The 72089-nt window shown below is 32.9% G+C and overlaps 2 protein-coding genes across 9 annotated transcripts; one reads left to right on the top strand and one right to left on the bottom strand.

Annotated features, from left to right (window-relative positions):
• Positions 1-6306: 6306 nt before the first annotated feature.
• LOC105120490 (Protein kinase superfamily protein) lies at positions 6307-17614 on the bottom strand. Of its 3 annotated transcripts, none has more exons than XM_011018710.1 (16): positions 17266-17614; positions 16130-17146; positions 15745-16043; positions 15470-15614; positions 11329-11444; positions 10570-10775; positions 9770-10222; positions 9607-9647; positions 9368-9436; positions 8646-8746; positions 8472-8556; positions 8295-8393; positions 8137-8205; positions 7590-7721; positions 7402-7496; positions 6307-6866 (listed from the first exon to the last, which is right to left on the bottom strand). In XM_011018710.1, exons 2-16 carry the CDS (start codon positions 16985-16987, stop codon positions 6746-6748), a joined length of 2889 nt encoding a protein of 962 aa, XP_011017012.1. In that variant the 5' UTR covers positions 16988-17146; positions 17266-17614; the 3' UTR covers positions 6307-6745. The 3 variants fall into 3 exon arrangements, with proteins under 3 accessions (XP_011017012.1, XP_011017013.1, XP_011017010.1); XM_011018711.1 differs by having other exon boundaries at positions 17332-17614; XM_011018708.1 differs by having other exon boundaries at positions 16130-17614.
• Positions 17615-37448: 19834 nt separating this feature from the next.
• LOC105120488 (binding protein) lies at positions 37449-69290 on the top strand. 6 transcript variants are annotated; one of them, XM_011018703.1, is made up of 41 exons: positions 37455-37562; positions 38307-38527; positions 39663-39726; positions 41460-41694; positions 42845-43021; positions 43296-43619; positions 44741-44963; positions 46023-46091; positions 46522-46974; positions 47112-47439; positions 48178-48630; positions 48718-48876; positions 49027-49176; positions 50149-50304; positions 50479-50520; positions 50680-51024; positions 51766-51939; positions 52072-52232; positions 52324-52639; positions 52726-53158; positions 53300-53636; positions 53747-53935; positions 54958-55219; positions 55380-55571; positions 55673-55891; positions 56013-56189; positions 56751-56866; positions 58455-58919; positions 59065-59278; positions 60281-60502; positions 60618-61091; positions 61165-61491; positions 61575-62027; positions 62123-62169; positions 62273-62366; positions 63634-63840; positions 64759-64884; positions 64997-65368; positions 65486-65717; positions 66780-67541; positions 68666-69290. In XM_011018703.1, exons 2-40 carry the CDS (start codon positions 38406-38408, stop codon positions 67475-67477), a joined length of 9807 nt encoding a protein of 3268 aa, XP_011017005.1. In that variant the 5' UTR covers positions 37455-37562; positions 38307-38405; the 3' UTR covers positions 67478-67541; positions 68666-69290. The 6 variants fall into 6 exon arrangements, with proteins under 6 accessions (XP_011017009.1, XP_011017005.1, XP_011017006.1 ...); XM_011018704.1 differs by having other exon boundaries at positions 37455-37626; positions 68746-69290; XM_011018702.1 differs by having other exon boundaries at positions 37455-37626.
• The last annotated feature ends 2799 nt before the right edge of the window (positions 69291-72089 follow it).

The raw sequence follows: 72089 nt of genomic DNA, 5'->3' as shown, positions 1-72089 counted from the left end.
TAGCTATTTTTCAAAGAAAAATAAAAAATGAAATGGCCTAATTATTCTCTAAACTCATCATCCAAGCTTTAAACCAAAGTCAGCTTTAAACCAAGTCAATTTTCATCGAGTCTCATAATTATATTTCTTAGAATAATCATAATAGATTTTAATGTGTAATTCCTTTTTTGTTAAGAGTTTCAAAGCCTTTTTTTAATTTAGTATAGTGACATAAAAAAATTAAAAAAATAACACAACCTATAAATATTTTGAATAATGACATAATTTGCTAGGTCATTTGTGTTATTTGTAACTCGAGAGTCCATGCTTCATTCATGACTTGCTAAAAAAATGTAACTAAGGCAATGTTTCCAACCTTTTAACTCATTACCACAAAAAAACAACTAGCAACTAACAATTTAAAGACATAATTTACAATTTATCTCCCCAACATATTTAAAAAATCAATACATTTCACAATTCATCCATGTAGGTGTCAACACTAAAATCATCACAACTCGTAAATGAGTCTGAATCTTTTGTGGATGAATGTGCCTCCCTAACTAAATGTTCTCATTCATGATAAGCAATCTCATTTTCTACTGAACCTGCTTTGAGATGCTTAGTTACCTTAGTCTTCTCAAATCCACCATGAACTTTAAAGGTATATATTAAAAAACAAGTCGAAACTAAAAATAAGCTTTTAAAAAAAGGAAAAAAGCAAGTTGGGTAAACCTTGTAAATCCAGGTTAGTCTCTCAAATTTATAATTTGTTAAGTCCTAGATTTAGGCTCAACCAATAAGCTAAAATATTAGACCAATTAAATATTGAATGATGAAATAATAAAATAAAATCAATAAAAAAATTTAAAGATAAACAAATAATTAACCTGATAGGAAAAAACCTTAAGAATAATGAAATTGTAAAACAATATAAAAGAGCATCTTTTAAAAAGTAAATAGCAATCAAAGGAATATGAACTAAATCTTACATATGAAAAAATCTAATGGGGATGAAACTAAAAGAAACTCTAATTTTATAAATTATTTCAAATAAAAAAATTAAGATAATAAGAATTAAATCTTAATGAAAATACATTTCAAGGGCTATTTTGAATTTTTAGAAAGTCAACATGAAAATCAATGAGGGGTGAAAGGGGAAAAGGCCACACATGTCAAACAAGAAAAAATCATGCCAAACATGCCACCTATAAGTGAAGGGGATGTCAACATGCTTCGATCGCTGCCACAAAAATAGGGTTTTTGTCACCTGATATCGAACCACACACTATTAGATAAAGAAATGTCTTCAACAAATCACACAAAGAGTATAACAAATGCGTTTTTTTAATTAATAGTAGTAATCAAATCTCAAGAAAGATAAAATTTAGGGGCTAATTTAAATTTTGAAAGTCTAATATGAAAATTGAGAAGAGTAAAGGGAAAAAAAGGCTACACACGCCAAAAATAAATTATTATGCCAAACATGCCACTTGTAGATGGAGAGGATGCCGAGATGTTTCGATCGCTACCCTGAAAACAGGGTTTCTGTCACCGGACGACACACCACGTGCTGTTAGATGAAGACATGCCTATAACAAATCATGCAAATAATCTAGCAAAAGCAATTTTTTAACAAATAGGGCGGAGCTAAGCTCAAGAAGAAGCTTGATCATGCCAAACCAACAAAGTAGCATTAAAAGGTCATAATTTTTTATTTAATTATTAGATCGAGCTTAATTTTTTCTAAGATATTTCTAAGATCTAGTTCTAATAGAGGCCCAAGTTGTTGAAATTAACCAAGCTTTAAAGGATACCTAAAGGAGGTCTCGAAGATGTCAGTTGAACTAGTTTTGTTATTTGTCCTTGATTTTTCTAAATTTTATGTTTTTATTTTATTTTTTGTTTGTTTTCCTTTTTGTTTATATATTATGATTTTTCTTTTTTGTTAAGAACAATTTCAAGCCTATTTAAATACTTGTAAACCTTTTAGGTAGGTAGAGCTTATCAAACTTTATTTCATAAATAAAATCATTACTAGTGGTTCTATTTATGACAATTTTATTTCAACCAAATCTTTGTCCTTTTATGTTAGTTGTTATCTTTATTATGCTTCCATCTATGTTTATTTTTTTTTTCAACAATTACTTAACTAGTGTGGTTAACAGATGTGTTTTTCTAAATTCATTTACCTGGTAGAGGATGGCTTCTTAAGTTTCAGAGGGAAAACTAGTCTTATTGACAAATAAACTAGCATTAGATGTGGCCTTGTGCTATGCCGCAGGGCCTATTATTTTTTTCATATAAAAAATAATATTGAGTTGTTACAAGCATATTTAAAGGAAAAAAACAATCTATAATTCTAATTGTAGCCTTAATTGAATCAAATATGTTGAATTTATTTTAATTGGATCATTTGAATATATATATAATGATAGTAAATGAATCAAAAAATTTTAAAAAAATTATCATAATAACTTGAGAAACAAACTCCTGAAAAGATGAAATTCGATAAAAAAAAAAGGATGAGGAACAATCCAAGCCAACTTGAACACGCCAAACTAGCGATTTAAGTTATAAAATTAGGATAACCTAGTAGAAAAGAAATATAAAAAAATACAAAGCTATTTTTTTTTTAAAAAAATCAATATCAAATAATGAAACTAAAAAAGAAAATAAGTACAAAAAAATATGTAAATTCATATTAATTTTTTAAACCCGCGACTCGGTTCATTAAACTAGAAGTGCCATAAATAAATAAAAAATACAAAACTCGATTTCTAGTACATTAAAAGTTGAAGAATAAGATTGAAGAAAAAAATAATTATAAAAAAAGATTCAAAACATAAAAAACAATTAAATAATAAAAATAAAATTACAGGAGAACTATAAATTTTGTATTGAATTAGTAAAATTGAAAAGAGAAATAAATTTAATAAAATAATAAAAAAATAAAAAACAAATGAGGACTTAATTGAAAAAATAATATACTATAAATTAGAATTGAAAAATAAAACTAAAAAAAAAAGTTATACAAAAGAGGTAAGAAACAAACTAAAAATAAAAAAAATTAATGATGAAACTGAAAAAACAACATATTACTTTAAAATTTTAAAGGATCATATAAAAATAAATATTTAAGAAATAAAAAAAGGAAAAGACCGCTAGTGCCAAATCAAGCATCCATTTACGGCTTGTATTATCTAGTTATAAAAGACTTGATAAGACAATTCAAATATTATCTTGAAAAATAATATTTGACCGTCAAACAAAGATGATATATATGTTGCTCAAATAATACAACCATAATCCACATATTAATCCGCCACTTATCCCCCTTAACTATAACAAAAAAAAAAAAAAGGGTGAGATAACTAAAATGACCATGGGTGATATAGTTAAAGTATTTTAACTACACTAGCATCCCAATAATTTTACTGTGTATTTATAATTGAAAATCCATAACAACCCCAAGCCTCTATTTAAGTTTTTTTTTTTCATTAAGAGTAATTAAATACTTTTATTGTTTTAAAAAAAAGCAAAAGACCTCATTACTCTCCACACTTAGGTCAACTTTTCGTGTTGAGAGAGGCAAAGTTATTTTTTTACTGCGTTAATCCACAAAAACACTAAAATAGTATTTAATATTATAATAATTATTATTTTTAAAGTATTTTTGCAAAATAATATATTATTATTATTATTATTATTATTTAAAATTTATATTTTATATCAAAAAATTTAAAAATACTAAAAATATAATTCAGTTTTTTGACAAACATGTTATAAGTCTAGATTTACCGCATCTATCACTGTGGATTTTATCCTTTTATTTTAGTTTATTTTGTTATAATAATACCAAGGACCGAGAATAAATGAGACCTGCCAAAAAAAATCAGAAACTATACAAAACATGTTTTATAAGAAAATAAAAATAAATAAAGGCCTGTCTTTTATTAAAGGTCATGGAATGCACTGATTCTTCTGAGATTTAATTTCCGTCAAATTCTTCCACAAAATTGGACAAAGTCAGGGCAACAAACAAGTCTAGATTGCATTTTATATAAGAAGCCGAACTAATAGGAAAGCCACGAGCCCAAAAATAGTTTAATTAATGACATTAGAGATTCCTTTTATGTTATTTCTTTTATAAAAATAAAATTTATAGTCTGACATTGACAGATCAGTCTTTGTACTTTCCTTCATCGGTCACTCCATTCATAATCTAAAAAAAATAAAATTAATTATGATTTTAAAGTTATGGAAGGAAAAAATTAATTAGAAAAATTTCAAACAAAATTTGATATTTTTAATTTATTTACATCAGAACATTTTACTTTACTTTAGAAATCACAAAAATGATTGCTTTTATTTTTTATTTTTTAAAATTTACTTAAGCTGTATTTTTTTTATGCTGTATTTTTTTTTACATTTTTTTACTTATTTATTATTTTACTTTAAAAATAAAAATAAATAATATAAAATAAATAATTTTTATGTAAAATATAGAAAATCCTGAACATAAAATCAAAGTACTCATTAAAAATAAATTATTCATAAAACAAATACACATTTACTAACATCAAGTATGTTTCATTAAAATATCTATAATTTTTTCTTTAATATTATAAAACCATCTTTTGATTTAAAATATAAAAAATATCATTGCAACTTTTGCTAATAAAAGTGTGACTAAAAAAATTAAATAAAATGGAAAACTTTGATTTGAAATAAAATGTGTAAAACCTTTTTGAAAAAAAAAGCTAGTAAATAGAAGAAAAAAAAACAAATGGGCAAATTTTTTTCGTTTGAATTTTTAATACATTTTTTATATTATAATATATTCTTCTTTTTCTAAAACTAGAGCCAATATAAATTTAACAAATATCTATTCATGTCTTTAAATATTAAAATTAATAGAAAATTGAATTATTAAGAAAGAAAATATCTATTATTTAACGACTAAACCATAAAAAATTTTAGGATGAGTGTTTTAAAAAAGTATTCCATCTATAATATTTATATTATCTAACTTAAATTAACTTAGATTAATCCATGAAGCCATATAATATAAATATTATAAATAAAATAAAATAAAATCTAAGAAATAAATATTATGAATCGAGTAGCAATTTAAAATTTTTAAAACTCAATCAACTCGACTCAATTTATATATCCTATAAATTCACTATTTATCACATCTTAATTGACTTTTCTATTATAGTTAATTGATTAATATATTAAGTTTTGTTACATCTTATAAAAAGTTTTGGGTTAATTTATTGATATCAAATCTTTATTCTATTAAACTCAACCCATCAAAATTAGCAATATAAAATTAGCTTATATATATTTGTAATATCCATAAAAATTTAGCCTAACCATTAAATCCAACCTACCCGTGTAATTTTTTTTAAAATAAATCAAGTTTATAATTTATAAAATATAAAAAATTAAATTAAATACAATTATAATTTCAAACCTAACCCAACTGCATACATCAATACCCTTAATTTTTAGTATGACTTAACTTCCCAAAAAAAAAAAAAAAACCATCTTGCGTCATGAAATATCACGTCACATGGACGAACACATGCTTTGTGAAAAATGCTCGCAAGAGAAAATAATTAAGGGGAATATTGAGAAATGAGCACCAACCTCCTAACTAATCCAGACAACCACTAAAGAATCCTACCATGAAAAACTAGGGCAATAATTTAGTCATGAAAAATGATAGAATGATATTGTCGAGTATTTACTGTTAGCAGCTTCAACTTGGCAAAACGGAAAACTCGAGCCAGAGCTTAACCCTTGATTTTTATTTTTTGCAACAGAGAGAGCACGTTCATACCCTTCGATGTGCGATTAAAAAGAATAGGATCACAGAGGTCGCTATGTGTGATAAAATAGCACCAACTCCCTCCAGTCCCCAGCAAAAAAAAAAATATTCACAACCACGTTAGAGCAAGGGAGATTTTTGTTCCAGGATGTTCCAGGTTCTGCATAAAACGATGACAAATGCAGTGGTAGCCAAGTCGCAGGGAAAAAGTTCTTGCAGCTGGTAATGAGTATAATGGCGTGTATTGATGCCAAGGGAACGCAACCAATTCGGAAGACTACATACTGGTATTGAATCCACCTTTTCTACTGATGGCCGTGAAATAGAAGAGTCCATGAAGAAATTACAACGAGGAAGATCAAAGCAATTCCTCTGGGGACTAATCTTCAGAAGATGAGTAAAAATCAAGCTACTCCCAGATAAGGGAGCTTCGATTGGCCATGATTTCAGCAAAAATACAAGGAACTATGTGCCATGCACAAGCAGTTAAATGAAAATGATTGCATCTGTAGATCACTTGCATTGATGCTTAAATATACTGGAAGGAGTTCAATCGAATTATTACATCACGCTGCTGTATGAACATGGAGAGATTCCCTTATTACAGCTTACAGAAGAAAATACATGCCAAAATATCTTCCGAAATCTTAAACATCTCCGATTTGAGATGCAAATTAACTTAAATGAAAGGGGCTGCCCATAGAAACCTATACAAATGCAGAGGGAACTTCTCGGCCTGCATTTTGAACAGCAGATTTCGAAGTTTAACGCCTTCCAAATGGGTTAGATAAGCAACACATCTACAGTTGCCTGGAACCAAAAAGGTACTGTTAGTTCACCATAACTATAGGGGTTCGGGACTCTATTTCTATCAGCTAAATCTCCGAAGCCAGCTGGATGCTCAATGTATTTTACAGTGAGAATATATTAAGTATCTTTGAAGGGAGAAATCTTTTGTCCACTGATCTGCCTTGGCTGCAGCGGAGACTTTAACAACTTCTTCAATGACTCCACTATCTTACCAAAAGATGGGCGCTGAGCTGGATCACTGCCAACAGAAAATCAAAAGGCATCATAAACAGAACAGATATAACCAGCAGTTCAGCAGTTGTAATTTTTTTAGCTCATCTTGAAACAAAACAGCAACTTGTATAGTTTGGGATGGATAGGACTCTTAGAGACAGCAGCTAGATCATGGTATAGACACAAGACAGCTATGATTGTCCAGATAAGTATATCAGAACAGTAGAAGTCTTGCACATCTCAGGCAAGTGCACTTGAATCTGGTGTTCTGACAAAATGGAATAAGCGATCAATTCTTGACTAGTTATGAACAGACATAATGATCAAGAAGCATCCATATCTTGTAGGCACTTTAATTGTAACGCAAATTGCATGCAGAAGCCTAAATACTTTCAATATGATGGCATGAGCAGTCTTCAATAATGAAGATGTGCTGGAGTGTTGTTCTTAATTAAAAAAAATCTTAGCAGGGAAAGCATATTCCATCTTGAAAATACCCCGGCTCTTAACTGTTGAGCATACAAGTACTATAAACAACCATGGAACCCGAGAGTACTTACTCCGCCCAGCAAGATTCCATGAGAGAAGCCAATACTGGCGGTGTGTTCTGGGGAATAGAGAGCCTTCTATTCTGAAAGGCTACAGCTCCAACCACCTGAAAGGTTCCACCATTTCGGCTTGATCATAAAAAAAAGAATGAGGGGGTCTAACAATTTGACAAGCTGCAGGTGTCAGTTTTATGTTTCACCTGGGCAGGGCAAAGTCCACTCCAAGGTTGTTGCATAGTCACAAGCTCCCATAGGATGACTCCAAAACTGTAAACATCAGACTTCTCGTTGGAAGGCTCTCCACGAAGGAATTCTGGAGCCATCCACTCGGGCTGAAAAAAAAAAAGTAAGAGAGTTACATGCCTGATTGAAGCACTGCGAAGTAAATTTTCAACCTGCAAGGTATTAACTGGAAATTATCTGATTTTCTGGAGTAGAGAAGAGTGCACAGCTAATTATGGAACATATTCAAAAGCCTACTCAGAAAAGAAAAAAGCAACACGAAAAAGGTCTCATGATAATGAACAAGAATGCTGTAGCTCTCAACACCATAGGAGTCTGGAAGTCGACAAAATTCTGGCATAACAGCTTCAACATGTTCTCATGCCTACGAGTATATTAGTCTAATCTCTTGGAGAAACAACTGTCTGAAGAATTCAATTAAATAATAATCACAATCAAGGGAATTTTCACGATGCAAATGAACACGGATAATTTAAAGCAGATGATATTAAGAGAGAGAATTACTGTTCCAGCCACTGATTTTGATGATATGAAAGAGTTAGCTTTGAATCTGGACAGCCCAAAATCACACACCTGAGCATGAAATTAACAATTGAGGTTAAAAATATGCAGCAAGCTGCCTGAAAGTTGAATACCATTCATGTGAATATTTGATCATTTACCTTTACTGTCCAGTTTTTATCAACCAACAAATTTGGAGATTTAAGGTCCCAGTGAACAATTGGTGGATCAAGACAGTGAAGATAATTGATCCCCTTGGCCTGCTCCCAAAAAAGAACATCGAACTTTTGCTAAAAAAATCAGAAATCAAACGCACTATGAACAACACCATCACATACCACATCAAGTGCCATACGTAAACGCCTCCTTTGATCCAGTACTTCGCCTGCAGCAGGCCGGTGTATGAGGCGGTATAGACTGCCCCTGTTCAGAAACTCTGGTTAGCGTGATATTTCTAGTTAGTAGTGAAAGATGAACATCAACTGGTTACTATGCTAAAAATTGGATGATACCTTGGCAGATATTCTGTCACAATCGATAGATGAGGGCGCTTTGTAACGGCACCCATGAAGAGAACAACATTTGGATGACGAACACGTTTCATTATTGCAACCTGAAAACACATTAATTATAACTTGATCTGTAGCATTGTTATTCGCCGCAGAAATAACACACCCAAAGCTGGTAATCTTTGAAGAAGAAAGCCTTAAACCTAACAATATATAGAGGAATGCCCTGTTACATGCTTATATTTTTCACTCAACCAGTAAAAATCAAAGAGATGATAAGGTGCAACGTATAATACACTGACAGCAAATTGTATTCAAGACAATCAGCTATTCAAAAGATCAATAACATTAACCAATACTCGTGCAAGGTACAGCCCATGGTTTTTGGATTCCATACATTTGCATGGACAGGTGTAACACTAAAAGACAGCATATACGGAAGAGAGTGACCAAAACCATGGAAGTAAATGGGTGAGAAATCAAGAGTTCTTATTTGCTTGTTTAGCTAACTGTTAAAATTCCAAAACAATGGTGACTAGAGCATATAGATAAATCACGGGCAGAACAAAAGAAACAAAAAATTGAAGAGGAGAATAAAGTAGCATTTTGAAAATAGTGGGACTAGAGGGGAGGGGAACTTAGACAGAAGCATGCATGGACAGATGACACAAAATCTGCACATCAGCAAATAATAAAGATGAAATAGATAGGGTGCATTTATATACCTCTCTTAAGAATTCCCTCAACTGATCATCATGAAAATCTTGAACAATTAGAACCTTGACAGCAACATCCTGTATTGACACAAATGGATTTACTTTCTGAAGTCAATAAAGAATAGCACAACCAAACATTCATATGAAGTCAAAGACCAGAGCAGCTGTGCAGGCGTGCAGCAGAATCAACTTCAAATGACTAATCACGGAAAAATCAATGAATACGTATCTAAGAGGAATATACTCACAGATCCGTGCCATTCAGCACGATGCACCGTACCAAATGAGCCTGCAAGGATAAAATGAGAGCACAGCACTTCATTTAATTGCTTCTAGGAGAAGAACAATGATCGAATACTTCAAGAACATCAATCCTAGGCTTCTAGAAATAATGAGAAGCAAAAGATTTACCAGCTCCAACACGCTCTTTGATATGTAACTCTTCCCATGAGATCTCAAGCCAATCTATGGCAAGTGAAGGTTCAAGATTCAAATATCTTGGGATGGTCACGGAAGGAAGTCTGGCATGATTGCCGATTATGCTCTCAATTTCCTTCTTATCCGACTGACTGGATAGGTTTACTTTGGTTTGCTTGACAACACTGTTTATGACTGGACCTCCAGATACAACTTTCTCTATCTCGCAAGTTTGTTGTGTAATAACTTGTTCTTCTTCAAATCCAGAACATTCAGGTACAGATCGCCCAGCTGCGTCAGGAGCTTCAGCATTCCTTATCAAATCCAAAGGCATCATCAGGGACGATTCTTTTCCAAGGCAAACTTGATCCACTGGTACATAAGTGGAGGGTTTCAGATGTTCAAGCCAACCATCAACCACTGTGAGTTCCTCTACTTCCTTGTTGCCTGCAAGAGATTGCTCCCCATTAAATAAAATTGTAAAACAAAAAAAAGGTTTGCATAAAATAGGAATAGATACCAATGTAGGAAACCTTGTTGCTTAATAAGTTGGGAAAGAAAATAAAAGAAATTTAGAGCTGTCAGCTATCCATGGAAATCAAGAATGCATGCTATTGCAAACAATTGCAGTGCAAATGCCAAACAAAACAGAAGTGCAAAGAACCAATACGTATATGTTACACAACCAAAAAAAACTTGTGGTAGCCATGTCATCGTTGGTTATCCTAATTCCTAAAGTTACTCTCACCCCTTTGATGCATGATGCATGTAAAAGTTAACTCTGTGAGGCATACCTGAACATAGAGGATTTTCAGGAAATGCACACAACTGCTTAGAGTCTTGAATCTCATAAGGTGCATCATCCATGTAAGGTTGTTGGGATTCTTTTATATGTGGGATTTGGAAAGGTGAAGGCACTGAAGAAAGGAATCCTCCATTTATTGTGGAATCTGGACCATGGAGATTTCCTGGCTGCCCAACTAGATCAACTACATATTCCCTGTTAATAAAATGCACTCCTCTGTATTAGCAAAATATGAAAATGGTAGACTACCATATGTAAAGGAGACAAGTTCAAAGACATTCATAATTCCATCTAATTGGATTATGGAACAGTTTTCAGGTGATCTAAACAGTTACCCGTATTTAGGGAGAATCATGAACTGGGAACACACATCGATTGGCAATGGTCAAATAGATGCAATAGTGGCCAAAAGTTCATATGGATATTAGTCAATGTATAAACCATAATAAATAACAAATAAATGAACAAAAGAGGATACTTAACATCTCGAAAACCATTATTGCTGAATAGACAAAATTGCTTGGACACCATGAAGAAAAGAACGCATGGCTAAGTATATACTCGGGGTTCAAAATTGAAGTGACATAGCTAAATTTTAGATCATCTAGCAAAAACTACAAACATTCTTCAGCAAATAGAGAAATCTAGAAGACTGGTTAGAGCTTTCCTCAACTTGTTTTACTTTTAACTTTTTCTTGTTTCATTTTATCTCCCATGATAATGTAAGGTAGAATTAAAAGTATCATACCTTGACAACTGCCTGTCATCCTGGATTTTGACAAGACAAGAAGATCGGTGATCAGCTACACAGTACTTGCAACCCCGAGCGATGCGACACGGCAAACCTATATAGTCTGCCAATTTCTGCACATGCCAAAATATATCACCACAGGTTACTAATGCATGCAGAAACTCACATTTTCATAGTATAATGATCTTGCGCCCACAGATTTAAAATCGGTTTTGTGTACTTCTACAAAATAGTAAGTTGCTGAAAATATTATTTTCCTATCTGCTTCACCGTGATCTTGGTATATTTATTTTCAACTTAAATTGGATTTAACAAGACATCAGCATGAGGAACCTGTCTACAACGGTACAATGGAAAGATAGCTGCCTATGGTGTGCTTTACTCAATGTGCTCAGAAACAGACATGATCCACTGGCAATCAAATTAGTTTTCAAAGATTAAGCTTATATCCTTCAGTAAGTGCTACAAATATGAACTGCTAGAACAAAATGTTACGTGGAACAATCAGATAGGCTTGACATCTTATTAGAGATAGAATTTAAGAATTCCTTCTCTTCTACTGATAGTACTTCTTCTCAATAATTCTATATATTCACCCAGTCACAACTAACAATCTGTAATGGCAGTTAATATAACTGCAGCTAAGGCAGTTAGAGTTAGTTAAAATATAGTTAGAGTTAGTTATAATGAGAAGAAGAGATAATTAACAAAAATCCTGACGTAACAAGTTCTTCTTTAGCTCTTCTTCACAGCTAACTTTCACGTAACCAATTCTTCTTCTACCGTTGTTTTATCATCCCCCCACAAGTGAAAGGGTATAGGAACAAGGCAAAATTGTATTTCGAGAAACAAGAACCTTAAGCTTGTGAGATGTTTAGTTAAAAGATCTGCTAGCTGTATGTTCTCTAGTGGGAACGAAGTGTAACTATTTTTTTTCTTTGAGAACTTAGTCATGGATAAAGTGTATATCAATTTCTATATGTTTTGATTTGTTAGGGCATGAAATACAAAATTCCTGGCTATATGATAGGCATTAATATTGTCATACCAGAGTATAGGGATAGCAAGGATAGAAACACATAATTCTTGCTACAAAGCTTGGATCCAGATAATTTCTATAGTAGCTAAGACAAGACCCCTATACTCCGATTCTACATTGCTGCGAGATACTAGTTTTTGCTTGGTAAAAAACTAAAAAATTAGATTACTCCTTAGATAAATGAGATTACTAATTGCACTTCATCAATCCTCAGGTTAAGCACCCCAATCAACATCTATAAAACCTTTTATTGTTAATTGATTTGATGAATTTAAAAGTAAGTCTTCATGCATAGTCCCATGTAGGTATTGAAGGATTCTTTTGACAGAGAGTCAATGTGCTAAAATTAATTATTGCACAAACTGACATGTTTTATTAATAGCAAAAGCTATATCAAGCCTTGTAATTGTAAGATACTGAAGTGCTCCTACTATATTGCGATAATGAGAAGCATCTTCTATAGGCTCATTATCAAATTTAGATAAATTATGTCCAACAACCCCTAGTGTTTTGACGGGTTTTGTATCAAACATTGCTATTCTATGTAGTAAATCGGAGACAACCCTCATGGTAAGAGATTTCAATACCTAGGAAATAGGTCAGCCGCTCCAAATCTCACAATGTAAACACAGAATTCAGTTTAACAACAATTGAAATAACCTGCATAAGTAAGCTGCTTATAATGAGAATATTATCTACATAGATGAGAATAATCAAAGTTGTAGATTCGCTAAAGCATAGAAACATAAAGTTGTCGGTCCTGGAGTTACTGAACCCCCACTGTAAAAGAGCAAAATTGAGCTTTTGAAACCAAGCTCATAAAGCTTGTTTCAAGCCATATAAAACTTTTCTCGACTGACAAACTTTGGTAGGAAACTTGGTGTACACATAGCCAGGAGGTTGAGACATGTAGACTTGTTCCTCGAACTCACCATTTAGGAAAGCATGGTGTACATCAAGTTATCGTAATTTCCAATTAAAACTAAAAGTAATGGTTAGTATAATATGAATAGTTGCAGCTTTGATTATTGGGCTAAATGTCTCAAAATAATCAAGGCCAAGTGTTTGATGATATCCTTTTGCCACAAATCTAGCTTTATACCTGTCAATACTCCTATTTAGCTTGTACTTAAATTTGTATAGCTACTTACAGCTTATGATATTGACATCAGAAGGCTTGGTAACAAGATTCCAAGTGTGGTTTCGATGAAAAGCTACAATCTTTTAATCCATTACTTGAGTCTAATATGGATTTTTAAGAGTATGATTGAGTGTATATGGTTCTGTTATCTTCATAGCTGTTAGATTAAGAATGACCTTTTTTTTTAGTAATACCACCCATCAACCTTGTTATCATATGTGGAGCTGGACTTGACTCAGGAATCTAATTATTATGAATAGACTTAGAAGAAGAATGAGAGATTAGGGAGGTTGTAGACTTATTCAAAGAAAAAGAATTTGAATTTTTAAGAATGGCTTCGACTTGAAGCAGAAGTCATGGCTAGATCAAAAAAAGAAAAGAAGTTTCTCTTTGAGGCTCTGACATTAAGATAGAATTTGAGAATTCCTTTTTTTCTATTGATTGTATTTCTTCTTAATAATTCTCTACATTCACGTACCATGTATATATATATATATAGAGTATGTTATACTGTCATAACTAACTGTTTATCATGATAATTAATATAACTACAGCTAAGACAGTTAGAATTAGTTATAATTCAGTTTTTTTTGGGAAAAGAAAAAAGTTTTTCTTTAAAGCTTTCGTACCAAAATAGAATTTGAGAATTTTTTATTTTAACTGATTGTATTTCTTCTTAATAATTTTATATATGCAAGCACCGTTTAATATACAGTCTGTTATAGCTATATACCGTCACGACAGCTGTCATAACTAACAGCCTGTCATGGTATAATTAGAGTTAGTAACAACGAGAGGAAGAGATAGTTAACAGAGTAACCAATTCTTCTTCTACCCTTGGTTTATCAATTAGCGGACCCACATGAATTAAAGATTTCAAACAAATAGTCATTTACTGCAACAAGCTACAAATACCTTACTTAGTGATCAGGGGAAGGAGCACTCTTAATGGATTGGTTTATATAATTGTGGGTGACACTTGATTCTTCTAAATCAGTTGCATTCTCATGTGATACCACGCCCCTGTTCAGACAGTCAAGTCAGGTGTGCTTTAAAAACTTCCTTCTATTAAGAAAAGTGAATCCTGGCACCATGTCTATGAACTAAATGTGATCTTACAAAAAAATAGTTTCTTCAAATTGGTCGGAAGACGGTACAAATTGAGAAGGAAAATTAAAGAACAAAACACAAAAAAGCGAACTGCCAGATTTTTCTATCCTAATTCCCAACGAAAAACATGCGTACCCACTCAACTGGCAGTCACATCAATCCATACAAAATATTAATGAAACAACAAAGACACTAAAGCCTTCATCCCTAATCCTAACAAAATGTGATGGATCGCAAGCCTACATATCAAGAGGACCTTCTTGCAAAAACCAAATAATTCCTCCATGTAACACATCTATCCAATAGAATTTCGTGAAAGTTCACATATGATCACAATTATAGTAGGATCACCAGCCATTGGCATTTAATATTACTGAATTCCAGAGCTAGCATCCTTTGAGGAGGATTAGCTAGGGGCTCCGATAAAAAATCCCTAGGAACCTGTGCTCTTGTACTAGAAAAAAATAAAAATCAGAGGAGTATTTCCTAAATCATGCAGTAGTTGATCTCAAATTTCCCATGTAAAAAATTCCCTGACAGGACCTTATGAATTATATATGTATACAGTCCACTGCAACCCTCCCTCCCCCAATTTGAAATTTCCAAAGTAGGGTGCAGGCATCACACATGTACACATAGATATCCTATCCAATTAGATTACCATGAAGGCTAAGTATCCACTAACAAATATCCTTCAGTTCAATCAAGTCTCTTCTCTGTAGCACCAAATCGTTGAAGGTTTATAAGTCAGTGGACTATTAGTGTTCTTTTGATGGACGAAGGAACTAGTAACAGATACCAATACCTTCTTTTTTTTTTAATTAAGAAAAGTACCATGTATTTTTTACCTTGAAAAGAATGGCGCGATGTCTGCAGAGTCCCATGGATAGGCTACCAATAGGGAGCACGATACATTTGTGTAAGTCCCTCAACCTCCTGCTAGCCAGTTTCCATCGCTTGTGGAGATCTCCTTGCTCCCAGAGGAAACTTCCCCTAAACATTTAATCCCACAAAAAAGGGGGGGAAACACAAGCGGATAAGTGAACATTCAATTAGATAACAAAGAGTAATCCTATCATGATAAACACCTTAGTAATCCTATCATGATATATAAACACCTTACCCCATGTAAATAGCAACAAGTTTGCCCAGTTGCTCCACCAACACCAACGTGCTCTCCGAAGCACAATACAGTTCTTGAGCTTTATCCTCCAACTCTTTAAGACGCGAGTCACCACGTCTATCAACAAGAACCACCTCCATTGATGTCTCACTTGGTTCAATTTCTTTGAGTGACGTTAATGGTGGCATCATACTTCCTTCCTCATCCTCATTGCACGTCACCCATAGATATGGATTCATTCCCAAAATGTTATAGAATCCATCCGATATCTTGTCACTATACGACAAGCATCCACTCACCTGGAACGACAAACGCGATCATATGCATTCGTCATGACATGAAAAAAAAATCGTAAAAAAAAAATATGGGATGGATTGTACCGTACCCAGAGACGATACGAAACGGTTCGTGCATCGGAGGCTTCAGGTACGCCTTCCTGCAGAAGCAAAAGCTCACTAGCAATATCAGCTTGACCGCTCAGTCTCTTAGCCAAACTAAGCTGCAAATAATAACTCTCCTTAGTTTTTAGCACCAAGTTTTCATTCTTATTCTCCTGATCCTCCTTTTCCTCAGTCAACTCCTGCACCACTTTCTGCTTCATAGTCGGCACATGCACCGTCGTCGACGTGTCAAACTTGATATCGGTAGTAAAGTTTCCATCAAGTGTGGTAATCCCCGAGAACAAGCTACCAGCGTAACTACTCCCACTCGATAATCTTGGCAACGACACTTGCCGGTCAAAATTCCGGTCAACGTCCCTCTCTTTAATTATCCCCGGAGCTGGAAGAACAGGCTCTGGTTCCGGCTCCGGTGTAACTAACAGTTGACAATCCTCCTCAGTCGATAATCTTTGCAACTTCACGTGACTAGTAGATTTCTCAACTTTTTTCTCGGACAACCAGTCGAAAAAAGCGGCAAGTTGTTTTTTCTTTTGTTTATACTTGTCGTCCTCACCAAATTGTTTTGTCCTGGGATGGTACTTTTCGTCGTCACTGCTCGTGAAGAGATCGGATATTGGTGTCGTTATTGTGGTCGGAGTAGCAGTTGTTTCGGATGTATTTTTGCCAATTGTGGAGTACAGATCTTTCGATGAAGGCTTTCGGGGGTCATTTTCGAAGTTAAAAGCATCTTTAGTGACTTTTTTATTCCCGTGATCTAATGCTTGTTTTGAAGACGATGAAGCATTGAATCCGGACCTGTCCGGAAATTGCCTGGGGAAGAAGTACGTGGTACGATGAGGCATTTTTTCTTTCTTTCAGGGACCTCACACAATTCAAACCAACCCAACAATTCAAGCTTTGATTCAGAAAGATAACAAGCAACTAAGAAAATACTCGATTCAGGTGACGTTGCAAAGGGTGAACAACGAAGAAGAGGAAGAAGTGGAGAAGCCGTACAATCCCTGCAAGTCCGTGAGATTCAGGAAAGTAAACAAAAAACACATGATTTCTGTGTGGTTCTCTGAATCCAATAAAAAAATTTCAAAACCACAAGCCACCGTTATCTCGGCACTGCGTTTACCTGCCTCAAGAAAAGCGATCCAGTAAAAACAAACAGAGATCGAGAATTTTTTCCGAAACTCTTTACCTATTGGTGAAGGAAATGAAGCTCCTGAAAGAGATTAGAATTTTAGTGGTTTGAAGAGACAAACAACCGCTTCAGATTGAGAGGTAAGGGCGGTGGGGGTGGTGAACTGAAAGAGAAAGAAGAAGAAGGGTTTCGAGAGTCTGTGTATTTTAAGCAAGTGAGAAAAATCGGTGGGAAATTGGAAAATGTTAAAATAACATAGGGAAGAAGCTAACCGGCGCAGCGAGGGTGAGTGCGCACCATTGTAATGGGTTCACACGTTAGATTTTATGGCAGGGAGTGCGCACATCGCAAGTGGCGTACGTTAGCGATATTCAAAGCTAAGGGTTTAGTGTAAGAACAAAGAAGCTGGTAAAAAAAATGTTTTTACCCAGGCCGGCTTGTATTTATATTGCATCTAGCTACCTAACCCGAGTGTAGTAAAAAATTTTAAGAAATAAAATGTTGGATATGTAAGTAATTTTAATTTTTTTATCTAAAAAAATTCAAATTATAAATCTCAAAATTTATTTAAATATCCAATTAAATAAATTAATAATTTATGTAAAAAAACAAGAGAAAAAATTATTAACAATAATTGCAATAAAAATTAAAAAATTAAAAGATAGATACAAATTAAGATGTTTAATCACACAAAATAACTTATTTATTTGATTATTTTTATTGAATTTTTATCTAGATCAATAAAAGATAATAAAAATACACATATGAAACTGATTGAATAAACTCACATTCAAAAAAATATTAAACAATGATGAATATATAAGAAATATTATTTAAAAATGAATTTAATTTTTGTAAATAAAAAAAACATAGATAAATTAGAATGATATCTTCAAAAATTAAACACAAAAAAAATCAATTTTAAAAAGATTTTTATATAAAAAATACATACAAAATATATAATCTAAGTTTGATATTGGGATAAACTCATACAAAAATTGAAGATAATCAAAAAAATCAAGATTTAACAAAAAAATAATGCGGAATGATAAGATCATAAAAGAAAATAAACAAAAAAAATATTGAATTAAATTAACTTTTCAAACTTGTGACTGAATCATTAGATTGAGAATGCTACAAATAAAACAAATGTAAAGTTGAATCCCCAACAAATCAAATATCAAAATATGAAACCATAAAAAAATCAATCACATAAAATAATCAAAGAAAAAACATTAACTAAAAGAATAAGGATAAAAAAATAATAATTAGAGGGAAAATATATTTTTTTAGTTGAAAGGTTAAATTAAGTTTAAAAATAACTTTAACAAGAGAAAAGGAATCAAAAGAACTAGGGTCAAATAAAAAGAAAAACAACATAAACTTTGATTGAATAGTAAAATTAAAAATTAATAAAACTTTAATAAAAATACAAATGAAATAAATTAAAAACTAAAATAATAAGGATCAAATTGAAAAAAATACTTGAGAAATTGTAATTAAATAATTATATTAAAAATAAATAATTTTTTTTGTAAAAATATAAGAATAAAATAAGGAAATCAAAAGAATAGGGACTAGAATAGAAAAAACAAAAACAACGAACTTTGATTTACTTATGAGATTGAAAGCCAATAAAATTTTAACAAAAAGTCATATAGAAATAAAAAAAAAGTTTGAGAAATTATAAAGAATGAAATTGAAAATAAATAATTTTTTTATAAAACAAATAAAAATCAAATAACAAATACTAAAATTAAAAAGTAATAACAAAAAAAATAACCATATACTTTATTTAAAAAAAAATTAATTATTGACAACAATCTGATTATCAGACACTCTCACACCCCCATGCAATGATAAAAAAAAAAAAATAGTTACACTTGAAAAAAAATAGTAGAATATCATATTTGGCAACTAGATGGTATTAAACACACCACCCCAATAGCATCATCTATATTGCCCATAAAACTTGGATGCCACTCACGCAATGACACATGATGACTACACGCCAATAACTTTCTTGAAGGAAAAATTACAAAGGCAAAGTGAAAACAATCAAGGCACCCACCATGACCCTATAATTACCAAAAAAAAAAACTGTGTGAAAGTACAAAAGCATGCAAACCATCTTTTTTTCTTTTTTTTTTTAATGTCAATAATGTATTTTAACTGCACACGATAATAATAATATGAAAAAAAAAGTCTTGATCAATTGCCCAGTATTTTTTTTCTTTTTTTTATCTTCAGCGTAAAAGCCAATGAAAAGCTAAAAGAACCTCTGATCAATATCTCAAAATATGAAAAAAACTAGCATACCCTTAACATATTTTTTTAATGACCAATAAGTTATTGAAATAGATCACAGCACCCTGCCCTCGAGGCTTCTTTTCTTCTACCCAATAATAAAAATGTAATTTCAATATAACAACACACAACAATAATTTGTTTCTATATCCCACGGTCCATGTATCTTTGACGGAGGCTCTCCCAGCTTGGGGAGAACTTAGACTAGCAACCCTCCTAGGTGCAATGGAGGTCACTAATCTAGACCATGAGCCTTGTTGATCGCCGATTGGTCCCGTCCGGGTAAGTCCATGGTCTCTGTATCTTTGGTAAACTGAATAGAGGCGAGCTTGAAATGATGATAAAATCCCCGGGTTTTGACAGTGAAAAGACGAGAATGATCGCTTTTTCTACAACGGCACGTGACGGTTGTTGGAGTTTGAAGCTTTTTGTGGGGGCGTCGGTGGGCTGTAAAGGCAATTTTAGGCGGATTTTTTTGGGCTTCATCATGTCTCCTTTTCTGTTCTGTCACTTAGAATGCGTGATGCCTTCTTAATTTGTCATTTTCCAACTTATATTGCTCGAATAATATATGCTCAGCTTAGATTAAACTAAAGGGTTCCTAATTATTCAGTTCCCTCTTCTGGGTGTTTTGGCTGAATGGTATTGGTGTTTGAGTGCTGCTAAAACGGAGGAAAGTGGTCTAAATTGGGCGCTTCCTTGTCCAATTATTTCGACTACCAATGGTCGAGGCTAGGAGGTATAATATTAGAAATTAAAAGCAGGCTTCTATATATATACATATATAACATTTGTTTTCTGCACGCTGTTGTCACTGGGTGCGTGTAGGTTGGTTTTCCGTTAGGTGTGCATCAAAGACTATCTCGCTTTTCTGATTGCATGTTGCTGTTGGGTCTTTCATTGGCAATTTTAGTATCTTAGCTATCTAGCAAAATTTTTATACTGAGTTGTAGTTTAATTGATTAGTATATATAACTAAATTTAGGAGTCACTAGATCGGTGACTCTTGCTGCATTGCAAACTAATTAAAAAAATTTAGCATATAAAAAAATAATTTGATAATAATAATATTTATAAAGAAACAAGAAAACATAACACTTGAGTGATTAACTTAAATAGATCAAATAAAATTTGATAGTCTAATAATTTGATTTAAACTACATGATAACAAATAAACCATAAAAAAAAAAATATTTAGTAGCAATCAACTAAAACAAATAAGTTATAGATATTACACCTAAAAAAAAAGAAAAGAAAAGGAAGAGGATCCCTAACAATCTACTATTATTTCACTATAGGCGTCATTTGTCGCAAAAAAAAGTTTGTTGAAGTGGTTCAAACTCGACTGTAAAGTTTTTGACGACAACAAAAAGAAGTCACATGGGTATCCGAAACAACATCCTAAAAAAGCAAACCGAACAAAATAAAATGAAGTGAGCAACTGTTTATTTTCAATAAATAAATTCTATTTAATTAATTAATAAAAATTATTTTGAAAAATATACTTAACAAAGAATAACAAATAAAAAGACTTGGGGTAGCTTAATTAAATAAAAAAATGATAAAACCAATGTCATATAAAGCATGAAAAAGAGATAGAGCATAATTTTCAATTAAATAAATATTGAATGATGAAATAAAAAATATTAGCTTAAAAAATAAAAAATAAAAAACTAAAGCAATTTTATTTAAACCTCGTGAAATTATGTTAATTTATCCATCGAGCTTTGTGATTTTTTTTTGCTTTTTTTTATATGGTGCTATCACTAATGCAAATTAGTCAAGTTAATGTTTGTTGTCTCAGGTTTTTTCTAGAGTTTTTTTATTGATCTAACTTTATTTTTTTCATGTTTTTTTTAAATTTAATTTGCTATCTCGATCTCATGTTGCTTGTAGTGGATTAGTCAAAGTTAATCGAGTTGATACTAGTTTTTTTCTTAGATATTTTTTTTTCTTTAATTTTTTTAAATTTTATTATTTGATATTAGATTATTGAATGTTACGTTTTATATTTTTTAAGTTAATTTGAGTTATGATTGCTTAAATATTTTTTAATGAAAAAATTAATATGAAATGCCATACAATGCAAACCATCCATCTCATATGTCAAATAACATATCATTATAATTAGTACAAAGAATCTACATCTTTTTTGACCATGTAATGAAACAACATTAACCAAAAAATTATAGTTAATCCAATAAATAAGCTAGCTATATTGATTCCAAAAGGAAGAAACCAGAACTCATCGAAGCTAAATTCGATGCACTCCTTAATGTATTAACTAATAAGCGAAAGAGGTCCATTTTGCACGAATCAAAATCTCTTAGTTACAGATTTAATTTATCCTGCTACAAATGTGATGATCTCACCACTAACGTTGCTGGCCATTAGTATGATAAGTGTCCCAATCAGAGTACAAATAGGTGGCCCTTGGGAGCGGAACACCTTTCTCTTGTTCTTCACTGGTTGATTTCCTAGTATAATAAGATACCCACTTGCACATGATGTGACTTGCTTCGGGAGACAAAAAAAAAAAGCCCTGTAAGAAATTTTATATTCAAATGAACAGCATTTCCATTTAAAGAAAGTTAGGGCAGATCCATGATGCTTTTGCCTCACACCAAGGAGAAAGAAAGCTCAGCATGTGTATTGAAATGCTAGCCAGTCATAATCTGACAGGCACCTACATGCTGGCACTGCCACGTGATTCAAGTCCAGTGGTAGTTGTGGAATTATGCCTTTTGCTTGTCTTTCTTCTTAATTTTTTGTCTTTTTATCGGAGCCTTTTACTTAACGAGCAACGCTCCTAATCACAAAATATTGGCACACGAAAACAGTATCTACAATTTGGTCGGAGGGGTTCTAGGGTCAAAGAGGCGAATCAAATTTAAATAATTTTTTTCCCGTGCAGTGGCAGTTTTATATTTTTGTCTATGGCTGCCAAAGGGCAATTATGCGTCTCGAATATCTTATAGAGATCATTTTAAAGTAGCTTGGGAGTGGAGATGCACTTGTAAATTGGGTGTCATTGATTAGGTTAGTACAGTGGTTGCCAGTAATTAAGAGGGATACCCCAGAACAAAAGGAAAAGGCATGGTTTCCCACCATCATGGAATTCCTGCGCATAGTTTTTATATTTTAATGTATTTTTTTATAAAAAAATATTAAATTAATTTTTTAATATTATAATTTTAAAACTATTTAAAAACAAAAAAATTAATATGAGTATTAAGCTTATCTATGCTTCAATTAATTTTATAAACCTGAAACTTATTAAATATATAAACTTATAGCAATCATGCAAGCCTCCAGCTCGATGTTCAGAAATTGGAGATACATCAGCATTGGAATTGTTGAGCAGACGTTAAGTGGATCATTGCTAGATGTACATCTATTTACTCCTTGTTAGGTGATCCAAGAATAATCAACGTTAAGAAAATGGATGTGTAAAAGTTAGGGGCTGATTTCAGGGCACGTAGCAAATCTTTTATTAAATTAACGGCTTTTTTTTTTTTTTTTTTTTTTAATTTACGTGAGGTGTCCGAATCAGCTTGCGCGTACCACAACTAATCTCTATGGCCCACTGAATACCCTGCAAACCTAGTAGGCATGTAAGGCACCGCGGGAGTGACAGACGTGCACACCAGGGCTCGAACCCAAGTGCAGTGAAAGGAGACAAGCCTCTTCCACCGCTAGGCCAAATACTAGAGTGACCTTTTAATATGTGGTCTTGTGGTGCAAATAAAGATGGGTTACAGTTTATTTATTTTTTTAATAATTTTTTTAATATTTTGTTATGTTAATGTTAAAAATAATTTTATAAGAAATATAAAAAAAATATTTAAATATATATTCCGATGAAAAACACTTTGATGTTTTTTAAGGTTGATAATGTATTTTTGTAATCATGCCTGAACCGTTTGCTAATGGAGCTTGAGCTGGAATTTAACCGCATAGAGCATTGATGAAACTAAAACCGAAGGATAGTGGTCAGAAAAGATTTCCTCTCTTTCTTATTTTTCGAATTTAAATATCGAGATTATTATACAGGCATGAGTACTGGATAGATGGTTAACTTCTGAGAAAGTTGCTAATTAAGCTCGAGCTGAAATATAGCAATGCCTCGCTTTGAGAAAACAAACTTTCAAGGATCAGTGGTCCAAAAAGGCTTGCTTTTTTTTATTTTTTATTTTTTTGAATTTCAAAATTGAGCAGCTAGGTATATGGCTAGCTTTGAGAAATCTATTCTTTGGCACTAAAATTTTGAGTTTTTGAATTATTTCCTTAAAATTAAGATTTATTTCTTATAAGATATGTATTTTTTACTGACAAAAAATATGTGTTATTTATTTAAAAATATATTTGAAAGTATAATTGTGGTTATATTTTAAAGTTTTTTTGCTTGTAAATGTATTAAAAGAGTGTGTGTATTAAAAAATATTATTTTTGATACTAATGTATCAAAATAATTTAAAAATATAAAAATATATTAATTTGAATAAAAAACAAATTTAAATATTTTTAAAAACATTTTGAAAATGTAAAAATAAATATGATGGGAATCTTGCATTTTATTTTACTTTCAAACTTATCCTGATTTTTTTTCTCTTCATATTCACTCTTTAAATCCTAGTTTGCCCCAACGCCTGGAAATGTTATTCCCATTGACGCCCTAGATCGGTATTGGAAATACATTTTTAAGTTGTGATTTGATTATTGGAAAAGAAATATTCATAATAGAATGGGTGAATTATAATAAACAATAAAACCTCTCCACGCCACGCCAGCAGACGCTATCCCGATTGCCCATCTCCCTCTAGCAACCAGCCTTCACCGACGCTGCCAACCTGTCCCATTCATCTAACACCACAAGCCACCCCCAAAACAATACACTGCCACCCTATACTCATACCAACTAAAGTATCAACCACCACCCATTAATACTTTAAATCTCCAGCCACCAAGAGAATCCGAAATACATTGCTACCACTGAAATCCACCAAATCCTTCCCCTTCAAAAACAATGATCCGCTACAAATCAGCCCCACAGTGCCCACCATCACCTCAGCGCCCGTAGCCTCTTCCTCTTCCATAAAACACTGAAACCAAATAAATCAGTGGAAAACCACACTCATAGCCACCAGCCCGATCTTTTCTCAACAGAACTTCGATCTCCCCTCGTCATAGACACAACTCACGATAACCTAGATTTTGCCCAGAACTAACTGCCACCACTGTCAACCTAGTCCACCAAATTCTCTAACAAAAACAATCTCCCCGTCAACAAGCACCTCCTTCCTCACGCTAGGATGAGAATCCAGCAACATTTACCGGCTGTAGCCCACTGAAAAACGAGCCTAAGCTGTAGCAAATTTTCCCGTAAACAAAAGACCTAAATCCACCATTTTCTACACCAATAACCAAATCACAACAGTCTTGGTTTTAGCATAGAGATCACAGCCTCAAGCACATCATTTTTTATGAGAAATTCACCAATAAATCACGATTAATTTTTGTCAGCTTCTAAGATCTGTGGGAGAAAGTTCAGCTGCTCTTTTTTTCTGTGTTTGTGTTTGAGATTTCAAATATGTGGCACGTGAGGACACGCTCCTTTCAAGCCATGATCTCCAAAGGCTGCCAGCAGGGTACCGCGTGTTTTGCACACGCCAACAATGTTCCAAGCCCTTGTTTCCACAATTTTTTTTAACGTTTTTCAGAGCCGAGGTCAATTTTGGTCCTAGTTGTTTTTATTTTTCTCTAACTGGCTTGATTCTTTTATTATAATCTTTGTAACAATGAACAATAAAAAAAATATGAACCAGTATGTGAGGATTAAATTCACGCTTGATGCCTGGATACCCCCAGGGATTTATAATCGTTGGGGAATTTTATGCGTCCAGAGTGACAAGGGCAATTCAATCCTCCTTGTTGGGATTGAAAATTAAAGGATTTCAATGTAATTTAGTTTTCTTATATTTTTATATGTATTTTTAATATTATATTGTGAGTGGATTTATGTTGAACAAGCTTATATGCCCAGTGTAATATTTATTATCTTCTCGGGTTCAATCACGTTTCAAGAAGTGAATATTAGACCTTCAAACCTGATCCTGATGCCTAAATCATTTTTTAAAAAAAAAAAAACCATATCAAGTTTAAACAAACAATTAAAAGATCCAATAAGCACTTTATCGCAAGTTGAGGACATAAAAAGAGCTTAAACTAAGTATGATAATATTTTAAGGGATAAGTTTTTTCTTTAGTATAATCAGTGTTTTATTTAAGAATCTTAAGACCAACTAAAATTCCTAGTTATTATAAGAGCATCTCCAATGAAGAAGTCAAATGAATAATCAAAAATAAAAAATTAATATTTTAGTTTTTTTTTTGCTTGTTTTGCACACTCCAATGGAGAAGCCAAACAAAATACTAAAATGCCTCTTCTCTCCCACAAATGCTATTTCTATATATCTCTTTAAAGAGCCAAAACCAACAAAGTGGGATCATTAAAAAAATAGACCAATTAAATGTAGACATGTGAAAAAAAAATAGCATTAAACAATATTAAGAAATAATAAAACATTTATTTTTTTCATTCTAATATAAATGACTCTTCAAATGACTTTTTTTCATTGGAATAGATATAGTAAAATAAGCTATATTTATACTATTCAAAATGTTATTTTATTAATTTAGCTTTTCAAAATAGCATTTTGGATTGGAGATGCTATAAACTAGAAAGTAACTCTACTTTCACATTTGTTTCCCAGTTTCGCCAAGATGTCGGATTCTACAATTACAAACAAAAGAAGCTGGATTAATTAATCTGGACGACCTTGATCATGATTTATAATAAACTGGTTAAATGATACGGTGTTTATGTGCGGGCTCAAGCAACTCCCATTTTCCACCACGGTTTTGTCTTTTGAATGCACAGAGGCAGGGTGCGGAGAATCCAATTTCTAATCTCGTCAATTATAATTATTTTGTTTGATGTGAATTTTAGGCTCTTTATTTGATGAAAGTTATATGTTTTAGAAAATAAAATTATAAAAAGTAAATTATTTTTTGATATTTAATAATATTATAAAAAATAAATTGAAAAATACTTTTCAGTATTTGATTATATTACGAAAAATAAATTGAAAAATAATTTATTAATATTTTATTTTTCTTAAGTTTATTAAAATAATGATGAACAAATTTTACAAATTAAAAAATTAAATAAGAATGAAATTGAAAAAAAAGTTTATTAAAATAATAAAAAATAAATCTTATAAATTAAAAAGTTGAATGAGAATGAAATTGAAAAAAATGTAATTTCATAAATTATCTCAAATAAAATAAATAATAATAAAAATAATAAAAATCAAATCTAAAAAAAAATAAAAAATAAAAATAATAATAATTAACATTTCATAAAGTATTTCAAATAAAATAAGTAACAATCAAAAGAATGAGAACCAAATTTGATGAATAAAAAATTTTAATAAAAAAATAATAAAGAAAAGCAAATAACAATTATAAAAACGAGAACCAAAATTAATATAAAAATTACATTTTAAGAGATAAAATTGAAAAATAAATATTCAAAATAAAATATATATAGCAATCAAAAGTTTGAGGAACAAATTTGATATATTCAGCAAATAATGATATTTTTAAATTTTTCACAACTTCTGGAAAGTGTTTTCCGCCCAAATTTTTCAGGAAAACACTTTTTTGAAAACCAAGTTAAATTTTACTTAACTGGAAAGTGTTTTCCATTGACCAATTTTACTAACATCAAACAAACATAAGAAAGTTTGGAAAGTAATTTTCTGAAAATCACTTTCTGAAAAACAAATATAGCAAAAAAGAAAAATATTTTTCTTAAAATCAAATCAATTTTTTTTCTAACTGAAAACTATTTTTTGTTAAATAGAAAATGTTTTTCATTAATCAAAAAAATATTTTTCATTAATTAATTTTTTTAACAACAAACAAATAAAAAAAAATTAAAAATTATTTTTTAAAAAACAAATATAACCTTATTCATCCATGTTTCTTCTTTCACCGTTTGCTTCCCGTGCGATATATCTTAGCACGTGACAAGAGGTTGCTTGTCATGAGCTTGAATAGTTGGAAAAGGCTGGTGATAACTGATACCTAAATGCAGAGGGGGCGTTTGATCTGCCACATTAACAACTACTGGCCACAAATAGTAGACAAGACTAAAATAGTACGGATACAAAATGGCTTTCTGGGGGTTGAGGCAGCTAGACGATAATCTTTCAAAGGCAGAAGCTTCCGTAAACGTGTTTCTCCCCCAGCTAATTATGTGGATTAGGTTTTATTTACAGTTGTGTTTTAAATGTTGTTTTTTTTTTAAAATATTTGATATATATATATTTTAAAATTGTCTTAATAGGCCAATATTAAAAATAATATATATATTTTAATACATTTAAATAAAAAATATTTTTAATAAAACCGCTGACACAATTTTAAATATCCTGTCAAATGATAGAATTGCAACCCTATCAATGTGCTTGTTATCAAGAATACATTAAGAATCAAACCCTTTAATTTTTCATTAAATTTCAACCTCACATCGCACATTTTATTTAGTCGCTGCTTCGAGCAAGCACCAAGTCCAATTTCACATAGGTTCGTTGATAGGTATAGCTTTAAAGGAAAATGCAGTGTTAAAAAGTAATCCCCATTTTTGGATTATAGTTAATCTTCGTTCCTATAAAGTAATCTGGAAGGAACCTTTAGGTGAGTGCTTGATTTACGTAAAACTTGGTAGGAAAGATACCAGACCATGCTTGATTTTGTGCTGCTTATCAAATCTACATAATAAAGAATTCGAATTTCTAAGTATATCAAAAGGTATTGTCTGGAAAAGAATATTGCGAAACTAGGGATGTAAATTCTCTGGCAAATACATATCCTATCATATCATCGTCATCGTCATAAAATCTATAAATATTGAATGGTAGATCCATGCTTTTGTAAATTATTCAATGAACTTATATAATACATGTAATGAGATGCATTTGGACAGGACTGTAAACTCATGCTGAACAAATATTCATGTTGAGATTTTATAAGTTTAAATTTTAAATTGTTATAACAAAGTTTAATAACAACATAAATAAAATTCATAATGAACGATATATTATTTTTTTGCGTCGTACAAAATCTGGGTCCATATCGCAACGGTAATAAAAGGTCAACTTGTTTTTTATCCTAGGAAAAGCTTACCGAATTATTTGAAAAAAGGACAGCAAGTGAATAGATTTGGTCAGTCCCATGACCCCTTACCTGTATGATGCGTGGTTGGAGAGATGCCATCTGTATCGACGCCGAGTGCTCCATGACTACCACTGGTAGTTTCACGGGTGCCGTTCCTGTGGTCTGGAGACCGAATCAACTTCGAGTGCATACGAGGACGGTTTTTAGAAAGGACTGTGATGTGAAATGCCTTCGTGAACCACTTTCTACGAGAGACAGATTGGATCGATACACGTCAAAAGGCAAAAATAGTATCCTATATTTCGAATGACGAATGCAAATTACTAGCTGCCTCGTATCTTAAAACAGCACTGAAAATCCAACCAGTGTGACTAAGATAGAGTGGTTATTGTAATTAATTTTTATATATTTTTTTAGATAATTTTGCTGGGTTATATTAAAAATAAATATAAAAAAAATAAAAATACATTATTTTAATATATATATATATAAACACTTTGAAACCCCACACGTAAAAAGACAAAAACAGTGTCCCGTTATTATATTTGCAATGGCGAATGACAAATTGCTCGATGCCTGGTATCTTGAAAACAGCACTAAAAATTGTACCAATGTGACTAAGATCTAGTGATTCTTATTATAATGCCGTAGCTGTGGAGAGCCACTGCTTTCCCAGCGAGTAAAGTATCATCAAATGATTTTCGTTTATACTTTAAATAATGCAGGTAGCTAGCAAGCCTATTAATAAACGGCCAGCTTGTTGAATGGTGGCAGACAAACATTACTCGAGTTCCTAAACTGGATTTTTCGGATCGCGTCCATCACATTCTGCAACAAATGACTGTGGAGTCTGCTGTATCAATCAATTCCATCGATGTGGAAACATGAAACTGTTAGAAGGCAAAGATCGCTGTTGAATGCTCAGTTAACAATGGATTATTTTCCCCACGCATACCCTATTCCTACCCAGAATTCATATTTTGTCATGCTTTGAAGGAGAATCTTCTTCTTGATTTGACCATTTATTTTAAATTAGGTGAGGATAGACGGTGAATAACCAAGATCTGTGATTTTTAGTATCTATTAAAAATGATGTTAATTTAGTGAAAACTTGATAATCTAACTGTAACCATGGACCCATCTATCACGTGGCCGCTCTGAGCTGCCTGGGATCTTATTTGAGATAGCCTTGCCCTTAGTCATATCTGGGCCTCCGTTCCGTACACTTGTACATCGCATGTAAATCAATTCTTCATTCGTTTCCTTACTTCCTTTGGGTTGGCCTACAGCCAGCTAAATCCATGAGATCGCCAGGAAGGGTTTAAACTTTAAAGCCCATACCCTGGGCTGGAAATGGACATGCCCAATATGGCCATTTTTTTATATAGTAAGGAATGAAAAGATGATATATCTAAGTTTAATAAAATGAATTGAAAAATATATGCATTGATTAATCATAAAAGGAGTTATCAACATTAATTAATTAATTAGATACTAGAGTTAAAAAATAGTTTTTCTTATATTGGAGGTTAATTTTAATTGTTAAATATATAAAATTTTCATTCTTATAAATATTTCATGCAAAGATAGCTTGCCTGTCTAGGTTTTGATAAGAAAAAATATGTTTAAAAATTACAATAGTTTATTCGTAGTAAAATGAAATTATATAAATAATTCAAGATATTATTTTTTATATAAAAACAGTTAAACTATACTGTTTTAAAAAGAGAGAGAAAGATTATTGATTTAAAATTAAAAAAAAAGTTGAGTATCATTGAACTGGCATTCCAGGATAGCGTGTCGGAGCCTAAAAGGAAAGGGAATAATCTTGTGTGTCATTTTTAACATAATGAACGACTTATCTTTCTACTTTAAGACGATGTCTTGAATTCTAAAACATTTTTTTATCATTTTTAATGATTGAAGAAAAGGATCCAGTTTTTTTACATCAATGAATTCGTATGAGACCTTCATAACCTAAGCTAAACTCAAAAATACCATAAAATAACTTCCAATATCAAAAATCAAAATAAAAAAAAAACCTTTTATTATACAAGATTTATACCTTTATTACATAAAATTTATTTTTTTAGCATAGTAAAAGATTAAAAGTAACTTTATTGATCTCCCTTATTTAAGACGAATTAATGGACATCAAAATTAAACTTTTATGGTTGAAATATTGTTATATTTTTTTTGTTTTTAATTTTTTAGCTATGTTTTTTTCTCGGTACCTATAAATTAAAAACATGATGAAAATAAAAATTAGGGTCAGAACATGGAAACCTAAAAAAATAGGGACCAGTTTCTCTGCCCTTTGTACAGTAAAAACAAAAATGGCTATTTTATATATATATATATATATGTGCGCGTGTGGGGGCACGCACGAATCTATGAATATTCTTATATAAAAATAATCCATAGCATTGCAGTGTAAATTACAAGATGAGTCAAGATTGATGCCTCAAACCATCCAATTTTCTTCAACTTCCCCGTGCACGTCAAGCAAATATTTTCCAAGTCGTGTTTCTGACCTCTCTCTCTCGTTAATTAGGAAATTGAGATCTATGTCTATTCTTATCATAGACCTGGGACCGACTCGAAAAGAGATCAGGTTACTGGGTTCCTGAATCTTCTGGTAAGTCATGGGGTTAGTTATTTTTATTAAAATAATATTTTTATTAGTTATTTTTAGTTGAATCACGTCAGCATTTTAAAAACAAAAACTTGAAAGCTCGCATCGTGCTCCGGTTGCAATTTTCTTCAGCAACTTGTTAAGTTTAACTAATAAAGCTTATTTAACAATGTAATTGTGATTATAAGTTTAACTAATAAAGCTTATTTAACAATGTAATCGTGATTATTTTAAAAAAAATTATATTAAAATATATGTTAATAATTTTTTTATATTTTAAAAATTATTTTTTAATATTGATATATTAAATTAATTTAAAAATACTAAAAATATATTAATTTGAAATAAATAAATAAATATATTTTTAAAATGCAGAACAAACAGCCATGATTCTTATAAGTTGTTACCAGCTTAATTTTATTTTCTGCATGATGATGTGAGTTTCTATTTTGGACAATGAATAACGTTTTTCTAATTTTACCTTTTTTATTCAAAAACAAAATTTTGGTGCATGCATGGAGTCCACTTCACTTAATTTATATAGAAATTTTATCATGAATTGATAGACGAAGAAAAATTTAATTTCCTAATAAAATAGAGGACAACGTGTCTTTGATATGGAAAAAAACCCAATACATAACTGAGACAAATTGCATTGGGCAAATCCTTTTTTTTCTCTCATGAATTTTTGCGAGAAGTTTCTATAGCTAAACTCGCTTTCCACGTTTACGTATTCTTTTATTACGTGTATGAACATGGTTTTTAATATGTAAAAACTTGTGAGCATTTGCAAGTTTAAGTGAAAAGAGCAAAATAAAATAAAATAAATATTATGATAATTTTTATATAATTATATGTAAAAACAAAGGAATAATAAATCTAGAAAAACTATATTGAAGATTCACAATTAAAAAATAAATATTTTATTCTGACTAAATGCTTATGAAATGACATAAGAAAAACTTATGTATATATAATTATTCACAAAGTAACCATCAATATTATTATAAAAAACCAATAATTTTATTTGAAAAATATGGTATTATTTTATTATTTTAAAAATATTACTGTATTTTTATTTAAAAATAACCTTTTATTTTAAAATATTATCATTGAACTCTCGTTCTGAATACAAACTCATTAATACTAAAAATTATATTTTGTATGGGTTATCCAAAAGCCTTTTCTCTTCTTTTTTTGTATGTCTCTCCCTCCTCTCTGTATTCGAAGTGTATAATGACATGCCTCTTGAACAATTGAAAAAAAAGTATAATGTGTCGAATAATGTTCTTGAGTGCGTGTACAGTATGGGTGTACCATGAAACACCTTGATGTTTTAGTTTTTTTTTTTAAAAAATAATTCATAATGTTTCGTTTAATTTGCCTGCCATAGGCTTATGTGGACCGAGTAAAAAAGGTGTTGCAACCATGGTAGTTATTTTTAATAAAGAATATTATTTTGTTATTTTTTAAAAAAATATTTGATATTGATCTAGTTATGTATAGTCAAGCCATCAAAATTTCACGATATTAATGTCTTTTTTGCTTCATCTTAAAATTAACCCTTGCAAATTTAACAGGTCAACTCTTTATGCGAGACTGAATTTAACAGCAATGCGAAAAACCATGTCTTTGGTCAGACTAACCACTGAATTAATTATCAACGCTACATTATGAGTTTTTTTATCCTAGTCGGTGAATATTGGCAGGGCGCATAAACACGGTCCACAAAGGATAAATTATTTTTCATAACAATTAACTTCTTCAAAATATTTACCAAGGTGGTGAGCCTGGTTTAGAAAAATAAACTATCTTCAGTAAAGTTAGAAACATTTTGTAGTTTATTCTCTTTAATATATCTCAAGATATAGACTTGCCATTAATTTTGAATGGTTGGCAAGAAAAACAGATAAAAAAAAATTGTTATTACAGACGACGTGCCTTCGCAGCTAAAAGACACCTTTTTCTTTGATACCTCTATTTTCTTGATACAATGACATCCCACTTTTTCGTATAGTAATTCTAACTAAGTAAAAACTAGTCATTTAACCCGTATTACACTGTGATTTTTTTTATTTAAAAAAGACTTTGTTGACTATTTCAATGTATTTTTAACATTAAAAAAATTTACTAAGCATTTAACTTAATAAATCAATAATTATTTATATAAATAAATAAATAAATCATTGATAATAACCCAACAAAATTAAAAAATGAATGCAAATTAAAATATTTAATGATGTAAAAGAGATATCCACACAGTTGTGTTTACTTAACTTATTTATTTTAAACAATAAAAGATAAATCTATGTTTTAAAAAAATAACCTAAAAAATAAATAAAATAAAAATGATCGAATAAACTCATGTCCTATAAAAATTGCACGAGGCTAAAAAAATCAAATAAACAATGTTATTTAAAAATCAATATTTTTTTTGTTGAAAAATAAACTTCACTTGTATAAAAAAAATAAATGAATTAGAATAATATTTAAAAAATCAAACACAAATAAAACAATTCTAAACAAAACCTTATGTTAGAAATTGGCATACAAAACCAATGATCTGAATCATGAGATTAAAATAAACTCTTATAAATAAAATTGAAGATAATCACCAAATTAAATATTTAAAAAAATAATAATAATTGCATAACAATAAAATCGTACGAAGCTGTATCTCCAACATATCAAATGTTCAAAAGATGAATTCATAAAAAAAAATCCTTCCATAATGGATCGTAATTTTTCTTTTAAGAAAAACACTTGGGTACAAAAGATATCTTAATATTTTTTTAACATAAAAAATTATGAGTGTGAATTAAAAAATTTATCCAAATATCTAGTAATAATCTATTCAAATACATAAAAAAGATCATTAACAATAACTACAAGGAAAAATAAAAAAATTAAGAGACGAATATAGATCAAAATAATTCATTTATTTGTGTCAGCTGAAGTTATTTGTTAAAATCAATTAAAGATAATAGAAATTAAAACATATATCAAACTGAGTTAATAAAACAAAAGGAAAAACATATGCATGGCCAAACATATTCAAAATAACTTTTTTATTTACGAAACAAAACCTATCTATATATAATAAAATTAAAAGATAAGATAAAAAAAAAGTCTACAAAAATTAATTACAAAACAACAAAAAAAAAACTTGCAAAACTCATTATTCAAGTAACCAGATCGAGACAGATTGATTAAATAGAAATTAAAGGTGATGACGAAATTATTTTTTAAAATAAATAAATAGTGTAAAATAATAAAATCATAATATCCAAACTCAAGACTTGATAATTTAATCTCGAATAGTGAAATGTAAAAAAAAACCTTAAAAAAAAGATCTAGGTTAAATCATACTAATTTTTAAGATCCGTGACTTGGGATATAAGATTGTAATTGTTTTATAAAAGGCAAACGGAAACAAAATTTTTAAGCTTGAAAAATTAGAAAACAAAATAAATAACAATCAAAACAATGAGGATTGTATCTAATGTAAAAAAAATAAATGAAAAAATAAAATCAATGGACTAAATTAAAAAATAAAATAAATAAAGAAAAAGGATAGAAATAACAGTTAAAGGACGAGAACCGAATTGGATACATGTATTTAAATGCAATAAAATACCGAGGGGTAAAATTGAAAATAAAAATAAATTAAGAAAAGGATAAAAAAAACAATCAAATGAATGAGAACCAGATTGAGTATTAAAATTAAACGAGATAAAATATCAAGGGATAAAATTAAAAATAAAAATAAATCAAGAAAATAAAAAAATAAAAAAATAACAATAAGAAAAACGATGACCAGAATCAATACAAATACAAACTAACATGACACGTTTAGTTTTTTGAAGGATTGATGTAAAATTCGTGGCTACAAAAGAGAGAAAAAATCTACTAGAACCCAATTGTTGCTCCACCATGCTTGATCAACTAAAAAAAAACGATGTGACACTTCTAACGTTGTAGCGTAAGGTGACGTTTGACTACTAAGAAGTATTGTACGCGCCAACTAAGGAATGTGGGTGCCTCCCGCTCGCTGAAGCACGTGTAGCAACCACCAACTTTTATTCTTAACTATATCTATACTTGTTAGTATCCTAGTTTTTCACTTGTTCATATTGAAAACTAAAAAATCACGATGAAAATACAAGAAAGCCCTTGGATGTTGGTTTTTTTTAAATATATTTTTAGAGACAGTACAGTCATTTCACTGTATAATCAGAGAGTTAAAAGACCAAAAAGGCCCTTAAACCCCAATTTTATTTCTTTGCTTCCGTGAATATTTAAGTTATTTTACCGTGCATTTAAAATGTAAGAATAATATTTCCCCCCTGATTAGTATGATAAGAAATTATGAATTTTACAAAAAAAATTATTCTATCCCCAGTAATAGATAAAAGGATTTTGTTTGAGAATAACAGAACTGTCATATCATGATTCCAATCTATAATAACATGTTAGCCTTGGCTCTCGGGCTTCGTCGTGGTGTCGACTATTTTTTGTGCAAAGAATGATGTTTGAGTATTAGAACGGGGTTAGAAAATGACATAAAAAATTGGAAATGTGTAATAACACTGATTAGGGTTAGGTCAATACAAGATAACAAATAGTTAATTATTATTATTATTGTTATCGCTACAATCATTGCTATCATTATCAATAATATTATTATTTTTATTACCATTATCATTGCTATTACTACTAATATTATTATTTTCACAACTAGCTTTACTGCTATTGTTATTTTTACTAGTAGCATTATTATTATTATAAATATTATTATCACTACTACTATCACCATGATTATTGTTACTATTATTGGAAAAATAAAAATCATGAACTCGATATGAAGAATAAAATTGAAAATTATAAAAACTTTGACAACAAAGCCAAGAAAAACAACAAGAAATCAAAAGAAGAGAGACCAAACTAAAATCACTATTGTTGTAATTGAAAAAAAAATTATAAACTTGATTTGAAGAATAAGATTGGAAGCCATGAAAACTCCATCTAGAGAGCAGAGGGTTAGAAATACAAAATTAAAAGTAAAATGACCGAATAAAAAATTATTATATATATATTAGAAATCAATAGTTAAATTGAAAGCATATAAAATCTCAATGAAAAGAAAAGTGATGAAAATATAAAAATCAAAACTAAAATGATTAGAATTGAAATAGTAACAACACCAAGGATCATAATGTATTTATCCAAATAGGAGAGAGAAATAAAAGGAAAAAAATGGGTCGCCAATAATAAACTAAAAATATTTACATTACACGCGCCTCACGTGATGAAAGAGGAGACAATATAAAATTAGACTATACGATAAAATTTTATTTTTTATCATCAGGAAACTCTACATGCGTGGCATCTCTTGCTTACCGGAATGTCACGTGCTAACAACTTTTTATAATTAAAAATATTATTTCAATGATAAATCTACTCTTATGTAAACTAATTGATCAAAAGATCCAGATGCCCTCAATCCTAATGTATTAAATTTACTGGATCAAAGGATATATTTATAATTTAACTATATATAAAAAAATAAAAATGCCTATATACCCCTACTTAGAACAATTGATTTTTTTTATTTTTAGGAATATTATTATTATTTTACTATTTATAAAAATATTATATAAATATTTTTTAATTAAAAACATGTTTTTTTTCTAGAATCATAAACATTACTCAACTGTTATAGAGAATAATAAAGTGAGTTTATAGCTAATTTACAATGACATGCTTATCTTATTTATTTTTTAATTTTTAATTTTCAATACCACAAATATTTTTTTGGTAAAAAAATGTATTAATAAAAAAATATTTTTAAAATTTAAATTATAGTTTTTATATAAATATATCTTTCTTTTATAAAAGAAACCAAATAAATATAGATTTCGAAAATTATTGAGTAAATAAATAATGATTATCTACGCACATGGGCAGTCCCGCGAAACCACACTTTCGAGGTCTAAATTCATTTTTTAATAAAGCTGCTTCTCCATGGGATGACTATTTTTCTCCGGTACCTTCCCCTCTGAAAGAGAAAAGTAAAAGAACGAAAGCTGTCAAAAACTCCAAGGTCAGATCTCGCGATCAAACCCTAAACCCTAAAATTGTATTTTACAGACCTGCGATTTAATCAGGTACTCTTCGTTCTTAATGCTCATATAATCAGTGGTTATTAAACTTAATTATTTACAAGGATCAAATTGATAATTTTTCCCCAACTACTGGTTTAATTCTTGCATCCTTCATTAGAATTGCTAGTTCTCAGATTATGCGAAAAAATTGATTGTCGGAGTATAAATTTTATTCTTTGTTTCTTACTAGCTTTGTTGGTTTTTAGTTTATAATATTCTATTATTGACTAATTTAAGATTTCTGGCAAGCTGAAGCGCGTGAACTTGAGGTCATCACAAGTAATATGTGCAACAGTTCTTTCTTCTTCTTCTTCTTCTTTCTTTTTTCATTTTTGTTATGTGGTCAAGAATCTTTGGTTAGTGTCTTCTAATGTTATCATATCCATAGAGTAGTTATTAATCGGGGATTCCTAAGTGCACATGACAATGCGCTTGAGACATGTGCAATGGACTCTCGAATTCACTTGAGCATGTCTATAAATTCATGCTTATATGTCTACCGATTCATGTATGGATATGTAAGTTCTCATAGCATAGTCATAGCACCTGCAAATGTGCTCAATGTTTCTCTTATTATTGTGCTGTCATGCTTATTTTCCCCAGCAATCTAAATTACATTGTTTGAACTTTGGAGTAAAGAGGCAGCATGCTTGACTTAGTGATTTTCATCCCCTTGGAAACAGATTCCTGAGCTCGCAAAAAGGAATGGTCTGGATTGACCATCTGTATCTTTTTCATGGAATTGTGAAGTTTTGATTGTTCCAGTAAATACAGTGGGAAGCATGAACATTGTTAAGGGTGTGGCCGATCTCATTCGAAGGACATCCAGTGGTCAAACTGGAGAGTCCATCCAGGGGTCATCATCTGGGAGGTTTTCTCCTCCTTCTCCAAAGATCTGTTTCAGGTACGTGTGACTAGTCTGAATCTATGCAAGCTTATCATGATTTGCATTTTTCTTTTCTTTGATAAAAGTTGATTCTTATTAATGTGGAAAGAAGGCACTTCAAATTCACTGTTTCTGTGTTTGTTTTTAATTGTTAAAGCCTATAAATCAGTCAATGAAGGCACAGATAGAGTGCTGCAGATTTATGAGAAAGACTACCAATCATCCTCATTTAATATACACATCATATAAACTAAATTCAGAACGAGCAATATGTTAGACTTAAGAATTCTTTGCTAGAGAAAACTCCCTACTTTCCCTCAAGTATCCCGTAAATTGGTCAATGATTTGAAAATGGATTCCTCCTCAAATATTTTTTTGTTTTGTCCTTTCCACAACACCCAAAATATTGAGGTGTGCAGTTCTGTGTCCTTGCGAAGCTTATGGTTGTTCTTGTATAAAGGCCTTTACCCTCTATTAAGCGTCAAGCTCTTGAACTGTTAAATCTGCCATGACCTGGTGGAAACGTGCAATCCTGTACATCATCACCCATAAGCTTCTAATTTTTTATTATTTGCACATATACCATGTTATAATAATGATTGATTGTATCAAGTTGATGTGCTGATGGCATGGTTTAGATCTATGATAAACTAGTTTCACAATAAGTTGAAGTTTTGGAAGAAAGAAGAAGTAGAAGCATTGGAATGCCTGTTTCTTTGCCTGTAAAAATAGCAACAGAAGTTACAAAATACTGAATAAGGTATAGTAGGAGAAGAGAAGATTGCTTAACTTATGGCCATTGTTTGGAATTATTTATGTGATGGACTCTTCCCCTCCTGCCCCCTTATTTAACAGTGGATTAAAGTTATACTCCCCCATTCTGATTCTCATTTATTTGTCTGCCTCCTATTTCCTGGTAGTACACAACTTTTAAAATATACCAGTAGCTATTTTGATTAATGGCTTAAACTATTTTCAAGTGCAAGTGTCAACAATTTTTCTGTTAGACTTAAGCTTTGTTACTTCATCTCTGGAGTGCAACGACATAGATTTGTTGTGCACTCTTTAGTTCTTACCCCTAGATTTTCCATTTCTCAAATAGCAACTGCTGGTTAATCTACTTGATATTCATGCATTTTGGCCATCTTATCAGTGAAGTAGGTGACGAGGCAGTTTTACATACACTCTGGGAGAAATATGAGAATGCTGTTGACAAGGTATGGCTGCTAGTATCATGGTCTTAATTTTTTTTTTCCAATTAAACTGTTTGGTAGCTTTCCAGTTTCTTATGCTGTATATTGTGTTGCTGAAAGTAATGTGTTATGCAAATTCATCTGTCATTTTCTTTTTGTCCTTGAAGCAAAAAGATTTTTTTAATCCATGCACAACTTGATTAATTTAGAGGAACTCTTTTCTATCTATAGATGTGACTTAACATGGAATGAATCAATAATTTTGATATGCATTTTGCAGAAACCATGTTTATTGTGTCTTTGGAGCTTTTCTATCCCCTAATTCTTCCTTTGAAAAATGATGAAGGTTTTATATATTGATAGAGGCTGAGCTGGGACATGTTGAAAGTAAACACCTGTGATGGTTCATACTAAAATTAATTTATTTATCAAAAGTAAAGCATATATTCTAGCTTGTGTCCATATTGCATTCTTTATGGATGATCTATCACATAAAATAAGGCGATAATTTTATTGATAGGAGAGTTATAGAAATGCTTGGTCTGTGAATGAATTTTTATTTGCTTTAGCAGGGGAAGCCCGTGTTTTAACAAGTGAACTATTAAAAGGAAGTGTGTTTCTTGAGCTGTTCTGTGTAGCAAGCTACAGTCTATCACTCGTATACTTGATATTTCAGTTTCAAAATAAAGATGACTTACACAATGTCATGAACAATTGTTTGCACTTTGTTGTATGTCTTTTTTTGCCATCATTCTGTGAGTTGCCAGGTTTGTTGTAAATCCAAGAGTTGAAGGGGGTTTTAGGACTAGGTCATATGGTGGAGAAGAATATGGCCCTTGTACAGAAATGGTTGTGGCCATTCCTTTAGAACCAAATTCTCGTGGTCCATAGTTGTTTGTGATTTTCATGGTGCCCAGGCTAATGGCGGGGGTGCCTAGCTTGGATCATGTCTCAGATTTGAGCCCTTGGAAGCTCATTTCAAAGGGAGGATTTTTGGTTAGGAGAAACTCCTCTTTCTATTTCTTATTTTTGTTTGATCGAGGGGGATAATGTAGTTTGGAATTTTCAATTTTTTTTGGAATCTTAACTATAGAAAATCAGAGGATTTCATTAATTTACTTCCTATTCTTAGTTCTTTTCTCTTGACTAGGAAATGTGATAGAGTTTTGGCTTTGGAAGGGTCTGATGCATATCTTGCAAGTCTTTTCTTTTCCAAATTTCCCGTTACCCTTACCCTTTGTCTTCTTCTTTGCCTCATCGTATCTGTAAAGCCAAGGTACCCTCTAAAGTTATGGCCTCTATCTAGATAATGGTGCCCAACATAATTATTTCTTAATGATTTTTACAAATAAGAAGGCTTCACAAGGCTTTATCTTCCAGTATCATTTGTCTAATGTGTCAAGAAAATGGTGAGTTTCATAGTCGCTTATCTTTACATTTCCCACTTGTGATGAATATGTGTTGTAGATTGTTTATTTACAGTGAAGATTCTTGGGTATTAATACTAATGTGTCATGAAATAGCTTCTTCATTCTATGGTGTATCTTGTAATTGAGTAATGCTACAACTTTTAAGGACCATTACACTTTGGGACAACTGTTGTGGGGCAGGGCTTCTTTGTGGTGTCATGGTTAGGTGCTTGCTTTCTTTTTCAGGGAGGATGACCTCGTCTCCATCAAGCTTTTGTAATTTCCTTTTTCCATTGACACAATGTTCTCTTGTCTAAAAAAAAATGTTTTCTGATTCAATATTTTTAGGCTGAAAAGAAGAAGCTATTTCATGTCTTCCTCAAGCAATTTTTAATGGTATTTGAGAAATGGGAACCCGCTAATGCCAGCCAGTTGCCAGAGGCTGCATTGACAACTGTGCCTCCTGTGGAGTATCCATTGCGGGTTGATGATATAATTGTTGGCTGCTCTGCTGGACACCCTGCAGAAATCATTCTTACATTGACTGAAAAGATCACACAGTTAACCTCTCTTGTTTCTGAATGTAAGATCCTGATTGCTGATGTTTTGTCTGTTTAGCTGTGCAAGTTAGAAAATGAAATTCCAATTTGCTTGATGAAGATAATAATTTTTTTTTATATATTTGTTAATGATTGTAATGGACTTGATGTTTCTAGCAGTGGTGGTCTAAGATTGCTTCAGAACTAGTTTATGTTTTTCTCTCACTCTAGGGTGCTTCAGATCTTACAAACCAACAAGCTGAAGAAACTGGTCTAATATATAGTCATTGGAATTTGTTCTTTACTAATAGCTCCAATTTTTTTGATGACATGTCACTGTTATAATGACCCAAACCAACTCAATCCAGGTTGAAGAAATTAACTCATGACAAGATCTTGGTGGTCTTTTAAAACCTGCAAGTTGCATCAATTGAAAATCATTCACTGTTCTCAGGATCATTTATTGCTTTCTGGAAAAAATAAAAGAACGGCCTGTTCAGCACATCTCAGTACACCCTAGGAAGATATGACTATCCACTATCAAGCCTATGATACTATACAGCAGATGACAGCATGTTCTGAGCCTCACATGTAACATGTCATTGTATTAATTTATTAAGAACAACTGTTTAAATAAAACTGCTAACATAAGATTATACCATGATATTCAAAATACAATTTATTGAGAAGCATTTCATGAAAAACTGTCATAAGATTGTCTTCAAAGACATTTCAATGAAAGTAATGCCAGATGGCAAAAACATTTTCTTTTCCTTTTCTTCTTCTTCTTCTTCTTCTTCTTGAAGAATCTCATAGCACAACATTACACAATATCTTGCTCTTTTACAGTTGTTTTAATTGCTAGAATTTATGCACAATCTGTAGTCCACCAATTTTTTAATCATTATTGTTCTCTCACCTTAGGAAACCAGTTGATTTCCTCCTCTCATGGCATATTGTGGCAAAGCTTGCCTTTTCTCTTACTATTGTCATCATCATACAAGTTATTGGCAACGTGATACTTGTGCATCCTATGTAAAGTGTTTGGTGATATCTCAATTTTTGGGTTTAATAATGAACAACTTTGTGAAGGCAGTGCATGTTGCATGATTCTTACCTCCCCTCTTATTGACCTTTTCCATATTGATTAATCATTTTCCATGTTTAATAATTCTTTTTTCATTGCAAATCCAGTAAACACCAGTGTGGTGCGCTCCCAGGTGGACTCACCAGGGAATTCGACAAGTTTGAGTATCACTTCTGAAGGGCTGCCCTTGTTGAATGCTTTAACAGTAATCACTCGTTCAATGCATAACTGCAGAGTTTTTGGATACTATGGCGGGATTCAAAAGCTAACTGCATTAATGAAAGGTACACATAATGTTTGCTTCTCTTGCTATTTTCTTTTGTGTGGCGATGGATTTTTGGTTGTATTGACATCTAATCACTGTAAGATGCATTCTCACTTGGGTTCTTTCTTGGGTCCGAGGAGGGAGCTGCTGTCTCTAACTTGATGACTATCATCGAAACTTCTTATCCACAACTTTGAATACTGTCCTTTTGTTTCTAGAGTAGTTACTGCCATAAAAGTCAGAATGTTGTGCCCATTTTTACTTTATTTTTGTTTTTAATTCTTTCTTTTCAGGGGCTGTTGTCCAACTAAAATCAATAACAAGTGAACTATCAGGCGACGAGAGTCTGTCTAGTATTTTTCTAGATAAGACCAGACTTTTGCAACAAATACTTTTATATGTGGTGTCCATAATATGTGGTTATATTGATTTAAATACAAATTTATATGAGAAAGCACAGTTGTTCAGTAGCCATGCAGAGTTTTTCACCCCCAGTTGGGGTGCATCTTCCAATGAATCTTCTAGTGGTGTGAAGGTTCCTACTGAAACAAGGCTATATTGGCATCAGAGGGCAGTTGTGTCAGTGATGGAAGCTGGCGTTCTTAACTGGTTAGTAGGTAAGGTAGGCACTTTTAAGATCTTTATACATGTTAACTTGACTTGATAAAGCACAGTGAAAAGGATGCTTCTAAATTGGTTTAGTAATTATTGTCCCTCTACTGAAAAGAGAAAAACGCACAGATGTGTCATAAGGTTGCTCCTGTATGTATCTCTGAGGGCAATGATTTTATATATTCAAATACAATGAACACACCCTCCCACCCACCCGCCCTTGATATTTCAATCCTCTCTTGTGTTGGGAAGGCTTTAGCTTCTAGTCATTTGCTGTGTTGGTGTTTCATGTGACTTCTTTTTATGAATGAATATTTCACACCTTTAGTTTTTCATGTGGCTTCTTTTTGTGAATGAATATTTCACTCCTTTAATTCTGAAATTTTTAAACTCACATAATATGCTGCAGGGAAATTTCCACAACATTGAAAATTATCTGACTATATGCATGTAGAGAGAGTGTCATGGTTGATTATTTATAATCTCTGGATTATGAATACATTTGGTCATTTTTTAGTGGGGCATTCTTGTGGGGCAGGGTATTGGATCTTTGAGCTTTGTGGTTGGGAAGGGAAAAGATTACAAGATTCTTTGGTGGTCCATGGATGGAAACAGCTTGATAAATTTCAAGAACCAATTCCTGTCCAAGTAGTTATCATGGAATATAATAGTTCTCTTTAACCTTTTCATGTTTGTCCTACACCTGTGCTTCTAGCATATCATTGGCAGGATTAGGAAGCTCTTTTATTGATTTCCCTCATGGAGGATATCTTATTGTATAGTTTTTTTTTTTTTTAGATTATCACCTTTTCTTGCTTAATTAAACACTCTTCTTCTTTTGAAAAAAAGAGCGAAATTCCTGATACTATCTTCTGGCATCCCCACTGAAGTCATCACTTAGTGTATGTGACTCGAGCTTAGAAGTTGCACCATTCAATCCTGATAGAAACTTCTCTTGTCATTTTTCTATGGTCCACAGTTAAATTAGTACTCTCCCTGAACATTTATTCTTATTTTCTTATTTGCAATCAACATTCCATGTAGCCGCTGCCCACGGCTAGTTTGTGATTGAGGCTTGGTGTTGTTGTATTCAACATTCCACTCACTGAATTTGTTTGTGCTTCAGAGTTGCTGCGAGTCATCAGAAGGTTGAGCATGAAAGAACAAAGGACAGATTTGTCACTTCAATATTTGACTTTGTGGACTCTTCATCTAGCATTATCCAATAATCCACGTGGTCAAAATCATTTTAAAAGCATTGGAGGGCTTGAAGTTCTGTTGGATGGACAAGGACTTCCATCAATTAATGTGCTATTGTTGAGGAACGCCTCTCATGTTGGTGATGAAAGGTAATAATTTTCATGTTAGGATATCAAAATCTGATGGCAAACTTTGTTGAGAACTTTGATGATTGGCAAGCAACATTTTTTTATCTAATGATTGCATTTGATGGTTATCGGAATCTCTTCAATGATGTCAGTTTTAAGATAAAATGAAACAGACACTCTTGAGGAAATATGGTTCCAAGGTAAAATAGAAACTTTTTAACTTTTTTTTGAATCACTGGAATGTCCAAATGTAAAATACACTGTCCTTATCTTCCTTAAATCTAGTTAATGCTTTAATATCCTCATCCAGTTGATAATATTGGAAGAATGAGCAATGATGTATTGAATTGTCTTTTAATACAAGAAAAAATAGAGAAAATGAAACGCAATGGAGAAGATAAGGCACCCTCAAGATTAGTACTAAGTTTTACTGAAAAAGGGTTTTCTGTATTTCCCATTTTTTTGGCAAATCATTTAAATTTGCTCTCCACTTCCCCTACACAATGCTGAAGCAGAACACCATGAAGAAGTTGAAGGTCATAAACTGATAAACTTAGTCTTGCCTGAATTAACTATTCTAATGTGGTTAGGCTTGCTGAAATTCGCATCTGCCTGGAGAGAATGTTGGGGTGGAGATTATTGGAATCTCTATTGATCCTGTTATTGCTAGAGTGGATAAGATTTTTAGTTAATGCCTCGACCCTCTGATTTTTCTGATCTCTAACTTCACTGCTCTTCTGCTCTTGCTGTGCATGTGTGATCTGGTCTGCTGCGTGAAAGTTCTGACATTAGTTAATTTCTCTTTCAAAGCATTTAATTTGCTGCTTGTGTTGGCATTATTTCACTAAGAAAATTATGGTTTTGAGACTGTTAGAAGTTGAGCAGTGTTGCTTTTGTTGTAATTAGAAATGACAAGATATCAGATGCTGATTTAGTTCTTTTCTTTTCCATTTTGAAATATAATGTTATGCTTGTTTTGGTTTCTTTCATATGCTTTTGTTTCAAGATGAACCTTTGTCTTAACTTTGTTGTGCTCACCATCTTGTCTTCCTAAAATATAAGGTTTGCATTCTATTGCAGTGGTGAGAATCCCTTGCTGAAAATATTCCAGTTACATGTACTGTCTTTGACAGTTCTAAGAGAGGCTCTGTATCCTTCAAATCATGCATTTGCATAGATTTAATGTTCTACATTGCTCCATTTGATAACTTGCCTCGAAGTGAATCCAGATTATGTGTGCATAGTGCTTTCCAATTTTGTTTATGAAATGAAAAAGATAACTGGGATTTAAGTTGATACTTCAATCATTAGGAAGTTTAGAATTCTGAATTGCATGGAGTGAAAGGTATCCTTTGATGAAGAAAAAAAAATCATGAAATCTTCTTTTTTTTAAGGAAAATTGGACATTATATATCGTATCAGGGGCTAGGTTGGTAGGAGTTCTCTTAGTATCTGGCTCAGACTCCCCATTTATGTTTCTTGGTTCAAAAGGTGAAAAAGAAAGCCTTTTTTTTGTTCCTCAATATTTCTGTTGATAATTATATACTAACAATTATCAATGCCCTTAACAAATATTCAGCTTTGGTAACATGAACAACCTGCAGTTCCTATGTGAAAATGGAAGAATTCATAAATTTGCAAATAGCTTTTGTTCGCTTTCCTTCTTGCTTCAAGAGTGTGAGCAGAATACAAAGGATTTGTCTGTACAGAATGATTGCCAAATTCCTGTTTCTGACTTGGAAAATGAGAATCATGTAAAGATGGATCGATCTTTTCCCCTTCCAGCTGATGCTGCTAATTCTAAACTTTGGAATGAATATGTTGTCAAATTGAGTGGGGTGCTGTGTTCTTTCATTGTTGCTCCTGAGAATATTAAACCTCACCATGTCCAAACAAACACTGGTCGAATTGGAATGCCAATTTCTGCAGCATATGGTGAACTTTCAATTAAGTGGGTCATGGGGGTTCTTCTTACAGTCTTTCCATGTATCAAGGCTTTTTCAAATCAAAAGGAGTTGCCTAACCATTTAAGGTGATGACACAGAGTGTTTTCTGTATTCTTTCCCTGGATTCTTGTTAGGGGAATTCAGGGCACCAAATTTTGTTTACAGTGCATGTTTTTTTCCATGATTCCCTCGTTTTTCCTTTATTTGCTTGTTTATTTTGCAGGGTCTTTGCCAATGTCCTCCAACACTGTGTACTTGATGCCTTTACGAAGGTTCTTGTTTCATCACCTGTATCACTTGAAATATTCAGGGAAGAGGGGATATGGGACCTTATCTTCTCTGAGAATTTTTTCCACTTCGGACCAGATTCAGAAGAAATGGATGGAGAGTGTGGCAGTTACAATCAAGGGTTCCCAGGACAGCTTGACAGAAACTTGTCCTCTAGTAGCATTTCCAATCAAACAAAGATTAGTAGTTTTGAGATCCTTCAGATGGAAGTAATCTCCTTTGTGGAATTTGCTGCAACTTGCAATGGAACTGTGGATAACTTGGTAGGTTTTCGTTTCATTCACTTGATGATTCTCCTTTTGACTTAATGGTGAATAGTTCTTTAAGATTGTTGTTTTGTTTCTTACATATTATCTGATAAGAAAGGAGATTGAATTTAGTCTGACTTGAATAAGCTGGTAAAGCCTTGTAAATTGAGTTTGCATGATGACATTTGTTTTTGAAGATATTGGGGAAATATTGAATCATTTGCAATCCCATTTCTTCTTTTAGATATGATCTATGCCTTTCTTAGTTTTTGGGATAAGCTGAGCAGCATCATCTTTAGTGGTTAAGCTTTGTGATCCATGTTGGAGGGGACAAATAACATAACATGGCCATGTTCCCATCTTATATTTTATGATGTCATTGTTTGGAGTGAAATAGCATGGACTCGAAAAGGTGATGAAATCTTTTGACTCATCTGTGATTATAAATGTCACAAAATTGTTCTCATCTATTTCTTTTGGAGTTCATTGATGTTATCGATTTTAGCTTTGTTGTTGTGACTTTTCTTTCATATAGGAGTCACATTGAAAGGATGCCCTCCTTTTTTGGTCGTTCTCAGTATAAACAAACTTGCTTATGAACTAAAAATATGAATGTTTGTTGAAGGGGAGAGATGCTATTTTGAGGCACTTTGTTATCTGGGTTTTGCAAAGGCCATAAATATCTCATTATTAGTTGATAAACTTGGTACTGTTGAATTTGTCATGCTAGAATTTGCTTTTCTATTTTTGCAGCCTGAGGTGTCTGTTTTACTGGATGCCTTAGAACAATGTGCATGTCATCCTGACATTGCTGTTGTTCTTGCAAAGAGTCTACTACATATATTGCAGCTTTTGCCAGAGAAAACAATTGCCTCCTTCAAGTCTCTAAGTGCAGTTTCTCGGGTCCTCAAAGTTGCATGTATTCAAGCCGAAGAGTGTAGAAGGTCTGGAAATATGAGCCCTTCTCTTGAGAGTAAAATACTACCACTTCATGGTGGTCAGAGACCTAATTCAGAAAAGATGGGCCAAAGTTGGTTTGCATGCATGGATACATGCATGGGGCTCTTCACAAAATTTCTCTCAATTGCTGATGATGCAGGGAGTTTGGTTTTGTGTGACTGGACTTGCATTGATTGTTTGTTTGATTTATTTTGGGACGAAGGCATGAGAAATCATGTGTTTGAGAGCATCCTTGACCTCATGAAGGTACTTCACTGTACTCAATTTTGCTTGACAGCTTTTGTTGTTGTCACTGTCAAGGCAACTGAACTTAACCTTTTTCCATGTCATCAGTTAGTTCCATCATCTCTAGAAGATCAAAAGGCAAAGTTGCATTTATGTTCAAAGTATTTAGAGACTTTCACTCAAATAAAGGAAAGGGAGAAAAGTTTTGCAGAGCTGTCTATCAATCTATTGGTTGGAATGAGAGAGATGCTCATGACCAATACTGCAGTATGTTTTCCTCAAAAGTCATATTGATTTTATAGACCTTATTATGGTTGCTATTATTATTTTCCTATGAGTGGGGTTGTGGGGGTTATATATGATGAGAACTTTGCTCTTGGGTAGTTTTGATTTCTTAATAGTTATTTGTTCTTTCAGTACTACCAAGCCTTGTTTCGTGATGGTGAATGCTTTTTGCATGTTGTCTCATTACTAAATGGTAATCTTGATGAGGTGAATGGAGAGAAGTTAGTTCTAAATGTCCTTCAAACTCTGACCTGCCTCCTAGAAAATAATGATGACTCAAAGGTAATCCTTTTTTCCTGCTTTTGTTGTGTGTTTTGTTTTCCTCTAATCTTCCTTCATGGTGCTCTTGCATATTCTCACCTTTGGATTCTATGAATAATTAACTTCAGTTGAAAGGTTGATGTTTCTAATGGAGAATTATTTACAAAGTAACGATTTGACATAAATGTTTCAAGTCCATTTGGTAATTACAAATATTAATGCTATTGGTACTTGCAATAATTGAGAATACGTGCATGCATGTGTGTCCGTGTATGGATGTCCTTCATAGTTAGGAATTAGTGGATGAATGGGCTTGGTGGTGAATTACATGCCTGTTTGTGGCTGGGAACTCCATCATCAAGAGATGGTAGATGTGGGAGTCCAGTAATATGGTATGGGTTACTATGGGCATTGAAGATCTACTGCAAAGTAGTAAGATGAACATATTAAGGGAAAAGAGAACTAACCTGGCTGTTGGTTTTTGACTATAGTTTAAAACGTTTTGCAGCTTGGTATGATCTCTCAGTAGATATAGAGTAAAATTCTCTTGTCCATTAGCTATCAGATAAAGCAAGGCTTAATACGAGTCTTTTCATTCTATTATTCGCGTATATGAAGTCCTATTGATAATCCAGTGATCACCTTACATGTCAAAACAAGCTTGGAAATTGGATCTCTCTTTCTCTCTCTGTATTTTTTTTTTGGGGGGGCGCTGGTGTTGACAATTTTGGTTTGGTTGCTTAATTTGTCTTCTTTTGCTCAGTTTGATTCATTGTAAATAAGTCAATTTCCAACTTTATATACAAGCTTTTATGTGAGCAATCTGTTTGTGTGATTCCGGTTGTCCTTCCTTTTGCATCTTCTGATGTTTTTGGGAACACGGGTTGTAACATGTTCCCAAACGGACTCTTAATTATTTCAGTGCATGGAAAATTCTTTATTCATGTGGCTATGTAATAATGCCAATTATACTTAATCCATTAATTTTTGTAGGCTTCGTTTAGAGCCTTAGTTGGCAAGGGTTATCAGACAATGCAAAGTTTGCTATTGGACTTTTGTCAATGGCGTCCAAGTGAAGCACTTTTAAATGCACTTCTTGATATGCTTGTCGATGGAAAGTTTGATATAAAATCAAACCCTCTCATAAAGGTGATATCCTTGCCTGAAAATTGGAACAATTCATTGCCAGTCACTGTTAGTTGATCATACATTTGTTAATTCTTATTTTACCTTTTCTATATACTCAGATGTTTTTATAATCTTAATTTAGTGAAATAGACTTGCTTCTCATATATAGTTTTTTCCACTCTTGTTCTGCTTCAGAATGAGGATGTGATCGTACTTTATCTCAGTGTTCTACAGAAGGTTGGTAATTGTTTCCCACTGTAAATTTTCCATTCGTTTGTTTCCTTTTCCTCAGATTTGGAGTGGCCACTGCCTCATCTCTGAAGTTGTCCCTTTTTTTCCCTCTGTTGTTTGACAACAATATTCTGTATCATTACTTTCTATTTTATGACTGGGCAGAGCAGTGACTCTTTGCGGCACTATGGTCTCAACATGTTCCAGCAACTGCTCAGGGATTCCATTTCCAACCGAGCCTCATGTGTCAGAGCAGGAATGCTTAATTTTCTTCTTGATTGGTTTTCTCAAGAAGATAATGACAGCACCATTTTGAAAATTGCACAATTGATTCAGGTCGTTGGTGGGCATAGCATATCTGGGAAGGATATCCGTAAAATCTTTGCTCTTCTCCGAAGTGAAAAAGTCGGGACACGGCAGCAGTACTGCTCACTATTATTGACCACTGTTTTGTCAATGCTCAATGAGAAGGGCCCAACTGCTTTTTTTGATTTCAACGGGAATGATTCTGTAAGTCCCTATGGTTTCTTAGAAGTTATCCAAAGAAATAAACCTGTATCTTCATATCCAATTACATTGACATGTAGTGTTTTCCTTCCCTTCTTTATGGAGCTATACATCCATTTTGTAAGTGTATCTCCTTGGCTTTGATATTGATAGGAAGTTTTTCTATGCATTCATTATGTATATTTGGAAAATGATTTTGTTTTCTCCATATCTATTCTGAAAGTGCATCTCCAGCTGGCATTGATATTGATAGGAAACTTTTCTTTGTGTTCATAACGTTTATTTGGAAAATGATTTGTTATCATCATTTCTGTCTTCTCTATCTTGTTTCTTCTTTACAAATTTGTAATCAGATTTTTTTTTTTTTTTTTTTTTTTTTGGGGGGTGGGGTGGGGCGGCACTGTTATTGTACAATCTTTGTCCAGTTAAATGAACTCGATTTCAATAGTTTTAAGGATCTTTGTGTTTTGAGGCTTTGTTTATGGGATATATTTTTTGTCACTGCTTTTAGAGATGTAAGGTTCTTAGTTTTCAGCTGGATTGGAGAGCTATTGTGTTGATTTTTTAACTTTGAATTGGATGATGCTTTAAACTCCTCTTTATAGTTTGTTTTATCGTGATAAAATACACTTATTTTACCCTTAAACATGAGTTTTTCAGGATACTTGCATTCTCATTCTCAGAGAAATTAAAAATAATGTTAAAAAAAACTGACTATTTGCATTTTCTCTTAACTTACTGCAGGGGATTATAGTTAAAACACCTGTGCAGTGGCCTCTCAGCAAGGGTTTTTCTTTTTCGTGCTGGCTTAGAGTGGAAAGCTTCCCTAGAAACGGAACAATGAGTCTTTTCAGTTTTCTTTCTGAAAATGGAAAAGGCTGCTTGGCAGCTGTTGGAAATGAAAGGCTTGTTTATGAGGTAAGTTATTGGCTGGGAAAAATCTTTTGGTGGTGGTGGTATTTCATATACGAAAAGCTCTGATCAATAATTTGGACTAAGAAGATTCTTGTTAGCATCTCATTTAATATTATCTCTTTATGTCTTTGGCAGTCAATTAATCTGAAGCGACAGCGTATTCAATTTCACATTAATTTAGCCAGTAAGAAATGGCATTTTCTTTGCATAACTCATAGCATGGGGCGGGCATTTTCTGGGGGTAGCCTGTTGAGATGTTATGTGAATGGTGATCTTGTGGCATCCGAACGATGCAGGTTCTATCCCACTTCCTGTCTTTTATTTCATTCACATTTCAATTTGTGTAGAGGGATTTTCCTCCCTGATTTGCATCTTTTCATGATTCAGATATGCAAAAGTTAATGAATTATTGACGAGCAGTAGTATTGGCATGAAAATTAAGTCGCCTCAGAATGAAGAAGAAATTTTTCCGGACTCCATTCGAGATTTCTTCTCTTTTCATGGTCAGATTGGTCCTGTCTACTTGTTTAGTGATGCCATTTCTTCTGAACAAGTCCAGGGCATCTATTCCTTAGGACCAAGCTATATGTACTCGTTCCTTGATAATGAAGCCACACCTTTTTATGAAAGCTCATTGCCCAGTGGAATTCTTGATGCTAAAGATGGTCTGTCATCAAAAATCATCTTTGGACTCAATGCCCAGGTTTGCTGTCTTCTCATGAAAATTTTGGTTTTAAAAGCTTGCTTTGGATATTTGGGCAAATTCAAAGCAGTTAGTTTCTTTTTCAGGCAAGTGATGGCAAGAAGCTGTTTAATGTTTCACTGGTAACAGATCATGCCTTGGATAAGAAGGCATTTGAAGCAACTGTTATGGCCGGTACACAGTTATGTTCACGACGCATGCTGCAACAGATAATTTACTGTGTCGGTGGCGTGTCTGTGTTTTTTCCTCTCATTTCCCAATCTGACCGGTATGACAACGAAGAAAGTGGATCCTTTGAACATGCATTGCTTACACCAATCACAAAAGAACGCCTGACAGCTGAGGTTATTGAGCTTATAGCTTCTGTCCTAGATGATAATTTAGCAAATCAGCAGCAAATGCATCTTCTTTCTGGATTTTCAATACTGGGATTTTTATTGCAATCAGTTCCACCAGAGCTACTCAATTTGGAGACCCTTTCAGCTTTGAAACATCTGTTTAATGTTGCTGCAAATAGTGGTGTGTATCAACTATCCACTAATTTTAATTCATGTGGAAAAGTACTCTATTCATGTATTGATTATCCTCAATCATTTTAGTTTCATTTTGTGCATATTCTTTTTTTTGTTTGAAAGTATTTATCTTTGTTTTTTTCTTCAGGTTTAGCTGAGCTGCTTGTTAAAGATGCCATATCTTGCATCTTTCTTAATCCTTTCATCTGGGTCTACACAGCATACAAGGTGCAGCGAGAGCTTTACATGTTTCTCATCCAGCAATTTGACAATGATCCAAGATTACTCAAGAGTCTGTGTCAGCTACCTCGTGTTATTGATATAATTTGTCAATTTTATTGGGACAACTCAAAATCTCGGTTTGCTGTTGGAAGCAAGCCTCTTCGACATCCCATTACCAAAGTTATTATTGGAGAGAGACCTAATAGAGAAGAAACTCGCAAAATTCGTCTTCTTTTATTGAGTCTCGGTGAGATGAGCCTCAGGTACTGTTTCCACTACTGCAGATACTTTGAAATGAACTTATTTTGGTTTATTGTTTTCTCATCTGGTGTTTTATTTTACAAGTTCTTAAATCAAATTTTGGGATATGCAGGCAATGCATTGGCACTGCAGACATAAAGGCAATAATAGCCTTCTTTGAAACAAGCCAGGATATGGCATGCATTGAGGATGTTCTGCATATGGTCATCCGTGCTCTTTCTCAAAAACAACTGCTTGTTGCTTTCCTTGAACAAGTCAATCTCATTGGTGGTTGCCACATTTTTGTTAATCTTCTTCAGAGGTATGCTATTCTATGAGGCTGTCGCATGATCATATGATGATTTCCTTAGATGTAGCATCTAGAATGCCAAATTTTATAGTGACTTTGAGCTTTTGAAGGCATTGAAACAAAATTTGTTACCAATTGCATGCTTTTTGCAAATTTGAATTGAAAAGGGGCTACAAAATTGTTTGAGTTCATGGTTGGTAGGTGAGTTAAATTAAGCTGGTGTTTCATTTATATGTAGATATGCTAGACGTTAAACTAGGTATTGTGAACTCCAGAATCTTCATCAAGTTAGTAAAAGCTGTTTAACAACTGCTAAAGCATGCCTGCTTTTAGTTAAACATTTTACATTTTAAGTGCCCCTACTACATGTATAGACTTCTTCTCAGAAGAAAGAAAGAAAAATTATTATCGGAAAGAAAGAGACTAGACAATTTGGAGAGTAAGTCATCCTTCAAAAAGAAAAAGAAAGAAAAGAAAAGGTTTGAATGCAAATGTGATTTCCAAGGTTGTTGAATGTCAGGAAAGAAAGGCAAGAACACTCCCCTAAAAGCCTGAATGTGTGCATTGCAAATATACTTTTATCCTCTGTTTGGAGTTGATATATGGTTACACGATGCTGCTGTTCCTAAATGGCTGCAGTAGTGAATGTCAAAGAATTAGTTCAACTTAAAAGCTTAAGCTCCTAAGTGTGAAAGCTCTTTGGACTTGAAATTTGCACGGGCCTACCATTACCCCATTCTTAATTTTATTAATTTGGTTCGTGACCAGTTGGTTATCAAGATTCTGGTACCATGTCAAAGAACTAGTTCAACCTAAGCTCCTAGATGAAGCCTCAAGAATGATTTTATATTATTTTCTAACATAAAAAAATTCAACCTTTTCTTTCAGAACTCATGGCACTTTCAGAATAATATCTGTCTTTGATTTGCATATAGTTTATCTCTAGATGTGCTTCTATTTCTTTCATAGAATTCAGGATTTGAATCAATGGTTCTCAGATGCTTAGAATTCAACTTCCTGTTTGTTTCCAATAGGGAATATGAGCCTATCAGACTTCTCAGCTTGCAGTTTCTGGGAAGACTACTGGTTGGTTTACAATCTGAGAGGAAGACCCCAAGACTCTTCAATCTTTCTGTTGGGAGATCCAGATCTGTTTCAGAAAGCCAGAAGAAAGACAGTTCAAAAATGCAGCCAGTCTTCTCAGCTATATCTGATAGGTTGTTCAGATTTCCACTGACAGAAAATTTGTGTGCAGCCTTGTTTGATGTTCTTCTTGGTGGTGCTAGTCCCAAACAGGTGATTGCCAATTTTTTGTGAATAGTTCAACTTTTCCTTTCATCCCGTCAATATAGTAATTAAGCTCACCAATCATTTGCTCAATGGCATACCATTTTGGTTTAAAGTATACCATGGGATTTATCTCTAAACTGATTTAATGAAAACTGATATTATGCAGGTTTTGCAGAAATATAACCAGGTTGACAAGCAGAGAAGCAAAGGAAATAACTCTCATTTTCTTGTTCCTCAAATCTTGGCTATCATATTCGGATTCTTGTCTAGCTGTGAGGATGCATCCACTAGAACAAAAATAATAAGGGATCTGCTTGATCTGCTTGATTCAAATTCTTCAAACATTGAATCTTTGATGGTATAATTACTCCAAATAGTTAGTCTACACACTTTCTTAACCACGAATAATTATTCAACTCTTTCTAAACTATTTACTAATCATTTGAATGCTGCAAATAGGAATATGGATGGAATGCATGGTTAACAGCCACTTTAAAACTTAACGTGATCAAAGACTATATAGTTGAGTCTCAAGACCAAACTCATAGTGAGAGACTCGAGCAGAAATTGGTGAGGAGTTTATTTTGTGTTGTTCTTTGCCACTATATGCTTTCAGTAAAAGGTGGCTGGCAACAGTTGGAAGAGACAGTGAATTTTCTACTCCTGCATTGTGACCAAGTATGTTGAAATCCTGGCTGCAATATGAATATCTGTCAACGTTTTGTCTATGTTTACCTAAAATTTATCACCAGTTCCACCAGTTTAAGAATTGTTTTTGCTTGAACATTTTATACCACAGGATGGCATCTCTCGTAGGAAGTTGCTTCATGATATCTTTGAGGACTTGATTCAAAGGCTGGTAGACTTTTCTTTTGAGGAAAATATCTTTGCTGCACAACCTTGTCGGGACAATACATTATATCTTCTACAACTGATGGATGAGATGCTTGTTGCCGAAATTGATCATAAGATTTTGGTATGTGGCTCTTCAATTATCTTGCTGATGCCTTAGCATGCTTATACTTTCCTGTGCAGTTATTGAAGTTAAGTTCATTGGGATGACCCCAAGGGACTTAGCAGGAAGATTTGAGTCCATTGTGATGCTTAATTAGTTGCTTGAACCCTGTTGGGTCAATTGCATTTAAAAGGAGTATTTCCTTCAAATTTTTAATGATGGTAAATTACACGGTTGTTTTTCACATTGTTATTATATTGACTTGCATGACTTGTTATCCATGCTCTGTTATAAAATCTAATATTATGCAAGGTCAAAGTTATTATCATTTCAATGTTTTATTAGTGCTGTGCAAATTTGTCTGTTTTGTAAAAAACCAACGACAATATTCTGCATTTTTGTTGTGTTTTTTCCAGAATTATTGGTGTTGTTTTCTCTTTATGCGGAGGATTTTAGAACTTTCATGCCATGGGCTTGCAAAAGCATTATCTCCTTGTTTTACAGTACTGAAACTGCTTTGAATACTGTTTCTATATTTTTCGGCTACAGAAGAGCAAAATTAATTCTCTCTCTTTCTTGTAGTTTCCAGAAAACAGCTCTGAAGTGTCAATTGATTCTTCAGAACGAGAAAGTCAGAAGAATTTTAGTTCTGCACTCTCTCAGGTTGTGCAAGGAGAATTTAATAATCAGACATCTAGGTATTGTCACTATGTTTTTCAGTTATTCTTTCTTAAGACACTGTCTGTTGTCAGATTTATTATTATTTTTAATTCTGAATTAACTTGTCTAAAATGAAACCTGTTTAGTTCTTTAATGCACGCATGGATAATGATGAAACTTGGTAAGGAATGTAATCAGACAGACTTCCATTGCATTAATCTCTCTGGTAATTTCAGTTGACTCAATTTTAGCCTGACCCCAATATCTGTGCTGTTTATGGGTGTACTTTTGTCCCCCCCCCCCGACTTTATCCATCAACTTTCATTTATTAACCTGGGAGATACCATTTCAAAAATACTATATTGAAATGAGCATCATAATCACTGGAATACTCAGTTCTGTCCCTGCACGAAGTTTCATTACTAGACAACTTGCATGTTTTATGCGTGTAAATCTATATGTAGAAAGAATATGTGAAACCAGTTACTTGGCAGGGGGTCTACACAAGAAAATATTTTAGAATATACAAAGCTGTGCTTGAAAATTGGTATTGTTTCTTATCAGAGAACTTTTTCTGAGGTTCAAATTCACTTACTTTCAGTTCTGAGTGTTCTACAATTATAAAATTTCCTTCCTCCTTTAAGAAGTTTTTTTAATAGATGTAGTTATTTGATGCAAAGGAAGCAAACTATCCTGGAGATTATATGTATTCTTTATTTCTTATGATCATTTGGCTATTGAACTTGGATATTTCCATGCGTCAATCTCTGATAATGGACAAAACTCAAATTGGATTTTGGATGCTGTACAATGAGGGTGATTTAAAGCTTTTAAGATCTAGATTTTCTTAGGTAACAGTCAATTCAGGGTTAAGAATAGTTTTATTCAGAACAAAAAAAGTATTGGCTGGCTGAAATAGGCAACAGCCAAAACTAAGATTATTTGACCAATGGTTAGAAGCTTAATTGGTGGGCTAAAGAGTATGTATGAACACATAGGCATATATTGGTGTATGATGCACTTGAAGGAATATGTGTTAGCTCAAGAGACGAGCAGTGAAAAATGGGTTCTTCACAGCCTTTTAACAGTGACTAGGGGGGTTCTTATGAAAAATGGAGCTTTGGTGAGGGATTCCTGAACTTTAATCAAATTGAGATTTAGTGGAGTCTCACCGTCCAAGGGTGAGATAACATCCGAAGAGGTTATGTTCGCTAAAACTTTAAATCAATTCTTTAAGTGTAAAAAAAGTTTCCCAATTCAGAAAAATGAAAAGACTTCCAATATCAAGATGTGACCTGAAGGAAAGCAAATTACTATTGAACTTGCCAAGACTCATCAACCTATGTCATCTTAAATAGAATAATTCAAAGTTATGGTAGTTTTAAAGTACCTCTGACTATAGAATTACAAAATTACCACTAATTGTTGGATTTCCAATTTTTAGCCATCAAACCTTAAAAACCTAAACAGTAAATCAAGCCCCCAAAACTTACTCATTTCTTGTGTACCCATGGAGGTAGCTGTCAATATAATTTTTATGATTTTCAATTTCTTCAAATAGCCACTTCTTTTCATATAGTCATGTACTATGCTTAACAGTTTTTATGAAATTGTCGCTTTTTTCAGAAATCCGTGGGGTGGCAAGCATTTAACCACACATGAAGATGAAGTAATCAATGATAAGTGGTGGGATTTGTATGAAAATTTGTGGATTATTATCAGCGAGATCAATGACAAAGGGCCAAGCAAGATGATGCTTAAATCATCAGCAGCAGCAGGACCATCATTGGGTCAAAGAGCACGTGGCTTAGTAGAATCATTGAATATTCCTGCAGCAGAAATGGCTGCGGTTGTTGTGTCAGGGGGGATTGGCAATGCATTAGCTGGAAAACCAAATAAAACTGCTGACAAAGCTATGCTTTTAAGAGGGGAGAGGTGCCCAAGAATTGTTTTCCGACTTGCTATTCTGTATCTTTGCAGATCTTCCCTAGAAAGAGCATCTCGGTGTGTGCAACAGGTTATTGCACTTTTACCTTCTATTCTGGCAGCCGATGATGAACAAAGTAAGAGCAGGTTGCAGCTTTTCATCTGGTATTATTTCTTAACTCCTAACTACATTTTTTTGTCTTTAGATTTTGTCTTATGGCTGCGCTGGTTTGCATAAATCATGAAGGCTGACCTGTGATCTCTTTGCTACAGTGTTAACCTAGGGTTGTGACTTTGTCATTGTGGCCAGGTCTTTGCTTGCTGTAAGGTCTGAATATGGGGTGTTAGATGATGGTGCTCGTCTTCATGTTATATCTCATCTAATTCGAGAAACAATCAACTGTGGTAAATCAATGCTGGCCACTAGCATTGTGGGTAGAGATGACTCTTCTGATACAGGGAGTAACTCAAAAGACACCAGCTCTATTCACAGTATAATTCACAAGGATCGAGTGCTTGCAGCGGTAAGTTTCATTAGTGTCTTTTTTCTTGTCATACAGCTTTATTCATAGACTTCTATTTGGTTTTTCTTGATATTTATTCCTCTGTTAGCTTTCATTGCATGCAATAGTTAAAAATCAATAAGCTGATAGCCTGGTGGTACTTGTTCTCCTTAAAAAGGTGGAGGTAGTTGTCATGACTTTTACTTGTGGGATATGGGATCATTTATTGAATATTAGTGTCCAGGGGGAGACCAGGGAGATTCATGATTGTAATGCCAATTGGTACAGCATAACACACTGACTGATAGTATGGTGACAGTAAAGAGGATGGCCAAAAGAGAACCCTGCAGCTTTTTTTTCAATCAGAAGCTTCAAGTTTAAGTAAAAGAAGTATATGATAAACTAATTCTATGATCTGGATTTAATATATTAATATAAAGTCGAATATAGTTCTTGCAACTAGAGGTATTAAGAGACTCCTGCTTGTCTTCCTTGAATCTACTCCTGTAGACTACATTCTGGCTAGTAATTTATATTTAGAAAAACTTCAGTTGAAGTTGTTGTCAGGTTCTTACACATGTAAGGCCATACCTCATTTAGCTGTTACGAAGATGTGATGAAATTTTTTTTTCTTATTGCATTTAGTACATAGTTCACTACAGGCAAATATGCATGTCAAGATGTCTATTGAAGAAAACTAAGATATGAACTAAAAAACTAATATAAAAACAAAATGAAATATGTTGTGCATGCAACAATAGGAAAAGGTCATCTGTGAGAAATTATTGAAACATCAACACATCCATACTCTTAGCTATAGATTATGCTCCACAATGAAGAAGCCTGTTTTAAGAAAAAGAGCACACAGACAAGTTATACAAAAATTTCAACCTGCTTCATGTGGAGCCCTTCATTTGTTTTTAAAGGGATGGCCTCTTTTCATTGGGTCATGGTAAGTTAGATGGTGAGGACTGTTTATGTCTTTTTCTCTCTTTTGATCAATTGTTATATTTTACTCTACAGGTTTCTGACGAGGCAAAATACATAAAATCATCAATATCTGACCGCGCCAGGCAGTTGGAGGAACTCCATGCTAGGATGGATGAGAATTCCACTGTGGAAATTACTAACAAGAAAGCATTTGAAGATGAGATACAAAATAGTTTGAACTCAATTGTTGCTTTGGATGACAGTAGAAGAGCTGCACAGCAGCTTGTGCATGAGGAAGAGGGGCAAAATGTTGCAGTATGTTAGTTTTTGTATAATATATACCATGTTTTCTAACTATTGTCTTATTGCCTCTGGAACGTTTCTGAATGTTTTGATTATGCTCATAAAACAATTGGTGTTGCCTTGATAGGAGAAGTGGATGCACATGTTCCGCACATTGATTGATGAGAGAGGTCCGTGGTCAGCTAATCTTTTTCCAAATTGTGTTGTAAAGCACTGGAAACTTGACAAGACAGAGGATGCATGGAGACGCAGACCCAAGTTAAGACAGAACTATCACTTTGATGAGAAGCTATGTCTTCCTCCTTCATCCTCTAGCAATGAGGATACTCTTCCTGTAAATGAAACCAAAAATAGTTTTGTGGGCCATATTCCTGAGCAAATGAAGCAGTTTTTATTGAAAGGAGTGCGCAGGATAACTGATGAGGTGATCTCAGAAGCTGGTGAAAATGATGCTGAAACCAGTGGGCAAACAACACCTATTCCTGATGATCCTTCAGAGAGTCAACGCTTGGATCTTGTTGCAGACAGTAGCGGTCAGAATGAAATTGTACAAGACAAAAGAGATTCTTCTTCCACTTCACAAGAAACAGAAACTAGTGAGGTATGTCTGAGTCAAGTTTGAGAATACATAGAGCTAGAATTGCTGCATTACTTATGCCGGTTTCCTGTTTCAGGTTCTCATGTCTGTTCAATGTGTACTTGTAACACCCAAAAGAAAACTGGCTGGAAATTTGGCAGTCAAGAAAAATTTCTTGCACTTTTTTGGTGAGTTTTTGGTTGAAGGTACTGGAGGATCATCTGTATTCAAAAACTTCCAAGCTTCTATCAAGTCTGATGCAAACAAGCTTGAACAGAAACATAAGTCTCATAACTGGCCTATAAATGTCAATTTTAGCCCTGAGAAGGTGATTTCTGTTGATAATACAATCTCAGCAAATGAAAATGTGCAGCAAAGGCAGTTAAAACATGTTAGGCGACATAAAAGATGGAGTGTTGACAAGGTCGGTAAACTCTAGTAATTTTTTGTTTCTCTTCTTCACTTGTACAAAACCTGATTTGTTGATATTCCTTTTTCTTGTTATAGATAAAGGCTGTCCATTGGACTCGTTATCTGCTTAGATACAGTGCAATAGAGATTTTCTTCAGTGACTCTGTTGCTCCTGTCTTCTTGAATTTTGCATCACAGAAGGATGCAAAAGAAGTTGGAACATTAATAGTTGCTACACGAAATGAATTCTTGTTTCCAAAAGGAAGTAGTAAGGACAAGAGTGGGACTATTTCATTTGTTGATAGGCATGTAGCCTTGCGGATGGCAGAAATTGCCAGGGAGAGTTGGAGGAGAAGGGATATAACGAACTTTGAATACCTGATGATCCTCAACACACTTGCAGGAAGATCTTACAATGACTTAACACAGTATCCCGTCTTCCCTTGGGTTTTGGCTGATTATTCCTCTGAGGATCTTGATTTTAACAAGGCTTTGACCTTTCGGGATCTTACTAAACCTGTTGGAGCTCTTGATGTAAAACGTTTTGAGGTTTGTTTTCTCATCATCTGTTTATTAGAATGATGAACACAGTTTTTCTAACTAAGCTTTTTAAAAGTATTTTAATATTTGCGTCTCCCAATCAGGTGTTTGAAGATAGGTATCGCAGCTTCTCTGATCCTGATATACCCAGGTAATTCTCATCCATATTTTCAACACCTGTGATTATTTTCTACGTGTATTTGCTAGTTCCTGTTTTCCCTGATGGGTGACAGTTCTTCCATTCCTTAGCGCAGCTTCTACTATGGGTCTCATTATTCAAGCATGGGGATTGTGCTTTATTACCTTCTTAGGTTAGAGCCATTCACATATCTTCACCGTAATTTGCAGGTACTGGTTTTAAATATTTCTTGTTAAATATCTGATACAGCATGTGGAAGCTTAATGTGATATGAGTAGATGGTGCATGTAGCCATTTGTTGATTATTTATTTATTGTTTTGATTCAAGAAAAGAGTTAAAAGGCTAGTCAGCTCTGTTGAATGGCAGCTAATAAAACTCCTCTAAAAGCATCAAATTATAACACCATGAAGGAGCCCAAAATTCACTCTATTCCATAGCGAGTGTTTGAATAAAGAGTGTACACAGGATTATGATGCTATGCATGCATATTTTTTGTTTCCCATTTGCTTTTATGAAATTCTATTCCTTTCTTCTTATTCTTTCCCATCATAATAAGAAATTGAGAGTTCTCTCTCTCTCTCTCTCTCTCTCTCTCTCTCTCTCTCTCTCTCTCTCTCTCTCTCTCTCTCTCTCTCTCTCTCTCTCTCTCTCTCTCTCTCTCTCTCTCTCTCTCTCTCTCTCTCTCTCTCTCTCTCTCTCTCTCTCTCTCTCTCTCTGCGTGTGTTTGTTTGTTCTTTTCTTTTTGGTTGTCTTTGAAACAAAATTAACAACTTCTTTTAGGATTCTCCTAGTAAAAGCATTTGTCATTATGGTCTGCTTCGTCTACAGAAAAGAGAGGCTAAGCACATTTGACTTCTTGTTTATACGGAAAGTTGCCTGAATGTTTTCCATTAAATGTGAAACTTCAAATTCAAATTTCTTTCGTTGATCCTCTCTATTTTCCATTTTACACATCCTTGGCCCTCGACCACAGTGATGTAGGTTCAAGCAGAACGTGTTGAAGCATAGGATTGAATCCAATCTCTCCTTCTCAGGACACCACACTGGTGGAACCCTTTTTTGTAATTTACTTATCCTACTGTGATTAGAAATAGAATATGACAGTATGGGTGATTGGAAATCTTGAGAGGAGGAATAACATTCACTTATGCATCAAACTTTCAGTTGATAGCTAGCTTTTCTATGAAGTTTTATTATTTTGAAAAAGGTTTTTTTAGCAAGTTCTATTAGGTCGAGAAAAGGTGTCTTTTACTATATTTAAAGATTTGTGGATGAAATAAGATGAAGATGAAAGTCAGTGGCTTAATTGATTTTCCATATAATTCATTTCAGCTGGGCCTTGTAGTATTCAAGGTAATAACTCTGTGTTTCACTTGTTAACTGGTTCAATATGGTTTTCTTAGTGTTAATATGTGTTTGAGTTCTTTTCTATCATTTGTTGGCATATACTTTACTGAACCATTGTTTTCTATCAGGGTGGTAAGTTTGATCATGCAGATCGCCTTTTCCAAAGCATTGAAGGCACATATCGAAATTGTCTTTCTAATACTAGTGATGTGAAGGAGTTGATTCCTGAGTTCTTTTACATGCCGGAGTTTCTTGTTAATTCAAATTCTTATCATTTGGGAGTCAAACAGGATGGGGAACCACTAGGGGATGTTTGCCTCCCTCCCTGGGCTAAGGTACGAACTTTTCCGTGCACTTCATAGTTCAGACAGCACTATATTGTAGGTCATACTGGAAAGGAGAAAATGCTTGTACAGCCTTTCAGATTCCAAGTAAAACTGAAAGGGAGGATTTATACATTTTAATTTTTGAATTTAATCACGTTAAAATATCCAGGAACATATAATAATTAGGTTTGGTAAATATTAAAAGAATGAACAAATGATAAGAGGAAGAGAACCAGAAACCAAATGAGAGGTAGGGGAGATATCCTAGAATGATGATGAGGGGATTGATTGCAGCAACCACAAGGTCCTCGAACTTCAGATGTACTCTATAGCTCAGCCTTTAGTCCTATGACAAGTATTGCTATCCTAATCCAAAAGCAACTCATTTTTGTCATTATGCAAATGTGATGTGCCACGGAAACTAATGTGGACAGGTGTCGAATACAAACTGGGATCAAGCTTAATTTAAATTACAAGCAGATGAAATAAACTTTAAACTATATGATCTATACCAAATATCAATTTTGGTCTTAATAAATAATATGCTTCATGAAGTTAATGAGTTGAGATTGTCATAATTCTTTGATGCCCACTTCTACGAGTCATGGCCATCTTGGAGTTCGGCATCATCTTGAAACCAGGGAGCAAGTGAGTTCCTCTTTTCTCATGCCAGGCCACTTAATATTTTGGTTTTGTTGGCAGTTATCTATTCTTTCAAACCCCCTGCAACATCAAACCCTAAAGTTCAATTGGATATGGAAGTTGTTTGATAAATGGCGGTCTGTTATGTTGCCTTTAGATTGTGTCATGGATTCTGTTGAGATGTATGTGTATACCATGTATTGTATTTCACTTTTTTCTCTGGAAGTCTATCATTATCTCTAACATGTGATCTGGAATAACTTTTATCTAAATCCTTTTTTGCAGGGTTCACCTGAATTATTTATAAATAAAAATCGAGATGCACTTGAAAGTGAATATGTTAGCTCAAATCTCCATCACTGGATTGATTTGGTGTTTGGTTACAAGCAGCGTGGAAAACCAGCAGTGGAGGTATTGTTGGTTTTTTCAATTTTATTTTTCACGAGTGATACATGTTTTGCCTTGGTTGATATTTAGTGTTTCCATATTCACTAGTTTCTTCGGAAATGAAATGGGATTGCAGGCTGCAAATATTTTTTATTATTTAACTTATGAAGGTGCTGTTGATCTGGACACTATGGAAGATGAGTTGCAGAGATCAGCAATTGAAGACCAGATTGCAAACTTTGGCCAAACTCCAATTCAGATTTTCCGCAAGAAACACCCTAGAAGAGGGCCTCCAATTCCAATTGCCCGTCCTTTATACTTCGCACCTGATTCCATTAATTTATCATCCATTGTATCTAGTACAAGTCATCCACCTTCAGCTGTATTATATGTTGGTACTTTGGATTCGAACATTGTTCTCGTAAACCAAGGGCTAACTTTGTCAGTTAAGATGTGGTTGACAACTCAGCTTCAATCTGGTGGAAATTTCACTTTCTCTAGCTTCCAGGTTGAGTGTATTTTCTCATGTAGATTACTAAATGTTAATTATAATTTTTAAAATATATTACAATAAAATTTTCTTGGGATCCATTTGTATTAAATACAAGTTTTCAAACTTTTGCAGGAACCGCTATTTGGAGTTGGTTATGATGTTCTTTCTGCTCGAAAAATTGGCAGTCCTTTGTCTGAAAATGTTGAACTAGGAGCACAATGCTTTGCAATATTGCAAACACCAACCGAGAATTTTTTAATCTCGTGTGGTAATTGGGAAAATAGTTTCCAAGTCATTTCTTTAAGTGATGGAAGAATGGTGCAGAGTACTCGACAACATAAAGATGTGGTCAGCTGTGTGGCAGGTAATTCTTTGTATTGAAGCTGTTGTGTCCACCCATAAGTTGATATGTTTAAGAATCACATTAAAATGTGAATCTGCTGTAAGAGAATATAACATAAACCAATTTTTGGTGTCCCAAATATCAAAAACTTTTGGGTTGAGTGGTTCTTTGACATGAAAAAGGCCTCTATGACCATTCAGGAGTTTGATTATTGACACCCTATTATAATAGTTAAATCAAATTAAATCAAAATTCAGCAAAGGGTTGTAATAGGCATGTGGTTTGCCAAGTTTCAGCCTAAAGGGCTTCTGCTTTAGGGTTTGTGAGAAAATAATAAAAACCATCCTATGTTAAGCATTTTGGTTGCATGATTCTTCAGAGTTGTCATGAGTTTGAGCCTTGGCACCCTGATTCTTATTATTAAATCAAATCAACATAAGGTAGCAGTGGGTTGCCCTTTGTCTAATTTTCAAATCATTCAATTAGCAATTAAGCTTTGAAGTCAAATGGTTGTTTGATGGGATATTAAATCTCTAGGACCAAGGGGTGGGGAGTTCTATCCTTGGCATCACATATTCTTGTGCTCAAAATTAAATTACAAAGTCAAAGTAGGGATGGACCTGTGCTTGTCCAAGTTTCAACCCTAATTACTTTTGATTTCTGGGATGTGCAAGAGAATATAATATAAACCATTCTTGAAATGGAGCATATGGATGACAGATACATGAATTATTTGAGGGGGAAGGATAATGTGCAAGTATCAATGTTTTGAATTTTGTTAAGGATAACATTTATTTGGATAGCGTTTTAAGCTTCTACAAGTAGAAAGGCCAGCCAAAGTGTGATAGCACGCTAGTGAGTTCTCATTCTATAATGTCATGACTGCTCTGGAGTGGAATCTTCCATCATCATTTAATCTCATGATGTAGCATTGTTATTGTATCACATGATTTTCTATTCATTGTATATTGCCATATCTTTTTCATGGTGCTTATTAAAATGTTTTGTTCTTGATAGTTACTTGTTTATTTTGAATTATTCTTGGAGTGCACATCATATCTCTTAAATCTATGAAAATTGCAGTGACAGATGATGGTTGTTTCCTTGCTACTGGAAGTTATGACACCACAGTCATGGTTTGGGAGGTTCTTCGTGCCCGAATCACTGAAAAGAGAGTTCGAAACACACCAACTGAACTAGCCCGTAAAGATCATGTCATTGCTGAAACTCCCTTTCATATTCTTTGTGGTCACGATGACATAATTACATGTTTATGTGCTAGTGTGGAGCTTGATTTAGTTATTAGTGGTTCAAAGGATGGAACTTGTGTTTTCCATACCTTGAGGGAGGGAAGATATGTAAGATCTTTACGCCATCCATCTGGCAATGCATTGTCAAAACTCGTTGCATCTCGGCATGGGCGGGTAGTCCTTTATGCTGATGAGGATCTCAGTTTACATCTGTATTCTATTAACGGAAAGCACCTTGCCACCTCTGAATCTAATGGGCGCCTCAACTGTGTTGAACTTAGCAAATGTGGTGAGTTCTTGGTTTGCGCAGGTGACCAAGGACAGATAGTCGTGCGCTCTATGAACACATTTGATATTGTCAAAAGGTATAATGGAGTTGGAAAGATTATAACTTGTCTTACAGTAACTGTGGAGGAATGCTTCTTAGCTGGGACCAAGGATGGAAGCCTTCTTGTGTACTCCATAGAAAATCCTCAGCTTCGTAAGACTAGCATTCCTCGTATGAAATCTAAATCTTCTGTATCAGGATAGATCTACAATCAGTGGTGAGAGATGCAGTTAAACAGCCTCTGCTGATTGCTGATGTTAATTTAGGGTATGCTGCTACCATTGTGCCTTTTCTAATGAATGCTGACTGCACTTCATATGTGCCTATCATCACGCGTAATTTATGCTATGTTTTTACTTGATGCTTATCCTTGGAGTATTTGTTTTTGTCTTAACATCTTGAGGTAAAATGTTTCTGTTAAATTGTGCTTTCTTTAGAGTAAAAAAAAATGATCATGCACATCCTGTTGGAAACAGGAGAATTCTATGGGCACCTGACCAGACAGCATGATGCCATGATATGCTTTTAGGCCAGGTCCATTTAATGCACTCTATGTCCAAATATGTTCTCATTCCATGAGATGATCCCAATAAAAGCTGTTTCTTGAAGTTTTTCTGTATCGTTGTTGTTCTTGTTTGAAATGCTTATTGCATTTTTATATCATCTCCTCTCTAATTTTAGTATTTTGCCACTAAAAGGAATATCTTGCTTTTCCAAATATATTCTCATCCCATGTGATGATCTGGACAAACTTGTTTCTTGAAGTTTTTCTTTTTTCTTCTGTTTCTGTTTTTTTCATTCTTAGATTTTCACGTCTCTGATTTTCTCATCTCCTACCACTCAATAGCGAGATATTGTACTGGCATATCTTCCTTGTAATGTTTGGCCCATGGCTAGTGATGGTGCCTTAACTAACGAAATTTAGCAGTATGTGTTTGTGGTCCTTTGTCAGATCTGTTTCTGGTATTTGTCTACTGAATAGCATCATCTCTCCGTTTTTTCTTGATCACTTGTAGTGTTACGAGTAATTTCTCCTGCAATGTTTGCTTGCGCACACACTAGCAAGTATTTTCATAATGCAATGTGAATTATTTGCTCAAGGAAACTCATACGAAGAGCAAAATCCAATAAAAACTTTGGTTATGTGAATCCTCTCTCTCAACTCTTAAACACAACTGCAGGTATATTAGGATGCAGTTTTTTCTGTTAAAATTGCTTCCATAGATCTCCAGAATGTTTTCTGTTAGTGTAGGATTTGTTTTCATCCCAAGAAGAATATGTTTTCTGACTTTAAGACCTTTTCCTTCCCTATGAAGTAGGATTTTAGAATTACTTTTCTTTCTATTTCCTTCCTCCTGTTGTGATGCAAATTTTCTTTTGATAATGAACAGGAACACATGCTTAGGATACTGGATATTTATTCACATCTGTAATGAATGTCAAGACTAGGAGACACGTTCCATCTGGGCAGGATCTCAGTCACATTTCTTGTGCATGAAGACAGCAAGGATTTGTGAAGTTAGCAGCCACCAGATTGGAAGTGGATTAATGTTTTCAGTTTCCTGTCGCAATATATACACAGACCTTGAATAATTCAAATTGACATATTGTTCAAATTCTGTCTGCCACGAGTAGTCTTCTCATCTTATGTATCAGGAGGTGAGACAGAATCTGATTGCTTGCACATATGTGTTCGTTATATTCTTATAGGGTTGGATAGAATTGTTGTTGAGTATTAGCAACAGTTGTATCTCAGCACGTTTTCTTTAGATCGGCGCGACCTTTGTACAGATAGGTTTTGTGGAGGTGAAATTTGTTGCTTGTATTTTATCAGGCACTTGTAAAGTTCATTGGAGATGCAAATAATTACGGGAAAGATCCAAGATCCAACTCACGCAACTTATAATCTTGCTGGATCATTTCTGGTTGTGATAAATTTTTCTAGTTCGCATTTCTCTGTGAGTGCACATCTGAAACAGAATTTCTAATATAATAATTTCTGCAGTATGTCTTTAAAATTTAGGGTTCCTTGGAAATGTGGTAGTTATTATAATTTAAAGTGTTTTGTTTTAGAAATTTATTAAAATAATATTTTTAAAAAAAATTATTTTTCACATTAACATATCAAAAATATTTTCACAAAATATAGAAAAATAAATTTAAATTTAAATTAATTTAAATTTAAATTTTTAGAAAATATTGTTTCGACAGTGTTTTTAAATATATCTTTGGATTTGAGCAGCATAGCTTGCATAGACGATGATTTGCGGTTTATATACATTGTCAATGAATGAATGACTAGCTAACTTCTATTGTAACTAACTATTTCTAATTGTTTCAAACTGTCAACTGACACATTTTTCACGTGGCATTTAGAATTCCTGCCTAGCTTCTTCTTCCTTTTTATTCTTCCTGCATGAGTGCTTCCAATACTCTCCCCTTGAATGAATTCGTGTCTTCAAGAATTCCCTGGAATCCAGAATTGAAGTTGAACTTCAGAAATTATAATCAAATTGATTTGTCTAGGTATCTGACATATCATTCATGAGACATTGATTTATTTACTTGTGTAATGGCTTAATTGTTATCATGATATAGGATTATTAGATCAATAATACTATATAAATCATATATAGTTCATTGATGAAATTCTTGATTCAAACAATCTTTTCTATCCTCTCAAACACATGTATGCTCAATTTTAGTTGTAAAATCTATTGTAGTAACATGAGTTGAATTGTTTTTCTAATATTATATATAGATGATATATTATTGAAATGAATTAACATAGATTTACTTCGATTAATAAAGATATAATTGTCTAGAAATATTTTTTTATAAAGGATATGGAAGAAACAATATGCATACAGGAAATAAAGATATATAGATATAGGTCTAGAAGATTGTTCCAATCCATGTATATAGACAAGATATTAAAATAGTTGAGTGTAGAATAAAAAAAATATGATGAAAATGATCCTACACATCTTGGCTATAGAATCTATCAAATATTTGATACTATATACAAGATTAAATATATATTGTACTTTGAACATATCCCATAGATACTGATCCAATCCAGGTGAGAATCATTGAAAAATAGTTAAAATATTATAAGATAGTTAAGATATTATGAAGTATTTAATAGGAATTATAATATTTTTCTAGTTTATGAAAGATATAATATAATACTTCTCAGTTATTTTGATACTTGTTTTCAACCAAATATTCATGATATAAAATCATGTTATTACTCTAAATAATAGTATTAGATAATAGTAATGTAAGTTAGAAAAGTTCAAACAATTTTTACATTCATTTGTTAAATCTCATGTAGTGGGTGGGACACTGGATATAGAGGAAATGTGCCTCTCCCAAGAACCCAAAAGTTGATTTCACTCTAACACCGAAAAAAATTCAAGAACAAGAAAAACATTACCAAACAAACCAAAATCCAGAATTCAGATGTGAACTTCTAATGGTAGTTTCCTGGGCTTGCTGCTCAACAGAAACAATAGCCTTGACAAACTTCAAAGTCTGTTTCTTTTTTGAAAAGGCTTGAGTTTTGAGAGACAATAAAACAAAAACCCAGTAAAAGAAACAGATTCACTGGTGCAAAAAATGGCTGGACTTGATGGATGGGACATTAGATCTTGGCTTGCACGTAGAAAAAAAAATAGAGTTATTCACTAACTCGATTATTGAGAAATATTAGTTTCAATCAAGCGAGATTTTTACAAGTTTTAGAGAGTTTTTAGTTAGAAACCAGTACAATGTCTCGTGCTCTGCGTTGATTAGAATAATTTTTTAAAAATATATATAAAAAAATAAATTTTTAATATTATTATTATATCTATCAAGCAAATTAATTTTAAGACCTACTTACTTGCGTAACTTAAGTTTTTAATTAAATTATATAGAAGCTTATTTAATTTAAATCAATTAATTTTATAAGTTTTAATACAACCTTAATAGTTGATAAAAATATAAATTAATTTTTTTAAAAAATTTAAAGATAATAATTTAAAAAATATTAAGGTAATGACATATTAGATCGACATTGGTCCCCACAACCCAGGTAATTGATTTTGTTAGGTCTAATAAAGTTTTTATAACTTTTATAATTTTATTCTATGATAAAAATAGATATTCATAAAATTGAGTATCAACCTAAAAATAAACACTTATTTGAAACAATTATTTTTATATAAAGCAAATAAAAATCAGTAATGAACAAGTCTAAGTACTCCATTGCTTCATCAAGGTTTTTATATTCAAAAGTTCCATTGTACATCAACTCAACTATTTGCCTATCTCTAGTGTTAACCCTTCATAAAAATGTGAAACCAATCTCCATGTTTCAAAACTATGATGAGGGCAAGTATTAAGCAAGTCTCGATACTGTTGCGATGTCATGGTCGCACAAATTAATTACCCTAGCTTAAAAAGCACAAGATAGTATAGAGCAAGCAAGGGGTCAATCTCACGAGGAAGTTTCAATTCAGATTATTATGTTGTATGTTATGTAATTAGGGGATTTGGTTTGTGATTATCTAAACTATTGCAACAATTAAACTAGCAAACAAAATCAATTAAAATCAAAATTTATCAAGAAAACAAACCTTGGTCGCAAGCACATATCCACCTATGAAAGTTAGAATCGATCCTTGAAACTAAAATTGCAGTCTATGTTCTGAAATTTTATCTTTTCTTAATGTTGATTAATTAATGGATTTGCCGTACAACTAATCCTAACCAATAAACAATCAAAGTGTCTGCACTAGTGATTCAATTTAATGGCAGCTTTAAGAACTA

This window comes from Populus euphratica, unplaced genomic scaffold (assembly GCF_000495115.2).
Source record: "Populus euphratica unplaced genomic scaffold, PopEup_1.0 scaffold6.1, whole genome shotgun sequence".
NCBI lineage: Eukaryota > Viridiplantae > Streptophyta > Magnoliopsida > Malpighiales > Salicaceae > Populus > Populus euphratica.
Note: the sequence above shows the minus strand (reverse complement) of the source record. Positions and strands in the feature narration are given on the sequence as shown.

Coding starts and splice junctions, on each gene's coding strand:
- LOC105120490 (XM_011018708.1), bottom strand. CDS start 16,987: ATGCCTCATCGTACCACGTACTTCTTCCCCAGGCAATTTCCGGACAGG. Junction 8,557..8,645: donor GTGACAGAATATCTGCCAAG/GTATCATCCAAT, acceptor GTTTCTGAACAG/GGGCAGTCTATACCGCCTCA. Junction 7,722..8,136: donor CAAAATCAGTGGCTGGAACA/GTAATTCTCTCT, acceptor TTTTTTTTTCAG/CCCGAGTGGATGGCTCCAGA.
- LOC105120488 (XM_011018703.1), top strand. CDS start 38,406: ATGAACATTGTTAAGGGTGTGGCCGATCTCATTCGAAGGACATCCAGT. Junction 52,233..52,323: donor GTGGCATCCGAACGATGCAG/GTTCTATCCCAC, acceptor TTCATGATTCAG/ATATGCAAAAGTTAATGAAT. Junction 60,503..60,617: donor AAGAGGGGCAAAATGTTGCA/GTATGTTAGTTT, acceptor TTGCCTTGATAG/GAGAAGTGGATGCACATGTT.